This window comes from Podarcis tiliguerta (assembly GCF_965153285.1).
Source record: "Podarcis tiliguerta genome assembly, chromosome: 3".
Taxonomy (NCBI): domain Eukaryota; kingdom Metazoa; phylum Chordata; class Lepidosauria; order Squamata; family Lacertidae; genus Podarcis; species Podarcis tiliguerta.
Window position 1 is genome coordinate 74,809,118 of NC_139536.1, and position 72,089 is coordinate 74,881,206.

The 72,089-nt window shown below is 39.5% G+C and overlaps 1 protein-coding gene across 2 annotated transcripts; it reads right to left on the bottom strand.

Moving 5' to 3' along the window:
• Window positions 1-9,522: 9,522 nt before the first annotated feature.
• FUT9 (fucosyltransferase 9) lies at window positions 9,523-56,932 on the bottom strand. Of its 2 annotated transcripts, none has more exons than XM_083433573.1 (2): window positions 56,287-56,932; window positions 9,523-11,922 (listed from the first exon to the last, which is right to left on the bottom strand). In XM_083433573.1, the coding sequence occupies exons 1-2, from the start codon at window positions 56,426-56,428 to the stop codon at window positions 10,838-10,840; spliced, it is 1,227 nt and encodes a 408-aa protein (XP_083289699.1). In that variant the 5' UTR covers window positions 56,429-56,932; the 3' UTR covers window positions 9,523-10,837. The 2 variants fall into 2 exon arrangements, with proteins under 2 accessions (XP_083289699.1, XP_083289700.1); XM_083433574.1 differs by lacking the exon at window positions 56,287-56,932 and adding an exon at window positions 55,460-56,192.
• Between the last annotated feature and the right edge of the window lie 15,157 nt (window positions 56,933-72,089).

Below are 72,089 nucleotides of genomic sequence, written 5' to 3' on the forward strand. Positions count from 1 at the left end.
GACAGTATAAAGCTAACAGCTTTTTAAAAAGGTGAATTTGGGGGAATCAAAATGGCTGCTACAATGAAAGAGATAAATTATAGCTCTATTCAGATCACATATAGAACATTTCCACTGAAAACATTGGACACAAAAAGCATCTTTATTTCAAATCAAGTGAGATTTGGATCAGAATCACAGGCAGAGATCTCTAAATCAAACACAAAGGAAAAAGTACTTTTAAATTGTGTCTTTTATTTTAAATATACCTATTACAACAACTTTATACACATATTGATAGCTATTTACATATTCAGTGTTTATCATCTTCTGGGGAGAATTTCTGTGCTAATCTTTTAAAAAAATCAATGAAGTGCTTGAAAACTTGCGGAAAATAAAATTCCACACATCATTGAAGTCTTTATTACAGTTCCAGTTCCCTGGCATTCCACAAAAGGGAGTTTGCAGACTGTCACATGTAATATGTTTTCATAAACAGAACCACAGATAATCAGACACACAGAAATTCACAACATAAAGGAGGAGGGGAAATGCAACTACATATTTATACTTCCACATATTAAGGTGGCAAAATAGTAATCCAAACAACAGGAAACCTGGCTTTATTTGAGGTTACACTTGGGAGCACAAAGAGGAAACCTTCAACTTGTAATTAATATAAAAGTATACACATATTTTTTACAAGGCCGTTTGTCCTTTCATGGCTTCTTAAAATGTATATTTTAGAAGTGAGCTATAATTTCCCACTGCAGTTTATATCACTGTTGGATATTTCCCTATCTTTATGTACAATAAATGATATGATAAACACAATGGTGCAAGTGTCTGGAATAATAAAGCAGTCCTGCTTTAATATTATTATGCAAGTAAATGAAAACTTGGCTTCTGAATTGCTGGGTGTGGGAGGAAATACAAAAAGGGAACAACCCCTTTCTGCAAGGCTAGAGTAGTTCACCCAACCAGAAAACTGAACCATGCTTCTGAACTCCCTATGAATTTGGTTGTTAATACTGAAAGTACTTGCTTTACCCAAAACCCTGTTTTACAAACTCATACCCATGTGATGTGGGAGCTGCTTCGCTCTCTGTGGGTGAATAAGCCATACCCTCTTTCATTTCCCAGCAACCAGGATATTACATTGTCATGACTGGGTAAATTCTTCAGTTTGCACATGCTACAGCGGCCTTTTCCCTCTTGACAAAACCATGTGGAGTTCAATCATTGCTTTTGATAGTATGCAATTTAAAGAGTTACGGTGCAGCAAACAAGACTGCTCACTATTGTTTTCAGCTCTGTTCCAGCTTCCACCGGATAATCAGTTATTGATAATTTAACCAACACATATTTATTAAATGTCAACATTATTCACTATCAGAATGAAAGAACAGCAAGACTAATAGCACCCTTTTTCATTTTGTAAGACATATCAAGTAATTTGGCAAGCTAGTGATTGCGTAATTCAAAAGCATCTTGGCTCACAGTTTCAAATGCTGATCTGTATCTTAAGATATTCTCTAGCAACCTGCTATTCTACATCAATGTTAGCTAAGGGTTATATATTTCACAGACATGGAAAAATACAAAAATAAGTAGAAAAAGTGATTTATGAAAGTAGCCAATATAAAAATTAAAACAATCCATTGGTGTGTTGGGTGTGGTCATTGTTGCTTGAGTCAAAATAGTTAATTATACATCACATTAACACTCAGAAAAACAAGATAATTAGATAAAGTCAGCAAAATATTTTACATACTGTACATTTGGCATGTTTTAGATTTTTAAAGTTTTTTTACAAAGTAGTGCAAAATTACAGTGCATTAATACAAGATATAAGAAGTCCTATATAACAAATATTTCCCAATTTTTAACCTTTGTGCTCATTCACTGGAAACAAGTTTGCACATTAAGACTAACAGCACAAACCTATGCATGTTTACGAAAAGGTGAATCCTGCCGAGTTCAGTAAGTTATAGGTAAATATGCATAGGTTTACAGCAGTTGTCACAGAGAACATCCATTAATTGGCCCTTGAAAGATTTAAAATGTGTAAAAGGATGTAACATTTCAATATTGACTTTCTGGTTGCATGTTGACATAATACAGAAACGTTGGAATGACCCAGCAATTCCTTCTGCAATCCATGTCAGAGAAGAACAAAGGAAGACCCCCCCCCCCCCGCCGCCATTTGCTATTGAAGGCTTGATGGATTTTCCATTGGGTTTACTAAAGGTGTTGCCTTCACCCATTTGTAAGTGCTCCTGACATTTGCATTCGTTTGCCTCCCTTGGATTAAAAATTGATCATTTTTTTCTTTTATTGTCTAGAAAAGTAAGTTGGAGGTTTAACTTGTAGAATTAATCACAAGAAGCATGATCAACCAGAAATTAAGAACTTTTAAGTCTCTCTCATTTCAGTAGTAGAATTATGCCAGTACTAATATTGGCTCAGTCACTGTCAAAATCCTTTGCGTACATCTAATACATAGTGAATGATTTCACTGACTAAACTACTTAAACCTCTGCACTTTAAAAATTGCCAGTGCTGCTAATAACATCCTTAGGAAAGCTCATGTTTTCGCAATTCATTCTTACTACACTGTGTTACTCCAGGATGAAAAAATTATGGCTGTGATATAAAAAGACCAATGTGCATGGACTTGAGAGAAGACATTTTAGGGTAAGTGAGAGACAAAACGTGGTGTAAAGGGGAAGTGAAAAATCTCCATGAGCAGAAGACCATGGGTAGCTTTTCAGACCCTAGTTTATAGTCTTCCAAAAATGGGATACTTGGTTGAAAGTAGGAAAGCTGCCAGCAGTATGTTATAGTACACATTCTCCATTTTTGGAACACATGCTCAGTGTGTATAATATATATCCCCCATTTAAATACATTTTTTGGCATGTGCAATAGTGATTCTGATATGCTTCAGTTAACACTATAGTGTTAATTCTGATCTGCTCACTTATATCTGTGCATCCAAAACAAGTGTATGGCCCTTCTGATTGCCCTCAGTGAATGAACAGTTTGCAATCAGATCTTTAGCCACTAAAGACTGAAGTGATATATTTATAGTTCACATTAAACAGCTATCAAAACCATTTTGGTTTCAATTGGATTATCAGCCAAAAAACAAAAGGCTTTGTATAGCTTTGTCACATCACTATGCTGACCGCCTCTCCATGACTACACGGAAATGGTACTTTGAGTTAGCTGTAAAAAAAGAATAAAGGGACACAAGCTCCCAATGAATTTCATATAACATAATGAAAAGAACGTATGATAGCTTGAAGGAGGCTGTTTTCCTGAGGAATTATTTCTATAGGAACACATATTGAGTAAAGTCTTGCTTTAAAATTGTCCTAGTTTGCATGTGAGCATTCAGTACCGGTTGCACCACTTAAAGGCAATTTAGGATTGCAGGTTTAAAGGTTGTATGGGGAAAGTAGTCCTCTTGAAAGCACAAATTCAAAGCCTGTAATAGAAGGAAAAATTAAGTCGTATGAAGATTTTGTTAGGAAAATAAAAAAAGGAGTGATTCTCTTATTTTGATTGACACACTAGATAAATTAATGGAGAAGTGCTTGAGGAAAGAAACAGAATTTAAGAATATTAATGATGAGTATAAATAAAGGCATGTTATCTACAGTATATCAGATACGGATAGAAAGTAGAAGTTTAAAAGAAGAATTGCTCAGGATTGAACAAGAATAGGAATATAATGGATAACATTTTGTGGTATTTATGGACAAAAGGAATGAAAATGTCACACTGCATTAAGCCTAACTGAAGAAGTGTTTATATAATGGCATTTAACTCCATGGCATCTGACTCCATAGAGGCTAAAATAAATGTATTCAAATATATCTGCTACCTGTTGGCACTGTGGTTGTATAGTAGAAAGTGTAGTTCGAAAAGTTGTGCTTAGGACAACTGATTTAGCATCTCCTAATGGATAGCAGTGTTTTAATAACCCAATATTGGTGGGAAAGGAGGTTTCCATCAATAAAGCAGTAGAAGAAAAATGCTGGTTATTATTAAGTTGTTTAAAACTCATATATGCATTGCAATACAGTGAAGGTAGAATTTAATATATTCGAAATGTTGAGATGATATACGTTGGTTTTTTCCAAAACAGGAAAAATAATGATTTAAAAATGTGTAATCGAGTCAAGATGATGGCATACTGTGGTACCCCAGTGAATACCTGGTTCAGATATAACAACCTAGGTATCAAAGCATGGTTTCATCCCAGCTTGTTTTAGCTGCTCATAATACAACAGATCCTACCTCAGAATAGGGTTTTGATTGAATTAAATACATGGTGCTCTATATCACCATAACATGATATCATTTTACAATTGTAGTTTATGGATTTGTGGTTTATTTCTTGGATGAAAACTTGAATAGATGAAAGGAAAGGAAAAAGGTGATAGAAAATATTCCAGTAAAATGCAACTGGCAGATGAAAAAGGTAGATGGAAGTGAAGCAGGAGCCTCACATATGGAACAGGATTAGCCCGACCATGTAAATGAAGAACCCCTAATGAAGAACCCCCAAACCTTAAAAACAAATCTCTTTAGAATAGTTTCCTTGGGACTGAACTAGATTTTTCAGAAGATCTGCAGCTACAACAACTGTACATCTCTTCCCCCTCTTGCTTATATGTCATTGTTAAAACACCTGTGAGTTCCTAGAAGAGCATGCTGAGTGAAGAGGTGGATTGTTTCATCTGGCAAGCCAAAATGTTTACACTGACAAGAATGATCAAAAGAGCATGCAATTGAATTCCTCCCGCATATGATAATAACAATAATTATAGTGTTATTTGCTCCCTAGGAGGGGTGCTCTGTGGGATTTTTGTTTTCACATCAACTGCCAAGATGGGTACTATGCACCTATGGGTGGAGAGGACATTTCCAGTTCTGATAAAGTATTTTGGGCCAGCCATGCTTCTAATTACACAGTGAAATTATGTCACAGCAGGCACTGGATCTAGATAAGGAAGAAAGGGTAGAAGCTGTGTCAGGAAATTATCAACACACTTGAAAAATTGCCTTAGATGCCAGCATCCTTCAGAGTTGAGATTGGTCTGCTGTAGTTTCACGCATTCCAGCAATCAACAGAGTGTTGAAATTAGCATAATTGTAACATGTGTGACCTTGTCCATCATAACTTACAACTGAAGTTTTTGCTGGACCTGTTTTTGCTGGTCTTCAGAGAACTAGAGTGACATCACAAGCAGGACTTCCATTCCTCTCATCACCCTTGCACCCCACAAATCTGCTCTGGAGAGTTACCCTAACCCTCTGTAGCAGATTTAGGGGGCATGCATGGGCTTGCAGGGAGAGGGGGATTTGTTCAACCTGTGATATCTGCTCTTAGGTTTTTGCTATTTGTTTTGATTTTATGCTATGCACCAGAAAGGTAGAGCCTGTAGGCAATTATACAACTTCAAACCTACTTTAACATTTTGAACAAGCAAAAGGAATCCATCTAGTTTATCAATTCAAATATATGTTCTTCAGTACAGGACAGAATCAGTTGCCATTGAAAACAATACAATGCCAATATGACTCAAAAGAAGAGAGCTCAGGTTCTAAATTACTTCGACATGGTATGCTCTTTTGGATTCATTTCCCCAAGACAAAATAACACAGATTTGATAATACAACCTTCAGTTTGCTTTGCAGCATATTGCTTTCCAAAAAGCAAAACATACAAACATTGCCCATATATTTGATTACACACATAGACATTCAAAGAAAATTTGCCCTAAGGACTGAGAACAATGTTTCACTCACAGGACAGGGCTTTTCAACTCCAACCTCCTCACTCCAGCTTCCAGCACCACTGAAAGCCAATTTTGAGGTTTGTGAATGCTGTGGAATATGGCACAGGACACAGTGCATGGAGCAGGGAACCTACATAAATCATGGGTCTCCCTTATGTGAGCAGAAATGCCATTCAGCTCACAGTAGCTACCTCTGAATCCAAGCCAGGATTTCCCTTTTAGATAACGAAGGTTAAGATTTCATTCTATCACATTCATGCACATTATCAGTTTTCTCTTGTAGTGTAACAATGTTAATGCTGGTGAACAGCGGAGATTCACAGTTTCCCGCAATAGAGCTTTTTTTTGAAACAGTGGTAATACCTACACAGATGATACAAATGTGTGTGTGCATAGGGGAAGTATCAAAGTTTCTCTTGGAAATAAAGGTGTCAGCTTCCCCCTCAATTTAATAGCTTTTTGTTCTTAAATGTCACATTTTCCAAACATTTGAAGATACTGCCCTGATAAAGAGTTCCATTCTACCTGTAGTGCAGGAATTCCCAAACTGTGGTCCGTAGACTCCTAGTGGTCTGCGGCCTTCACTTGGGTGGTCTGTAGCATGCCCACATTGAATATTCATACTGATTTTTAATTGTATTTTTGTTGCTTCTTTTATTTTTATTGTATGGAATGCAAACTGTAATAAAATAAAATACAATAGAAGCAATAAAATGCAATTAAAAATCAAAGAGCACCTAGCACAGCATGGCACAATGGCTACAACAGATAGAAAAACCATTAAGTAGTCTGCTAAGACAATCTGCAACTTTTAAGTCCTCTGTGGGAAAACAAGTTTGGGAATTACTGCTGTAGTATACAAACAGAGCTCTAATGAACAGAATGCCTCCTCATTCAAAAAGAACACCAAGATCTGTTTCCTCCATTGAAATAAATGGGGAAGCTGTTGCAGCCATGTCTTATCACTTAGATATTAGGTAAACAATTACCATCTTCTCAAACAAAGAAAATGGAAAAGATCGATACATTATAGAACCATTTGCCTAAATGCTCTGGGGAACATGCAAATCATTTTGAAAGTCCAAAGTTCATACAAAAATGAGCTCAATTTACATACGATTAACGGACACAGAGTTTCATTGCAACCCCACGTTATATTTCAGATAACAAAGGTTCATTTATACAATATCTATCACTTAAAGATTATCCATTATTCATTATCCTTATTGCCCAGAGGTCACATAAGAATAAAGCACTAAGGACATATTTACATAAGTTGCTAGACTGGGTATGGATGAAAATAAGACAAATACAAGGGAAAAGAATTTTGAATCACAGATAGAGTTATCACAATGCATAGTTGTACAAACACTGTAGCCCTATTTGGGTGCTCCCAATACTTGTTTAAAAAGAATGGGGCTATGTCTGCTGATCCTGCCCTTGCTGGCTATGCCCTGATACACTGTAGAAAGGTGCCTGTTCTACGTACAGTATGTAGGGTTCTCCTGCAATGTGGAACCCAGATCTCCCCTCATCATGGGGAGAATCCATGGGTGTAGAGGGTGTGTCCTCTGCAGACATGCTCTCACATGCATGCATGGTAAAGGGCAAGGACACGATAGGAGAATTTGAAGCTAAATCTCCCTCTCATATGATTGCTAATTTTGTTGATGGGCAGACATCAAATAGGGCTTGACAGAAAATGAATTCCAAATGTTTGCCCCCAAAACTCTTTTTTGCTGAGAAATATGAGAAAGGTAATGCTTCATTTTGAATTCTACTGACTAGTAAACGTATCACATACTGAAATGTGAGCCTTAGAGTTCCAAGCACAACTTTTGTGCACAAAGACATATTAGTTTCGTAGATTCAAATTCAACTGCTTTGTATCATCTTGTAGTTGTGCATTAAAAAAAATGATTTGTTTCTGAGTTGTTCTGTGCACCTTTTCAATCTGATTTCTGAGCAACTTTATATAAAATTGAGCTTTGTGTGCCCCATTCACTATCATGGGGAGTTTAAGAACAGCTATAACATTTTCTCCTTTCTCCCAAAGTAGATGGAATTTACAGGAACAGGAGCCCCAAGCCAACCTCCCCCAAAGCAAAAAACCTCTTTGTACAATAGGATGGGCAGGGGGCCCTGCTGAGCACCAAGAGTGTGTGTGTCTGAGGGCACCACACCAGGGACCCCAGTTCTAATACCTACAATTTGTACCTTTTTAATAAAATACATTTAAGCAAACAGCTTAGTCCTTCTCTCAGGGGAAGTGTCTACTTTCAGTGCCTACTTTTTATTGCATTGATTTAGTGTTAACGAAACCCTCGATTCATACATTCATAAAAGGACAGGAATAGATTTTAGCCACAAAGTACTGAGACAAATGTAAAACCCTTTGAAACAGAAGGATGGGTGCTTCTCCCCAAACACATTAAGAAACACATGGATTGGACTTGCTATATATAGGTAGATCAATGTATCTTAGGAGCAATAGTATTCTGCAAGTAGAAAGCCATCACCTAATATTCAATATCCTATCTGCCAACAGTCCACACAATGTGGGGCATTTATAAATGTGATCCAACTAAAGCAAAATGTTCTATTGCCATTGCCCATCAAAATAAACCACCATTTTAATCAGGTTTCTGCTCACTGACAATAGTGGCCAATGTGGTGGGGCAGTGCCACAGATTTGCATCCAAACACCAGTGTTGCTACAGGTTACTTGGCTAGTGCTGGGGCAGGGACGGAGCAAAGTTAGGGCTGTGCAGGTGTGCTGGTGGAAGTGCTGGATTGGCTCTGCCAGCCCCTATCTTCCCACTGCTCTGCCCCAGAGCTATTCGGATAAGCTGCCTCACCTCACTGGCTGCTACTGCTCATTCCTTCTGAAAGTGTGGAGAACATGGAGCACCACATCTGTCATCAACTCCCAAACTGTATGCACAACCCCTTCGGAAGATAATGAACACTGACAACTCTGATGACATCGACAACCTTCTAGTCGCTGTCCTGCTTTCTCTTCTTTCACTTTCCCAACAGATGAAAGGTTCTGTCAGCCTTCATGATTCATTCTGCAGCCTTCTGTTGTACTGTGGTCTTGATAATCATGCTTTTATGTTTATTGTTAAAACATGAAGTAATCAAAAGCATTTGTATTCATCAACTTAGAAAGAAATATGAACTGAAATGTTTGCTTAGATCTCTGACCTTAAAATATTTGTGCCCCAATAAAAGGCTGCAGCATCATCACAACATAATGACATAGGGGAGGTGCATTAATATCACCACTGAGAAACTCTATTCTATGGGCTTAAATTCAAACCCAAAACAGCTGTAGCCTGATCTAGGAATTTTCAAACATTTCCCACCAGTAAGTGTCCCAGCTCAGGGATCACTTCTGAGACTGAATATTCCTATCATAGCAGCCTGCTAATGGCTGAATCATTGTCAGATGGTTACATCTGAGAAGTAGATAATTTGCAACTGTCAGAAATACAAGGCTAACAACAGAATTCTATGCACCCAGCTACCCAGAAGTCCCACTTAGTTCAGTGGTGATTACTCCCAGGTATAAGATTGTCACCTAACTGATAAATCTTTTACTCTTTTCAAGGCATTAGACAAAATATCTACCTACTGTTGAAACAGTGGTCCTATCAGATAAACAACAACAAAAAAGATTGCTTATTGCTTATGGGAGGAACCAAGCTCAGAAGTGGAGCATGAAGGCCCCAGGCTGAACTGGTGGGATCTCCAGCTAAAAGCATCAGGTAGCAGTTGATGTGGAAATATTTCTGCATCCTGAAATGATGAACAGCCTCTGCTAGATGGACAAATAGTCTTACCTGGTATAAAGCTGCTTCCTTTGTCCCCAAATGGAAACAGACTTTTATTTGCTGCCTTCTGAATCTTCATTTCAACAAAGCACTCAGTTCGTATTTAATTCTGACTGTGTGGTTTCAAAGCATGCCACTTAATACTTCGCCAAGGATAGAAAATGTTCACTTTGTCAATCAACTAGCATTCTAGAGTAGATGGAGGAAAATGCACATTTTTAAAAAAATGTATTTGTTTACCAAGGCCAGATTTCAAATAATTAGGAAACTAGTTCCATGAGCTGAATGGGTCTTTAGACTTATTTTTACTCAGTAGAAGCCTTCCATGCTTCATAGAAAACTGCTTTTGGAACTGTACCTTGTACGCAGTATATAAAATGGCATAGAAGGTCACATGTGTATTTCACTAAAGAGTTGAACTCACAAATATTTTTTCTTTGAATCCTATATTGAATCTTAGCTAGAAATTTTAATTTTTTATCTAAGTCTGTTTTCTCCCAGAAAGAAACTATCTGAGCCAGTGTAAACACCATTACTCTATGTATTGGCCAGTGACTGTTGTATTACAAACAAATAAAAAATGGGGGGAAGTTTCAAAAAGAAATGGTAAACAATAAATTACTATTCAGTGCACATAACCAGCTATATACATAGCAGGATTTCCAACAAAATATAAATACGATAGCATGCCAGTGGCTCAGGAGGAATAATTTGTGCAACCATGTTGCACCAGTTTCACATACAGATCTCTAATAAGTGTCCACATAAGTTACTTCTCAGTTTTTCTCAGTACACATTGCAAAAAAATGATATTTGTGTTTGCATTTGATGAAAATATAACAAGAAGTCACCATAGCGCTGATTGCTTTAACAAAATAATTAAACTTCTGTTCAGGCTGCCAGCTCTTAATTCCTTTTCAAAGTCACATCTATATAAAATAAAACGATCACCTCTCCAAATAAGTCAACAACACAGAACATGGCCAATGTCCGTGACATCATTAGTCTTTTTTAATGAGATACCTTTCTGTGGAAAGTAAGGAGAGTTTTGGATGAATGATCCAGAGATAGTGTAACTGGAATATGTTGTATCCAGGAAACAAAGATGTCACATATTCTGCAGGGATTCCCCCCACCATCTTCACTTGGAATAATGGTTTTGTTAGATTTTAAAAATATATATGTAAAGTGCAAGTAAGGGATAGGAGTTTAATTCCAAAACCATTTTTCTAAATTGCCAACCGACCTGTATTCCTGGTGTCTTTTTACATGGTCACAGGCAAGGCATGCATGTGATTCCCAAAATCGAGGAAGGTGCACTGAAAAATCCTTCCTCCAGTCGAAGTAGCTAACATACAGTTTATCATTTTTGTCGAGCAAAAGAAGATACTCTGAGAGGTCCCTTGGAGAGAGAAAATCCTCCACGTGAATGAAAGAACTAGCAGGGATGTAATTCTCATAGTTTTCTCTAGGAGGACCTAGAACGACTGGCACAGATCCAGCAAGAAAAGCATTGTAAAGCTTCTCTGTGATATAGTCTCTGTGGATAGAATTCTCAAAGGAAAGATAAAACTTACAAGCGGAGATGGTTGGGATCAAATTTTTATCACTCACATAGTCTCCAAATGCTTGTCCATAGGTATGGATCTCAAGGTATTTACTTAGTTCATTATAATATTTGACCCTAGCATGCTCTGGGTTCCAGTTACTCACCACCCAACACACCAGTCTTTCTTTATTCGGCATTTCAAATGGAAAGGAGCTTGTGCTAACTACCATAAAGCCATAAGGCACTTGAATGTCTGAATCTCGACGATAAGTGAGGGTCAAATTGAATAGATGCTCAATCCCACTCTTTTGTGGAGTGTGTGTTGGTGATTCCAAGTTCATCCAGATCCATTTTTGAAATGACGGCCTAGGTTGCTGAGGTAAATTAGTCAGATCCCAACTGATATCTCTGTGGTGAATAAGAACGGCATGAGACTGGTTATATAGTGTGCGGTCTGTAGTCAGATGGCACCCGTGGATGTTAAATGTTGGGCAGAATTTCAGATCAAATGTCTGGCCAAACGGCCATACCCATATCAGAATAGTTGTCTCATTGATATAATCATTTTTGGTGGAGAAGAAGTTCTTCATTTTTAGAACAGAGCTGGCTGATTCAATAGGACCAGATATCCAGCTGTTTGTCGGTTTGATATAAATAAGTAGACATGCCATGAAGCATCCCAGCACAATGAAGATAAATAGAAATGGCCGGAAAATTCCTTTGGGTGATGATGTCATAATTTGATCTGTGAAGGGAAGATGGAAATAGGAAGTCATCATCAAGCGTTAAATTATTGTAATGTTACCCCATGGTAACAATGCCATACATTATTCATTATTGTTCCACTAAGTGGTGGAACAACACCATTTGAGAAAAATCTGCTTCAGGAATCCTATAAGCAAATAAATACCAGTGGGTAGAGCAGTTGTTCTGCATGCAGGATTTTCCAAGTTCAGTCACCAATATTTCCTAATGAGTTGGGTTTTTTTGTTGGCAAAATTTTTAAAATATAAGGAAAAAGCAGGTGAAACATTTGCTTGAGCTATACTTGCAATTGGCACATCTCTTTCCATAAGCGTAAATCAATACTTCAAGGGACATTGGAATCTAATTTACATTTCATCTAAGTTACTGTTACTTCTTCCCATATTCCCCCTTGGATAGAGAATATGTCAGATGGATGGAGTGATATGCAAGGAAATCCTTTATCAAACATTATCTCCACAACCCCTCAATATTCCTGCAAGCAGCTGCCTTAGCAGAAATGAATTAAACTCTGCTAAAGTACCGTATTTTTCGCCCCATAGGACGCACTTTTCCCCCTCCAAAAATGAAGGGGAAATGTGTGTGCGTCTTATGGGGTGAATGCAGGCTTTTCTCCAGGCTTCAGGAAGCTATCCGCAAGCCTCACGTGCCCGGCAGGAGGTCCCACCAGGCGCGCAAGGCTTGCGGGCGGCAGCCTGCAGCCCAAAGCATGGGGCGCGCTGCGGAGCATGCCCCGTGCTTCGGGCAGATGTCCGCAGCCTGTTCTGGGGGCTGGGGTCGGGGGAAGCTTGGGCTTCCCCTGCACCTGGGGGGGAAATAATTTTTTTTCTTTATTCCCCCCCCCCAAATCTAGGTACGTCCTATGGGGTGAAAAATACAGTAGATGGGTGGACAACCATAGCATATCATGAAAGGCTAGTGTGCCAACAGTTTTCAGTATGTTGTCTCTCCCCTCCCCACCATAAACAAACTTTGTAAGGGAAGTGCATGCTGTTACATTTTTACATGTATTAAATATAATAGTAATAATAAGTTTAATATAATATTTTATGGAAAGATTTGAAGGAGAGTAAAATGACCTGATAGCAAATAAACAGTCTAATATTCTTTTTTCTTTTATTTATTTATTTCAGCAAAAACAATAGTGTTTGTGGCAGCTTAAAGACACAGTAAATTTTAGTCACAGTAAATTATTTTTCCAGGATATTCAAATCACAGTGATTGGGATTTTTATTAAAATCTTATTGCTTATGTTTGATGCATTTTGTATGTTCTTTTGATACAGAAGATCAATTTAATTAATTAATAAATACTACAGAAAGGTTTAGTTCAATTTATGGGGATTTCTATCAATAGCTCTTAGCTATGATAGGTACATGGAGTCTTTAATTCAGAATACGAGAGACAAGTCCGGTTGGCTGCTGTTGGAAAGAGATACTTGTTGCTTTGTGCAGAACTTTGCTCCTGGTTTCTATACCTTACTACCACCCTTAATGTCCCAAACAAATTTTGATTGCTGCAAACTGGGAGCCCCAGTGAATGCTAACTTTGCACACCCACCATCATGTTAAACTGTGAAAATTTCTACCATTGATGCAGGCCAACACAAGTTCTCATGGTTATAATCCTCTTGCTAAGAATGAATCTCAATGAATGAAAGAAGTGCCAAATTCCTCCATGAAGAGTTTCTGTCTTCTCTCATTTATCGTAACAACATAAACATTTGTGTTTCTTATACAGTGTGAATCATATAAGATATGCTAGTTAAGTTATTGAATATTTATGTTTTCCCAAAAAGATAATACAGTCTGAGTAAAAAAGGCAGATCTTCATTTTGTTCTAATTATTTTTAACAAGACACTCTATAAATTTAGTAAAGTGTATTGATTGCTGGAGAAAAGGGAATCCAGAAGAAGAAAGAGAAAGAAAAATGTGTCTTTACATTCAGGAGAGAAAAGTCCCACAGAGAAAAATCAATAATGCTCTGTTATGAGAATGAGTCACACAAGTCAGATCATTCACTAGTGATTACAGTGAGAGAAATCAAACATTTGATTGAAGTCAATAGCATAGCTCATTGAATTTAATGGTGTTTGATTGCACCCAATAGTGGTAGATTATGCCCAACAACTGTACCTAAAGCTAAGTTCCCCAACAGATCAAAGCAAACAAATATAATGAAAAAGTACCACAGAAACCAGAAAACTAGAACATATAATATTAAATGTCTTTACAAGCATTTCTATTGAAAACTATAATATGTAAAATCTTCCCCTCCCCCTTAAAAAATACTACGAAAATTTGATCTACATCATTGTTTAATACATAAGGTTTAATTTACAAGCCACCATCATCTGTAAGGAAGCTAACTAAATTTTTCCACATCAAATTATTTACTGCTCAGTAATACAGCTATTTTTATTGCAGCTCTTGAAAAACAAACAATACATTTATGTTATGAGTATATAACAGACAATTGCTTTTGATTTGCTTGAGAATGTAGATCTTGCAAATAACATCAATGAATGTTGCAATGAATGACTGTAAATATGTGCAGAATAATCAAGTCCAAGGTAAGATTTCAATGGAAGCTGGGGCCAAACTAAATGGTTGGTGGTAGATACAGGGACAGGAAACACACATGTTGCGAGAGAAGTTGGGAAGAGGGTCGCAGGAGGAAAGAAGCATGAGAAAAGCTTTTCATGTTCTTAGCATCCATGGCCCAGTGCTACCTGCAGAGCACCCCCTTCTACTTTTACCTAACCCTCCCTCCAACCTGGCCTGAGCATATGGCTTTCCCTTCACCTTCAGACTCAAGTGATGTAGCTTCACCTCCAGAAGCATGTAACTACAGAATTAACTATGGGTCCTTTAATGATTGCAGACAGCTATCCATTGTGGTTCTCGAAAAGAGGCTTAGGGATTCTATAGCAGGCAGGGTAATGTGGGAAATGTTTCCTAAAGGAAAAAAGTTTTGGGGGGAAACTCTCCCCTAAACATTTTAAAGAGCATAACAGATGGCTCAGCAGAGCTTCTATACTTCCAGTGTTCCAAAGATAGTAATACCTGACTGGAATTCTACATTATTTCAGATAACAAATAGAACAAAATGCTTTATCATCCAAATACGTTTTTTTGGATGGATAATCCTTAGCTGATAAAGTTAAATGAAATGGAATAAATTCCAACTGTTCTGATACCAGCCTTGCAAACTGAACGTGCTTCGGTAGAAAAGTTCTAATACAATTTCAAAACCAGACTAAATATGATCAGTCTCCCATAAGTCAGTTGGAAAGGTACTTTAAATTTGAGTTTTGTGAAAGTCATGAATATGTAATTTGGAAACTGATGTTGTTTTACCACTCTAGCCATTTCTCCTTTTATTCCACCAGGATTACACACTGTTCCTTTCTTAGCTAAAATAGAGGGCTTTTCTTGGAAGGCATGCTGCCAAGGCAAATCTGTCATAAACTGTATTTTGTAATGTCATTTCTACAAATTCTAAGAATAATCAACACATTTCCATGGCAGTTATTTTAAGCACAAAGTTCTGATTAACCATTGTTTATTGAAGCAAGCCTACATCATAAACAAAGGTTTGAAGTTGGCACGCTTGAGTAAATTGTAGTTAAAACTAACCACAGTTTGGCTAAACTGAAGTTGTGGTAAAAAGGGAAGGGACAGCCTGCAGGCTACATTTGATATAGTGTATCAGTGCTGTATCTGTGTAGAGGATTTGATAATATGTTTCACATATCAGTTTTACAGCCTCGGTTTTCTTCATATTTGTACTTTTGTCTCACATTTCAATGGCATCGAAGCCAATAAAAAGGGATCAGCAATGGTTTACAGTGGTACCTCAGGTTACATAGCCGCCAGGTTATATACGCCTCAGGTTACAGACTCCACTAACCCAGAAATAGTACCTCGGGTTAAGAACTTTGCTTCAGGATGAGAACAGAAATTGTGCTCCCGCAGCGCAGCAGCAGCAGAAGGCCCTATTAGCTAAAGTGGTGCTTCAGGTTAAGAACGGACCTCCGGAATGAATTAAGTACTTAACCTGAGGTACCACTGTATTTAGGTGTGACCATCAGCAATAAGGGTTGTTTCCTCAGAATGTACCTTATGCCAAAAGAAATCTTGTGATTTTGACACATGAGATCTACAATGGTCAGTGGATAGAGTTCACACTTGGCCATATAGTTTAGATCACCAGTTCAACTGCTTTGGGAACTTGACTATCAGTCATAGTTTCCATTTTTTCATAGTTTCTGAATACCACTTGCTGGAAACCACAGGAGGGGATAGCTCTTCTAGGTCCTACTTTCAGACTCTCTATAGACGTCCGGTTGGCCACTGTGAAAACAGTACACTAGACTAGATGAGCCACTGGACTATTCCAGTAGGTTCTTATGATCTTCTATTTATCATGGGAATGGTTCTATTTAATTGCCATCTCCAAATTTTACTTATGCTCATGTTTTCCTTGTCATGCCCACTGGCTTATATATGTATTCATATTTATATGTGTTCATCATTATATAGATATTTATTCTGTTTTTATTGATTTACAAATCTTATGACATTTTTAGTCTCCTTATTGCAAGCCATATTGAAGCTATCTTGTGAAGGGCAAGGTGTAAATAATTTAAATGCAATGAATAAAATCACAAAACAATGGCAGGTTGGATTTTCCGGTCTTTTGCATGTGGTACACAACTGTACTAGGGTGGGTGTGGTGAGGAATTAGTGAGGCCATAAGCAGTGTAGGAGCCAGCTCAAATAAAAATCTTCTTTGCTTTTTTGGAAAATCTTCCTTGTTATTTCTTGCCGCTAAGAACCATTTCATAGTATCCTGCATCAATCCTAATTAATACAATTTTAGGATGAGGCATTCAATATTTTCTTGATTTCTTTCTCCCTTTCTATAAGCCCCGTCTCTCACAAAAGACTGACATTTCCAAATCAATCCTATTCTGCTACTGTGTTATGTGTGCTGCATCACTGATCAGGCATGTAGGTAGCCCATTACCACTGTACATTGTTTTCTTCTATAGCAATTTAGAAATCCTCCATTGTAAAGCTAAGGAAACATACTCTCAGTGGATTCATCATATTGTTTAATGTCCTTTTTTAGAATGACAATATGGAGGAGGCATCTTTGATGAATTTCAGTAAAGGGGTAATTTTCATTTTCCTTCCGAATCCCTCTGGTACTGGAGCTAAAAAAAGAAAAGTACTAAGAAGAAAATATGATGATGTGCAACCAGAAGATTAAATATTAAAGGTCAGCAAGTGCTTGCTTTATACTTCTTGCAGCACAAAATCATACATAAAATTAATTTTTAAAAGCTGCTTATAGAACTGTTGTGCAGTGTATTACGAAGCTACTGAATTTTAGACAGAGATTTGAATTTTAATGTAAATCCATGGGGAAGCTATCAACATCTAAAAATCTGCACATCATAATAAAACACACATTTAAATCTTAGGATGGACTCAAATGATTTTTCTTCTTCTTCTTATCACCATGAAGTTGTTCCCCTCCCCATTGCCTTGTAATGAGATCTACTTCACACAAAGGATCATAACAAAAAAGTTTCAGCTGCAAGACTTGCATTTGGCAAAGCTTATTCAAGACCCAAACTTGTGTAGAATTTATCTATGACTCAATTCCATCCAGAACACATTGTGTAGGCAGTTAGAAAAGCCCTTCCTAAGCATTTAGGGCAAACAATTATGTCTATAGTCTCTTTTTTTCATAATCAGGTCTGGTCCTGACATGCAGCAAGGTGAAGTGACATTTTTGAAGTTGGGGGCAGGCAGAGGAGAGTAGATAAAAGCTTAAGCTGGTTTCTGCAGGGGGCAAATAAGACTTTTAAAGCATTGGCTAAGTGGAGAGGGCACTTGCATCTCTGCTTGAGGCAACAGAATATCTTGGGACAGCAGTATTCAGAAAGCTTGACAGCACTATATATGTCAGCTAGCACATTGCTTTATTATCTTTTATTTTAATCAATTTTAGTCAAATTTTCTTCCTCACCTGACTTGATGAGGCTCAATAGGACAAAATTTGAGAACTTCAGCAACAGAAAAATGTGTCGAATTCAACTTGCCAACTTGTTTAATAGCAAACAGCTTTTACTAGATTCCATAGCTACCTGAGTTACACAGTTTGGGCAGCTAATGTGGTGCTTTCCTGATATTGTGGACTACAACTCCCATCATCCATAGATAGCACGGTCAATGGTCAGGGATGGTAAAAAGTAAAAGGTAAAGGACCCTTGGATGGTTAAGTCCAGTCAAAGGTGACTATGGGGTGCGGCACTTATATTGTTTCAGGTCGAGGGAGCCGGTGTTTGTCCACAGACAACTTTTCTGGAACATGTGGCCAGCATGACTAAACCGCTTCTGGTGCAGCGGGACAACGTGACAAGTGCTAGAGTGCACAGAAATGCCGTTTACCTTCCCCCTGCCACTGTACCTATTTATCTACTCACACTGGTATGCTTTCGAACTGCTAGGTTGGCAGAAGCTGGGAAAGAGCAATAGGAGCTCACCCCATCACATGGATTCTAACCACTGACCTTTCGATTGGCAAGCCCAAGAAGCTTAGACCACAGCGCCACTTGCTTCCTATACATCAAGGAAGATGACGTAGAGGAACAGCATATGTAGGAACCATGTTGAATACCCCTATTCAATAGGAGATCTATATTGTAAACAGGAATCTTCTGTAGCAGCTTTCTCCAAAGCAGCACTGTTGCATTTTTAATACAGAAATTTTCAGAATGAGACATAATAAATAAGGATTGTAAGAGGTTTTCCCCTGAAAGACTATGAAAGTAAAGAAAAATGGTTGTATGACAGCTTGAATAGGGTGGTCGCCACAAGCAGCAATAGCAGTGCTATTTTTCTAGAAAAAGATCTGCCAAAACTCACCATGAACACATCCCTTGTTTTCTCATAATAGCAATGGCACCCACCTGAGAGGTACCAGAACTGAGTTCTGTTGAGTTCTGGCAGGGAAAAAAAGCCCTGAGCAATAGCAACGTGTATGAGAGATGTAGTAAATTAAAATGCCTATGTATTTTAGGAAAGCAGGTATAGCATTATCAACTCCCAGAAAAGAAAACATGTGCATTTTATATTGATATGACTGCAATTCTAAAAATATGTCAAGTGTATCGGAAGCCTAAGGCTATTTTAAAAAGTATTTGAAACACTGTCATACAAATAAATCACAGCAGCAACTACAATCTGAAGATCAATAGATATCTAGAAAAATATTCTGCCTGGTTCAAACAGCTGCCCTTCATTAGATGAGTTTGCAGTTTCCTTCAGGAAAACAGTACTGTTTTCACCTAGCTATGTGTCTGATAAAAGCCAGTCCCAATAAATATGCCAAGTATCTGTTGCTCTTCTTTGGTTAGTTAATTTACGGAAAAACTGTTCATAATTATACACTATGTTCCTCTCTAGTTTTAAATCACCCCCAAACAATAAAAACAATTTATATCCTCCTTTTCATTAAGTTTTGCTAGACCAACTCAAAAAAATTATGTAAAAGTGGTCGGTGTATATTATCCTTCAGAAAAGAAATAGAATACATCATGAAGCGCCTGGTTTTTTTAACTGCCTGGAAATTTTCAACTAAAGAAATGGCAACTGGATCATATAATTTGTAGTGTTAAATTCAGTAGAAGTTACTCCTAACAAAGTGTTTAGGATTAGAGTTGAGGCAGTTATGGCTGCTTTAGGATTAGATGTTCTCTTTCAAGCTGCCATTTTTGGGAGTCAGTGAAGCAGAAACAAATGGCTATTGTCAGGGATATAAATGTTGAGGCTGCAGCCGTATTTCACACAACTCGATTAAAGAGTCTCAATCATTCTTAAAGCCAGCCAAGAACAGGTCCAACTTTCAATAAAATGCCACTGTATTCTTGATATTAACTGGAACAATGCTTGTTAAATAATCAGAATAGTAAGCTACGTTGCAATCTGCTCAACATACGGCAGATGAAATCAAGCCGTTGAAGCAATCAGGGCCAATATGATCTGCAAAGAGACTATCCTGACAATCGTTCACCTGCTCTTTTATTCGTTTATTTAGGATATTTATAGACCACTTGATCAAAAAGCTTTCCATTTATGAGTGATCTGAGGAATAGGGTAATCTCAATCTGTGCATTGGTTGGGTTGCATTGATTCACAAGCAGCTCTAGAAACAAACGGCTGCTTGTGATAAAATCAATGTGAAATAACAGTGATTGCATAAAATGTACATGAACCATTTTCCCACAAATCTAATTTAGGTGTGCAAGTCTCCCTTTGGTTGCTTGGAAGTGCCAGGGCAAAACTGTGGCATGACTGATTGGGGTTAGGCATGTGACACAGAAAGTATAAGACTGGAAGTAAATTTTGATAGAAAACAAATATTTAAGTAGATCTGGAGATTATATGTGAACTCTATTTTGAAACATATGGACTATGAAATTTTTGAGTTAGGATTCATTTATTTTAATGTTGTGTTCAGGTTGCTGCAGTTTGGGCATTGTGTATTTTTGATATTTCTGTGTTTTATTTTTTCTTATTGTGAGTTTTTTAAGTTCTTTATTTTATTTTTTTAATCCAATTTTTAGCCCAGATGCTGCCTTTACAAGGAAGCTTAGAAGACTCTAAAACACATGAAAGTAAAATTACAACACACACACAAAATGGCAGCTACTAAATATTTTATTTCCAAGTAGGTCAAACTTCAGGAAAACACACTTGAAAAAAATGTATCTTCTAATAACTCACATATATTCAGAGGTTTAGAACTCTGTATACCAATCTCAGAAATAAAACTTCTAAAAACCACAGTCTCGTGTTTCGAAAACTTGACTCAATTTCAATTCATGCAACATTCAAATTCTGTTCTGTTCTAGAATTACATGTGGTTTTAAAAATGTAAACCATGGTGCTTAAAGGATTAGATTGTTAAAGGACAATGTCAACTTCACTGTAAATGGAAAGAAAATGCTGCAGATACACTTGTGACATAATTTGAAATGTTGCTATACTTTGAATATCCAATTTGCTTATCTCTTCAGTATCATATTCATTCCACTTTCATGGCTGAAGAGATCTCAATCCCCCTTCTTTGTAAAAGCCTGTATTCAATTAAAAAAGTATTTCCTTTTACAACTTTCTATATTGGTTCTTAAAAGATCAAATGCTTTCCCTCATCTCTTGTGTATACACTTGAACCTGCACTCATTGTCCCATCAAGAGTTTCCTTTAATTTGATCTTCAGAAAGATTCTATCCCTCAAAGGATTTTATCAGTGCCAGTTCCTTTGTCTACAGACAATCCTTTATGAGAATGAGGGTTGTTTCCCTACTCCCTTGGAACAGGGGGTTCTTTTCACTAATTTTAATAACTATTGTAAAAAACACAGGGACACATTTTTATGTATGATGTCTACATTTTTTCAATTCCCATTTACAACTACATTTTTATTTCCATAATATTATGTTTTCTGGCAAAAGTCATTATAAAATGCAAAACATTTTGATAGTGCATTATGTTAAAAACAAGGCGAATATGCTTTTGAAAATAACCACACAGATCCCTTTTCCAAAGGAAGAGGGGCTGCCATTATTTCCCTTTTTGCTGCAGCGCCCTGAGCCTATTCGAATGCTGCTCCAGAGGCTTCTCAACATAAGGCTGTTGGGTTCTGGTGCTGAAGATGGAGTCTGAAAATTCTCAATGCACTCCTGGATGATGAGGTACAGCCTTTCAATCCCAGCCATGCAGTATCAGGTTCCAAGGTCATATTTCACACAGCACATGCCTAGACCCCTAGTGCTGTATCATGTTCTGATATGATCAGCCCCACTTTTTAAATCTTGAAAATATTCTGTATTTCATTCACGCAGAGCCCACAGCACATAGCTGGGCAAACAGCACTAAGCTATGGTTTTTTTGATCATTAAGGTAAAGGTAAAGGTACCCCTGCCCATACGGGCCAGACTCTAGGGTTGTGCGCTCATCTCACTCTATAGGCCGGGAGCCAGCGCTGTCCGCAGACACTTCCAGGTTACGTGGCCAGCATGACAAGCTGCATCTGGCGAGCCAGCGCAGCACACGGAACGCCGTTTACCTTCCCGCTGGTAAGCGGTCCCTATTTATCTACTTGCACCCGGGGGTGCTTTCGAACTGCTAGGTTGGCAGGCGCTGGGACCGAACAACGGGAGCGCACCCCGCCGCGGGGATTCGAACCACTGACCATGCGATCGGCAAGTCCTAGGCGCTGAGGTTTTACCCACAGCGCCACCCGTGTCCCTTTTTTAATCATTATATTTGCTTATTTGTTTTAGAAGATACTCCACATCTGAATAATAAAAAAGTTTTAAATAATCTTCAATGCATGTACAACAATGAGACCCTTTTATCTTTCCTTTGAAATAAGGGTGTACATTAACTGGTTCCATCCTCTGCAACTGAGTATAAATAGTTCTTAAGTGGCACAATTGCAGCCTCATGTAGACCAGTTCAATGTAATATGGAAGGCAAGTATCTTTCCTTAAAGCAGAGCAATAACTGTTCACCTCACTTGTAAAAAAAAAAAAAAAGGTTTAATGAATGTGTGTTGGTAAAAAAATAAGACACCTGCAGATCTAGGAGCATGCAAAGGGAATTCTTAAGACTTTGTATACAAAAGTAGTGCAACAGGAAAGAAGTGATGCAATCACCACTACTATTGCCGCCGCCACACATGTGTGTGCAGTTTCCAGTGGTTACGAACACACTCTTTCAGTAACTGGCCTGGGCCACTGTACATCATTCCGAGTCCTCATAATCTGGAAATACTATACTCGACTACCTGGTTATGCCTTCTACACCACGAAGATTCATCACCCTGCCTCCATGGATATTCTGCGTTGCCAACAGTAAACTCCCTCTAGGATATGCCAAGCAAGAAAGCCAGTCCCTTCCACCCTCACATTCTTCTCTCCTAAAAGGTAAAGGTACCACTGCCTGTACGGGCCAGTCTTGACAGACTCTAGGGTTGTGCACCCATCTCACTCAAGAGGCCGGGGGCCAGAGCTGTCCGGAGACACTTCTGGGTCACGTGGCCAGTCTGACAAGCTGCATCTGGCGAGCCAGAGCCGCACTTGGAAACGCCGTTTACCTTCCCGCTGGTAAGCGGTCCCTATTTATCTACTTGCACCCGGGGGTGCTTTCGAACTGCTAGGTTGGCAGGCGCTGGGACCGAGCGACGGGAGCGCACCTCGCCGCGGGGATTCGAACCGCCGGCCTTTCGATCGGCAAGCCCTAGGCGCTGAGGCTTTTACCCACAGCACGATATGCTCCTTCTCTGCTCCAATTTCAAAGCCACATAAACCATTTGCTTCTCTCGCACTCAGCACACACACACACGTTTTCCCCTAGCCCTTTACAAACTCAAACGTCCTCTGACCTTCTCACCCCGGCAGGCAGGCAAGCCGCGTCCTCCCTCTCCCTAGCTCAGTGTCCCCAGTTATTGACTCCAATCTCCTGCTTGTACCGGTTGGTGAGCACGCTGGTGAGCAAATTAGGCACTGAGCTATGTTCTGATCAAGCAGTTCCCTGATATCAGCATTTCTTTCCAAATCTTAAGGCGGAGCCTTGTATTGCAGTCCTTTGAAGCAGCCACCAATGCATATTTCAGTTTTAAGAAGGGTTTGAAGTGCATCTCATGTACATCCAATTATAGAAATTACACCATCTGAATTCTCTATTTCCCTCCCAATGTTTGCTGTGTTGACAGTTATGGGCTCCAAACTTATCTAACCTGTTGTTTTGAAACTGTGACGAGTACATTTGCTACATAGTGGCTTCTGTCCCACTAAAATCAAAGTATCAAAGTATCAAAGAAATAGCTCACTGCCCTTTTTACAGAGATGCAATCTGAATTGCAACTACCGGTAATTATCCCTTTATGGGAACATGCAAGTTTACCTGGCTTTAGTGATGGAACTATACCTTTTCTTCAAGTCACCAATGCCTCATCCTTCATTATAAACCCACCCAGTTTTCTTCATCTCTCTAGTTATTAATACTATTTTGGTGTTCTTGGTGATTTCATTTTAACTAAGTAGAGCAGCTTCCTCCCCCAAAATAAAATAAAATAAAATAAAATAAAATAAAAATAAAAATAGAAATAATTATAAACTGCTAAACATTTAGATAATATCACAGCTGGGTGCAACAATAAAACAAAACCAATAAAATACAGTACTTGAAAAAATAGCAAATGCTATCAGTTACTAGGCTCATCATTCTGAGAAAAACCTCTACAAATAAATGTGGAGTGCAGGTTGGCATTCACAATCTTGGCGTCTTTCTAATCTCAGTGGGTGGTGTGTTCCACAAGATGGCAGCCAATAAGACATGGAGTGAACCTCTGGTTCAAGTCACACTGTAAGGAAGTCCCCCACTGATGACCATAGTGAGTTATCTGAATTTGCACTTGGCAAATCTGTGATTTTGGATCAAATATGTTTCACACATGCATATTATCTGTAGTTTTGATCTTAGCAATTTACGAAGAAGGGTTCAAAACTTGATGGTCTTTTTCTAATTGCTGCCTCTTTGCATAAATAGTACATAATCTTCTCTGCAATTTTATGCAAGAGCATAGATAAGTATTGCCCTTCTTCTGAGAGCATTAGTGTCAATGAATTTGGTCCCCTTGGCCAATGTGCTATGCAAATTGTAGCATATTATAATGCTTTCTATGATTAATTCCTCTCACTGTATTCAGACTGTGATGTACAGAATGGAAGTGGGACTGTCAAGAAAATTTTGCAGTATGGAGTGCTACAGTTCACTGCTCCAGTTAGTTAGCCAGAATGGTTTTTATCATCTATGAGTCCCCCTTGCCCCCCCCATGCAAAAAAGTTTTTTTTGTACTTCCACAAACCTTTGGGTCCCCCAAAGCATAATGGTATCTCATGTGGGTGTGATACCATTTTGGCTACACAAGGCAGAACACAGATTTAATTTTAGTAGCACTAAAACCCATCAGCTTTGATTTCAAGTAATGTAGTGATGGTGCTATTGAGAGACTAAAATTACATGTGATGGTCATCTACCAAATTATTACTTATCATTAATCTGCATGTAGCTTTTACTTGAGCAATACATGTTGTTATCGTACTGAGTCATTTGAGAAAGCAAGTAAATTGCACTAAAGCAGCTGATAACACAAATGAATTGACAAACATCATTTCCTCAGGGTTTATTGTATTTCTAATTCACTTACTTGAAAAGTGAAGCATTGTGCTGCTGCATACAATGTGGTGTGTGTGTGTGTGTGTGTGTGTAAGAGTTTAAGTGTCCTACCAGTTAGCATATCTTCCTGGTTCAGCTCATTCCAAAGGTAGTAATAGTAACAACAACTGCTACTACTTTTTATTCTTCATATTTCACCCATCTGACTGGGTTGCCCCAGCCATTCTAGGTAGCTTTAATCAGTATGCCTATACACTCTCCACAGCAGTTATTTGTTTCTCTGGTTTTTCATAGTAAGTTTATGGTTGCATATTCAGTATTGAATTATTGCAGCATATGTGTTAGCTTGTATGTGTGAATGAATTTACTAGACCAGTTTACTAGACTCTAGAATTTACTAGACTCACAGAACAAATAGCAGATTCTGAACTTTCAAAGCCTTTTCCTTTTAGATACAATGTCGATGGATTCAGCTAGTCAATGGATTCAGTTCACATACTCAACGGAGAATTATCAAGCACTGCATAATCAAGAAAGGAGAAATTATGCTGCGTACATGCATTTGTGAATCAGGCTGCCCCTTGCAACTCATTGAGTATTCTCTGTACATATTCTCACACCCTCTTGGTTCATTGGATGGGCTTGCATTTAAAAAAGGCAGAAATGCCTGCTGTGGTCTAAAAACAAGCAAACCACAAGCAAAACATTGAGGAAGGGAGGGAGGAAGGAAGGACAGAGACCTTGAACTATCTTTCTGGATTTATCAAGAGTCATGAACTGTGTACATATAGAGTGTACAAGAAAACAAAAAGGTGAAGGAAAGGGGACAATGGCTGATATGAAACTATTGCAAAAATCATTTGTCCAAATGACAACAAAACATAGTGGTAAGATGAGTATCCTGTGTCCCTCAGTCTGAAGCTCAGGGGGCAGCCATTTTAGAGCGGGCCTTTTCAGTGGTGAATCCCTAGCTATAGAATGCCTAAGGAAGCCTGCCTGGCTCCTGTTTAAGAATTATAAGTTCTGGTTTTAAATCTCTGTGGTATGGTGGGTGGTTTTAATTTACATATTTAATGTTATGTGCTAAATATGGTATTTTATTATGCTCATTTTGTATTTGAGTTTTTATGTTGATTGTCTATTAAGCTTATTGTGGTTTTATTATAATATGGTTTTATTTTTATATTTTATTCTTTTATTCTGCATGACAATAAGAAAATATATTTTAAGAGGCAGCTCACAAATCTGATTAATAAAAATAAAATGAAATGAAAGCAAGTGGAAGGAGGCATCTAACTAAAAGGGATTTACATCTGTGAAAACCTATGTATGCTTTGGAAAAATGAAATCCTTTGCATACTTACTTGGATGTTAAGTCCCACTGTATATTCTGGGACTGACTTCTGGATAAAGGTGAAGGTGAACAGGTCTGGTTTGCAAATCCAGTTCAAAATAGCCAGAACATTTGTAGCAATACCTAGTTGCTTTCCATCTCTGTCAATAACCACATATTGGCCACAGATATGACAGCTAAGTGGCTGTTCTTTTCTTCAGTTTGTGCTTTTCTGGTCCCTTCCCACTGCTGTTGTGTATGGCCCATTCCTCCTTTTAAAAGGGAAAAAAAAATCTTTTCAGACCTCTGCAGTCTATTTTTACACACAATCTAAATTTAGATGGCTTTCCTCTCCCTCTGTTTCTGTCACTGTTTTTCTCCTTCCTCCTTCAAACCAGGGTTGATGCATCTTCCCTTTGCACCACTGTGTGTGGGAAGAAAATGTGTTAAAATTTGAAAAGTGCCTTGGAGATAAAAATTCAAGTAAGCACTGCACTGTCTGCCCCTGGCTAAGGATAAAATGGATCTGAAAGAGCACAAGAGATGGGCTGAGGGATGAAGCAGTGTCAAGACAGAGTAGGTCAAGTAAAGAAGCCTGTGTGTCTAGGGTATTAACTATGTGTGCTCAAAGAAAATAAGCTTGATGGGAAATATTGTGGCTTTCCCTACAAATCTTCATTAAGAAGAACCAAGGATGGGAGCTCATTAAAAACATGGCAAGAATACAAGCGAAAGAAAATAGGTCTATAATATAAAATGATAGTCGCTTAAGGGATTACTAATGGGATTTATTATTAAGACATAGAATTACATTCCATATGAGCCCTCATTATAGATGAGATCTTCCAGAGTAGCATTGCTCTATGTCACAGAACCAATTCATGGGCCACTGGAGCAACACAAGAACCATTCTGCCAGGCTGAATCTTACATAAAGAAATACCAGATGGCTTGGATAAACAATGTGACCTCTAGTGGGAATGGGAAAGAAATCTGTTTCAATTCACTTTTGAAGGTGGATCAATTGAATTTGCAGCCTCCAAAATAACTAACACTTTCTAAAACACAACCATCCTTCAAAATTTGCATTTATGCAAATTTTCAAATGCAATTCCCCAACCAATGTTTATGAAGGTGCATATATTAGGTAACACTGTGCATAGAAATGAATACATTGGTGAAAATAACATACAAAAATGCAGTCCACTAAGAGAAATTGCTTGCATTCATTCTATTAGATGTATGTATGCATATGAAAGGATAAAGTCTCATGCCACTCCACCTCTCTCTCTATACCCAGCATCTAGGCCTGATCATGTAATAACTGCTACCGGATTGGGTCCATTCAATGACAATAAGACAGAAATAATGCATGTTATGGATTCATGGAATTGTTTCCAGCTGTGTGGTCCTGTTAGCAGAAAACTCCTTTATGAATTTGAATAAAATTCAGCAAACAAACAGAACAAAACCCAATCCTGCAGGTATCAGCATACTTCAATTTTCACTGAAACATAATTCCTCTCTGCAACAGTCACTTCTGTTGCAAAAGGATCAAAATACTGAATTTATTAAAACTGAAATTAATTGCATATTTTTAAGGGATGGAACTTAGTGTCTTATGACCAAGCTCTAAAGAGCTGTGTAGTTTTGTAATTGCTGCCATAACTTTGGCTTTTAAGAAATGGTCTGCCAAAGGAATTAATGATAACATGAGGAACTTTATTAAATTAGCTGTATTTCTAGATACTTATTATTAAATGAATGTTCAGCACTTGAAATAGCATCACAAAACCTTAGTCTCAGGAATTCATAATATTTCAGCAATTTATAACAGGGTACGGCAATGTCACTTTTTTTCTTTTTTTTTTGGCAATGTCACTTATGAAGTGTCATAAAATTCAGGGAACATTTTTCTTTGAAGATAACATTTTCCTGTATTGGTAAGCTCTTATAATTTCAAGTATCAGGGTAAGTTTTATTTCTAGCATTAAATCAAAGACATTGTTACAGTTATTTCCTAGCAGCTACAGTAAGCATGGTTGGACTGGATGCTCACTCAGATCCTGAGAAGATTTGACACAGAATGGCTCTAGAACCATGCAACATCAAAAAGGAAATAATTTCTGAAATCCAAGCCACTTTATATGTCCATGTTACACTAGATAAAAAGAGACAGAAAGCTGGATTCTTCCCACATCCATTTCTGGGTCTCATGCAACGGATGGGGAAATGTGATTCTTATCCCAGCTGCCTACAGGTAATCTCCTAAAGAAGTCAGAATGTCCCAATTTTGCATGGAAGTCAGGAAGGATGTCATATAAGGAAACAACCTTTTCATTCTTCTTATTTGTGGAATGAATGCAAAGTAGATATTTAAAAATATGAATCTTGAAACTACACAGAAAAGTTCAAACGGTCAATTTAATTTTGGCTTCTACTGCAATATACATATTTCCAGCACCCCCAAAGTGATATCATATAACTTTTTGTAAGCTGCTTTGAGGTTGTTCCTCACCTCCAGTGGTATATAAGTTTATGAAATAAAATAAACAGCACAGGTTGAGCAGTTCTCTGGACTTTGTGATCTTTGGGTAGCTTATCCCATTTTTTGTTCCCAAGTGAGACTTGTACTTTTTATCCTACATCAAGCTTAAGAAAATTTCAGCTCAACAATGAATAAACAAATAGTACATCAATGGAACACCCAAATGGTAATCAGCAGAGAAAGAAACCAATCACCCTGTAAAATTAAACCTAGGTGTAATTTAATGCATTCTATCTATGTGGCTGCTCTCTCCCACCTGTTTTTGATGTTTTATTCCAGTGTAGTGAAAAAAGCTCTCAGCACAGCTGATGTTATCTGCTTTTGCTATCTTGAGTTTTGAGTTTTGAACCTATTTTGAAAAGGTTTATTATTATTATAGATAGCTAGAAACTGCAGTCCAGGGCACATCTAAAAAGGCAGACTTTTATTTCATGACGGGGACAGTCATATGTTCACAGATGCCTGAGGATGTCTTGCATAGGACTGCATTGTTTCAAAAATTTCAGCGAAGGACATTCAATTGAAAACATCCACCACACCATTCTTCCTATCTGTGCAAGCTATAGTGTCAATGAGAAGACTATTATCCCTCATGTAGTAGCTGTACATAGGTGTAGAGCTTTCACATGGGGCAGACAGATCCCAGTACTGTATAGTTTCCAGAGAGTTTGACAGGGGAACAGCACATGTGAATTGTGAACAGGATAATACCACATGAAATTTTTGAACTTGTCTCTGAAAACACTCCTATTGATTTAAACAAAATTGGCCCAATTGAAATGCCATTGTGCTTCTGTTTAAGTAGTCTGTGAACAGCTGTGAGATATATTTTTAGTAGTAATCATGTTTAACTGCTTGCATAACATAAAACTAATGTACAATTAAATTTATATTTAATTTCAGACTAATTTTAAAGACCATGAATATCCAGTGTTTATGAATGGTAATGGACATGCCAGTATGTCATAACGATGCATCAAAAATTACTATACTGTGCAGCTCAAACTGATGGTTTTTAAAAAATAAAAATCTAATCAATTTGAGTCCTTTTGAGATGTGGGTATAGGGATGGAAATTATCAGAATGCTTCTTCAGCAAGGGAAGTGATGAAGCCCATTTTCTTGTTTTATGGAATAAGAATAACTGAATAATATTTTTGATCCTTTTGCTTTCATAAAGTGAAAATCAAAAAATTATAAAATCTCAGATAAAGGTTTGTGTTTAATAACACATGGAACACCGAAAGGTCATGTATCTGACTGTTAACGATTTATAGTCATTCTTTGTCTCACTAGAAGCAACTGCAAGTTGTCAGATTTCTATGTCTGATTACCAAACACGCTTCTGAAGACTGAAAATGGAATTTGCTTTCTAGCAAGCCACTGCAAGTGAAACATTTGCTAACTTCCCCAGACCACCTAGCAACAAAATTCACAATGGCAGAGAAAACAAGTAAATATTTGTATGGAATTATCAAATGTAAACTTTTGGTAATCTTTGAGGTGCTATTGAAGAATTGCTTTTCGCTAAATCAGCCCTTCCAGCCATCTTTCCATTCTGCCCGTATCAGGGTTTATTCTAACCTGCAGTGTCTTTTTGTGCACTGTCAAAAAGAAAAAAGTGCAGTGTGAAATAAGTTTTTTGTGCAGTTGGGCATAAGGATATTAAATAAGGATCTGGGTAGCTTCTAAAAAAAAAGAGAAATAAATGAGAAAATATAAAAAGAAATAGAAAATGCCACCAACTTTGTGCTTGTCCTAGATAGCAAGGAGCACTTTCCAAAAGCAAAGCAGTGTGGTTTAGTGTTCATATGCCTGTGTCCCAGAAGCTACAGTTCTACCCAAGCCTTGGCTATGCTTCTTGCTCAACCCTTCAGTAGAACTTAGGCCTTGAACTACAGTTAGTTTTCTCTCTTTCAACAGGCACCTTGGCAAATAACAGGAAAGCCCCCCAACTCTCATTTCAGCTCTTTGTGCAGGTTCTTTCACCTTCTTCCTCCAGCCTTCCTGCTTTTGTTTTGTCAATTGTAACAGCAACTGCAACATAGGACGGGTCTCTGCTATGCAATGCGACAGTTGCCAGGATTCCTGGAGCTTTATTCCTGTTTGAAAGTATTGTTTTTGTCTTTCATCTAACCTGGAAAAGTAATCATTGAAGAAGACTAGTATCAAATAACTAGTCTCCTGGAAAGTTCAGAAGGCCACATCTCAGGGAGACTCTCAGAAAGAGACAAGGCCACTATGCTCAACAGATTGCAAGGCTTTATAAGCCAAACAAGGTAGTCGAAGAAGGATATGGTACCCAGATAAACTGAAGGACTAGGATATATATATATATATATATATGCAGGTTTTGGTGTCCTCGGGTGTCTTCCCGTGTAAAAGTTGGGGTGTCTAGGCGACGTTTCGACGAGGTCTCACTCGTCATCTTCAGGCTGGTGCTTTCGGCTTCTTGTTACTGGAACAGAGCAGGATCTCAGTGTTTGAGTTCCTATAAATACTGTTGAGGAGGTGTGGTGTATAGCCTCCAATGTTCTGGGCAGAGAGGAGGTTCCCAGGCTAGTGTGCCTTTTCTTCTTTTGTTCCTTAATTACTTGAGGGATATCTTGGGTGATTTCTTGAGTGATTTCCTGAATCCCACTTAGGTGGGTCATTAGGTGTGGATTAGTTGCTAAAGCCTTCGTGTCTTGAACTCTTGAACTTTGTGAAGAGTTTTTCTGAGAAGATGGCTGTACTGCACTTGGTTGTGCTCTGGCTTGGCTTCGTGTATAGGGGCGAGCTGTGGTTTTGTGGCCTGTGCCAGCCAGATCTGTGTAGGGATTGCAGGGGGGTGCAGCATCCGGAGGTGCCACCCTGGTTTGGCTACTGGTTTGGCTACTGGTTTGGCTACTGGTTTGGCTACTGGTTTGGCTAAATTACAGACACCATCCAGTAGCCAAACCAGGGTGGCACCTCCGGATGCTGCACCCCCCTGCAATCCCTACACAGATCTGGCTGGCACAGGCCACAAAACCACAGCTCGCCCCTATACACGAAGCCAAGCCAGAGCACAACCAAGTGCAGTACAGCCATCTTCTCAGAAAAACTCTTCACAAAGTTCAAGAGTTCAAGACACGAAGGCTTTAGCAACTAATCCACACCTAATGACCCACCTAAGTGGGATTCAGGAAATCACTCAAGAAATCACCCAAGATATCCCTCAAGTAATTAAGGAACAAAAGAAGAAAAGGCACACTAGCCTGGGAACCTCCTCTCTGCCCAGAACATTGGAGGCTATACACCACACCTCCTCAACAGTATTTATAGGAACTCAAACACTGAGATCCTGCTCTGTTCCAGTAACAAGAAGCCGAAAGCACCAGCCTGAAGATGACGAGTGAGACCTCGTCGAAACGTCGCCTAGACACCCCAACTTTTACACGGGAAGACACCCGAGGACACCAAAACCTGCATTCCTGTACCCGTGAAAATCTACGAAAGCATATATATATATATATATATATATATATATAATGAGGTATCCTATGATACATAGCAATAGAGCTAATAAGAAATAAACTGTTGTTAAATGGAAATTTGTCCTCTCTACAGATTTGCTTCTGCATATCTTTGTGTAAAGGATATTTACACCCTTTATTTACACATATTTTATTTTATTTACATATTTACACCCTTTATTTTACACAGAAGAACACTGGCTGGACCTCAAAGAATTACATAAATAAGAGCTGCTTACAAGGGTGCTGGGTGAATGTAATGTCTCATCAGCAACCATCAATTGTAAAAAAAATATATTCCAAGAAATGAAGAACAATATAAAAAGGAAAAGGCGTTTATTGGTGGCAGACCAAAAAGAAAGAGAAAGAGGTTTTAAAAGTGCTACCAACTAGTTTTATCTACATTCCCTCTGTTTTCTGCTTATATTGTCTACAATCCAGGTGCTTAGCAATATTTAAAATATTGTAAATATTAAACACACACACATGAAAAAAGAATAGAAAAATGAAAGGGATAAAATGAATAGAAAAATGCCTTATCTAAACCCCTACTAGGGAAATTATTGAAAGTTCTTTTTTTTTTAGCCTTTCATTCTATAGGCTAAAGAAGTGTGTCTCTGTTCCAGCCCCTGTCACACCCACAAAGCTTACTCAAGTTTCTCCAGGGTCAGCTAGAGTTCGGGAGTCCCAAATTCCATCATATGTTTGATTTTGCTGGCCCTGTGCTGTGATGTTTTTTTCCTTTCTGAAGCAATTTGTGTCCTAAGTTTACATCTTTAGATACACAATATTGTATCCAACTAAATTTTATTCAGACCTCAATGGACCTAAAATAATCTTATTAATTTCAGTGGGTTTACTCTGAGTAGGACTAACAGTAGCTAAAACCCAAATATTTTTGTATTTTGCCTAGGAATCAGATTATACCAGAATTCAGCTAAGTCATGTAGAAGTATGCAATTTTTAAAATACCTCTGAGAGGTTAAATTCTTACACACATTCTATAAATAAAACATGGATGGAATGTCACAATTGATCTAAATATCAGTCTAAAATGTGTTACACACTGTTCCTTAGATAAAGTGACAGTTTGATTAGAGGATTTTGTCAGAAACCCACCTGAAGTATTTTTTTTCTTTATCTAAAAATTATTTAGTTGCTTTTCTACATACAAAGCATGCCAAACAGTTTACAATTAAATTATGAACAACAATGTAAAATGTATTTTTCTCCATGTTCTTGCTCAGTATTGTAATATCATCAGAGATCTGCTGCATCAGACCAAAGGTAAGTATCTTGTTACTGCTCATGGAAGGTGTGGATGCCAGGTGTGTGTGGTTTTTTTTGGGCGGGGGCGGATCCTGCACCATGACTCCTTAATTATGTTACTGTGTGTCCATAGCCTTCATGTTTCAGTTCAGGGCCACATTTTATCATGTCCCTTCAGATTAAGAGGCTTTTCATATTGGGTTCCAGGTATGGGTGGATATGTCTATCTGTTGCCATTCACTAATCATACATGTGAACGTTTGTCTTCTTTGTGCCTTCATTTACATGAATCAGGCAGCTTCTCTTAAATTCTAGTTCCATTTGCAAAGAGACAATTGATCTTATAACACAACAGAAACTAAATAATTTAAAAATATATTAGGAAATTTCTATTTTACTGTGTATGTATAAAAGTGTTAATTACCTTAGGAGTTACAATTTATTTCCCCTTGTTCTCTCTTTAAACTTTAAAAATATAATAATTATACATTGTCACAGCTGTACCTCTGAGCAACCTGCTCTGAAAGTATTTAAATGAATTCTTTGCTGGCAAAATCTATTAAGAGGTTTAGCATTCAGTGACATGTCATGAGAAATAAACTGTCTATTTTTATTTTGCTAGAAGGAGCTCAGTATTTTATTTACCAACATTAATATCAAAAACCCTCGTGCTTACCTCCACAAAACAAGCTTTTGATCTTCTGCTATGTACCATATGCTCACATGCTGATGCTTTGTTGCAAATTTCCTGCTCAGAATGCTGCCATAAAATTAATCTTATATAAGCAAATACCAAAGCAATGCTTTCATAATGTAGAAGTCAAATATTGTGCCTAAGAAGTGAAATCAAGATCACTTGATTACTGCTGAACCCTTGATAGCACCCTGTCGAATGTGTCAAATATCAACTCAAGACGTAATTATTTGAGGTGGAAACACTGGCTGATAATGGAAATCCTGTCTGTGGTGATTGATCTTTGATAGCTCATTCACCCATGCAAGTCATCACTTTATGCGATAGGCAGTGAATGATGAACATGGTAACCATACTCTACAGCTCATTGAACTCCACACCATTTGGGAAGGGTAAATAAAAGTGGCAGTTTGTCACAAGGTTACCATTGCTGGACTGGATTTTTTTTTCTTTTTCAAAACTTAGCTTCTTGAAACATTTCATTTCCGCTCCAGATGCAATGGCTACATTGAATAACCCTGTTCAATAACCAGTTCTGCTGAAAAGTCAGAGAATAACAGAGAATAACAGAGAATAAAATTATTCTACAGAGAATAACCCTGTTCAATAACCAGTTCTTCTGAAAAGTCATTTTGAGAGGAGGAAGGGGATGATACATACTTCGTACTAGCCAAGTGGGATTCTTGGAAGGCTAGTTGCCACAGGTGTCACTCCCTTCATATCTTCCCTCCTCTACTTTTGTGGAAGCAACTGGTGGACAAGCAGCACCTCACAGGGAAAGTATAACCCAAGGGCAGCCAGTTGTTGACTCCTTTTGTATACATATTATGAAATACTACACTGAAGGCTTGGACACCATGAATGCAATGCCTATCCTAAACTGTTGAACGCAGACAAAATATTATTTGTTGTTGTGTAGTCGTTTAGTCGTGTCCGACTCTTCGTGACCTCATGGACCAGAGCACGCCAGGCACTCCTGTCTTCCACTGCCTCCCACAGTTTGGTCAAACTCATGTTTGTAGCTTCGAGAACACTGTCCAACCATCTTGTCCTCTGTCGTCCCCTTCTTCTTGTGCCCTCAATCTTTCCCAACATCAGGGTCTTTTCCAGGGAGTCTTCTCTTCTCATGAGATGGCCAAAGTATTGGAGCCTCAGCTTCATGATCTGTCCTTCCTGAGTGAGCACTCAGGGCTGATTTCCTTAAGAATGGATATGTTTGATCTTCTTGCAGTCCATGGGACTCTCAAGAGTCTCCTCCAGCACCAAAATATTATAGTGTCTATTTAAAATATTTAGTTTTTTTTTACATTTTTACATTCACTGTAAATTATTATTTCCAATTATAAAGCCCAAACACTGTTAGAGAAAAATGTAATTAAGGAATATCTCACTGTCTACATTACAGCCTCCTTAATCAAACTAAGGAACATGAAAATTGTGTTATTCAGTAAATTAAATTTCACTGTTTTCTTTGGAACTTATCTCTTGTCTGTCCATTATAGTATCAGTTGCTGTTCAGTATATATGTAAAGTTTTGAGATGTGTTCTATCTAAAGAAATGAAAGGCAGTTCAATCACATCATATTTGATGAAAGTGCAGCTGACAGACATCATGGCCCTCAGCCAAACAATTTCTTACTACGTCTGCTGTTGCTTACTATTCTTACAGAGAGCAATCTACCAAGGATTCTTCAGAAGGCAGGGGATGCCAAGAAAAAACGCAACTGGAGGACTGAACACATTGGAAGCAGAACCACAAAAGTGAACAGCGCTGAATTTTAAATGTCAATTGACTGCAATTTTGCCAAATGAATGCATAGTGTGATGATACTACGTAATACTGGCAGCCACAGCAAATGGCATTGATTACAATGTTCCAGAATTTTACAGTGGAATAGAACTGTGCATCATTTAACCTGGAATGAGATGAAAGGTCCACTCTGAAGATGAGTACTGTGTAACTCACATCTATTTCAGATGAATTAACTTTCTCAGTTACTATATACAACCTACAACATTTGATGTTGTTTGTGTGAGCAATTGTGGAATGTCAGTGTCTGCTTTAAAAGACCATTGGATATAACTTTGTAAATTAGCATAATATTTCCATCTGTGACCTTTTAATATGATATTTAATTCCCAATTAAGAAAGGAAGGACATTCTTAAAACAGTTGTTGGCATACCTGGGTGTTAAATGCAGGCAATGACAACCACCAATGATAATGACTTGGCTGGCATTATAAGGCTCCAATCATGAACATTTACTTGTTAAGTAGGGTTTATTTATTACATTCATTATCACTCACGTCTGAACAAAGATGTGGAGAATTGGATTATTACCTGGTTGTGGGCTATTACAGTTGTGTGCACAATGAAAAATAGTAGAGAAAGAACCAATTTCTGTGAAAAACAACTGACTTGTTGCCTGAATACAACGGTCTCAGAACTGCACCCTAAATATGTCTATAGGTTAGCAGGTTTGCTGGGATAGTAGTCATCAGTTTAAGACACATGCTACCTTTACAAGAAAAACAATATGCCAGATTGGCATAGGCAGAGGATAATTTGAAAATATAGCACCCTACTTTAGGTTCTTCCAGAAATATTCATTTAAAATATATTTTACAAAGGAGAGATACAGATTACTCTATTAGTAAATACAAGTTACTACTTGTTTTTCCACATTTACTGCTGCAGTATATTGTAAGCCAAGCAAATGGCTATGGTCTTCCCAAATAAAATAAAAAAACTCTCAGATGTCTGACTAACATCAATTATTACTCTAATAGACATGATCTTTTCCTTTCAAGGCACTTCCCAAATATTGATGATTTGGAGTTAAAGCAACAGCTCTGAATTGACAGATGACTTCCTGGTGAGGTTTGAGATGCTGGTGACATTTTCCCTCTTTCACAGTGGAGAAACTGATATAGATGGTCTTTCCTTAGAGACTTGTGGAATCTCACTGATGATTTGTTAATTATTCTATATGTTTTATGCTGTATTTGTGATGTTCTATTACAATCTATCATGTTATTGTTATTTATTGTTTGTAAGCTGCTTTGGGATTCATTTGAATGAAAAGTGGCAGAGAAATATAATAAAACAAAATATGCCCATTCACATGTGATCCATAAAATTGACTCTGGGTGGGGTAGGGAGAAATCTTAGAACAGCACATGGCAGGAGGGGATTGTTCTGCTTGACAAGCTGATATGCTGCAGAAGACAGAACTTTTGTAATAGCATGATGTTGAATGCTTTGGTTTTTGCCTCTTGAACTCTGTTTGGTATCTCATTTCTATCTTGGCCCACCAAGCCTTTCCTCCTAAGTTTTACCCCCATCCTCCAATAAGTTCATTTATTTTATTTAAATGCAAATTTCTACCCCACTATTCTAATGCATGCACTTCATTCAGCGTGGTTTACAAGTATAATTAAAACCATAACTTCTAATGAAATAGCAGTATACAAAGCAAGCAGTGATTTCAGTAGATACAAAGAAGAATAAATAGATTCTTCTGACTCTATCTTCTGAACTGATGTGTCCTGGCTCTGGTCTGACATAACCATAATTTGACAGTTCCATTATAGTTAGGTGAATAAGGAGCATTTGCATGTTCTAAACAGAAGTGACAGTTTCAACCTGTCTAGGACATAGGGAAATAATTGGCAGTCATTTTCTGATGGACTTAGATGCATAATAAGAGCAAGTCTTAGTGGCTACTGATTTAACAAAAGCAAGGTACGAACAAAAATGGATTCAAAATACCACTGTGGGAAACTACATGTCCTAATTTGATGAAATGCAAAAGGCATCTTGCACAATTTTTTGATCTCAGGAAAACAACACTCCAGCCAAATTAACTGAAGGTAACTAGAAGCATAAGCCTTTTGCAAATGTTCTGTTCGTGTCAGCTGTATGTGTGGTATGCAGGCCATTGGAGTATATGAATTACAGGCCACTGTGTGGGCAGTCATTAAACACATAGAGATTTCTGTGTTGCAAAATGGATCTTCAGACTCTGCAAACTAGATGTGCAGAGCAAATTAACATGAATCTTAAAACACGTACTTGTATTGTTAATTTATAAAGCAGGGATAGGGGTCGTCTATATACCGCAAAATGAGCATGTGAGAAAACAGAGTTAAATTTGCTCCTTTTTTCACCACACCTTGCTGTGCTGTGTAGATTTATGGCATTTTCTCCCTGCCTGGCTCACTTCCAGTATTGAAGGTAGGCTGGGGAAAATATGACTTAAAAGAGCACAACTTAGCTAGGCAAGACGGAGGAAGGCTGGATTTTGTTTCTTTCATTGTTAACACCTTTGATTGTGCAGCAACTAGACCCAAAATCCTTGTTTTATACTACATTAATAAGGCAAACTCATACAAAAATGAGACACAACTGTCCCACACATCGAGTTTGATTGTAAAGGACACTACATGGGAGAAATATACTTAATCCTTTCAATTTTTGCCATTTTTCTACTAAAAGATGAGCTCAAATCACATAACCTCCCCTAAAATAAACATATATGGATACCTGAGAACAAAAAGGGTCAATGGTGACTTCGACTTTAATCTGCAGTCTCTATATGGTTCAGCACTAAGTGCTGACTCAGAGAACACAGAGCTACTGGGTGACAGGGACTTATCATGTACACCTTTATTTGTAAATAAATTATACTATAGCTTTAGGGTGCTAATGAGTCCTTAGCACAAATTATTTCCCCCTCCTTATGCCAGTGATATTGTTTTACTTTCTCTTTTAGTTTAATGTAGAAAAGTCCATGAAACTTAGCACATCATAGGGAAATGTTCTGCAATGTATATTATTCCTCATCATTATATTTATTCACCCCACAAAACCAACAAAATATTAGATGTCATACCATTACATTTAGTTTTTTTTAAAAAAAATATGTGCCTCCCTTGTATTATATGGAGTTTGTGGTGATGTCATTTTGGTATTGCTGCAGAGCTAGAAAAGATGTATTAATTTCAGCCACCAATGTTTTGGACAAAGCGTTGTGCTCCATTGTACAGAATTTAATGTCTATACGTTTCTTCCTTGTTCAGTGGAACTTCCATAGTGCTCAGTTGCTTTACTCAAAGTAGTTTTGTCCTTTGCTTCAAAGCCTGACCATTTCCCGCTATTGCACTTCATGTTATCAAACTTCCAGTGCTCATGAATAGAGTTGTCCTTTCATAACTCCTGTGATTGCTCCTCTCATTTCAGCAAAAGGAAATCCAGCATTTTTACTGAAAATTAAGCTGACATGTTCATTATACCACCCTTTTTACTGAATGAAACATATTCACACAAAAGAAAGCTTGTCTAGGGCATCTGTTCATAAGGAGGTACTGTTTTCCTGGGAACTTGAAAAGTTTTACCTATTGACAAACGGGAGAAGAAAATGGAACAAAACTGAATGCAACTAAATGTGCCTCAGATTTCCAAAGGTGAAATCAAGGGTGATCAGTTACATTCTCCACCACCACTGACCCTTTAAAGCTATTGAAAAGAAAGTTTAAATATTAGACAATTGGAAAGTAAGAACTTCACAATGGAGATCTGACATTTCCTTATCTTCTAATAATAGTTTAGAAGATATTACACAAAGGAGAATTTCTTAATCACTTTATAGCCAAAAATTTGAAAAGAGACGTGCAAAAAGTCATTGAGGTTTTTATAAGATTGTTGATGCTAAAGATTTGCAAGGTATTGAGGCTACAGACATACCCAGTTCCAGTTACTGGGACTCCATCAGACTGTTAGAGAGCAAAATTAGGAAAGAACTGTTTTTTGCTGTATTGCAGCAAGAGCCACCTAAAAGAGTACAATTTTTAAATTATCACTGCTAAAATATATGTTAGGCTGCATTAATCTAATAACAATTTTCTAATATATTTTTTCTGCTGCATTCATATGCCAAGATTCAAGCCCATAAAAGTGTTGTTTTTTTAAATGAAAGCCTAACTTTAATTCAGTGGTTTAGCTGTCTTCAACGATAATAATTCAACTTGATATAATTAGAATTAAGGATCTGCTTACAGCCAGACACAGTTGCATGTTATTTACAACAAATCTACTTATTTATGGAATAATTCAGTTTAATATTGCATCTTTTATTATTGTTGCGTAGAAAGAAGGCATCTACTTGTGATTTAATGAAATTGCATACAGAGGGGTTTCTGTTGTTTGCTACACTTAGGTTTAATCATCATCCTGTTCTGTACAGTCTAAATAAAACCTTCCACATTCTAGAACCTGCAAGTGAATATGCTGCAGGCTACATACACACAAAATATGTATGACAGAAAGGAACTCATTTGCTGCTTTTCAATTATGTTAGTGTGCAGAACAGTGGGCCACAACCAGCCCAAGGGTCTAACAGCCACACCAAACCTCAGAGATTGGCCTGCCAAGCTATTGTTAGTGAGCCACACCCACCTTTACAGTGCCTGATGATGCCAGGTATGGGAAAGTTCAAACTGCAGGTCCTGCAATGTGCACTCATGATTCTTCTTTTGCATGTAAAATCCAGTGCTTCTTGAGTTTCTGCACATTTTTCTGATGCCCTGATACTTCCTTTATAGCTGCAACTTGAATACAAGTCACAGATAAAATTTACAATCTCCTGATGTTATATGATGCCTTGTGATTGACAGGTGGGTGGCCCTTTCCATATGCCAAAGTGATCCATGAAAGGCTGGTAATTTCTGGCTGGTTGCATTTCCCCACCTCTCACATAAAACACAGAACAAATGCTGAGTATTGCAGATTTGCAATATCAAATAATTTTGGAAAAGAAAAGAGAAGGAGCCCTGCAATTATTTATTTTTAATTGGGATGCTTAAATGCTTACCAGCCACTACAGAATATTTCAGTCATTCCTCCAACCTTTGCCAGTGGCTTAGCAACAAACTAGATGTGATTGCACAAGAACATGCTGAAAATGAGTACCCCTATGTAAAAAGAGGGAAAAGCCCTGCCCAGTTAGAACAGCAAGCCATGTCAAACAATACACATCTTTTCCTATGTCCCTCCATGTACTTTTGGTATCCAAATATTACCAAAATAAGGAAAACAATGACAAGATGATACGTGGTACGGATGGAATTAATGGAATGCCTTCGGTGAACAACAAACATTCTGACCATGGCTCCCTTAAAGCTCTACAATTTTACCTCACAATAATAATATGGGCACAGCATATTCTAGAGGGCAAGGAAAACATTAATTGTATAATTAATTATTATGAGGGGAAAATAAATATTTTACAAAGCTGCACAGCAAGGGGAAAAATCATAATTGCTGAGTGCAATAAACACTCAAGGAAAGCAAAAGAAAATTATATCACTGTGACATTTTCAAATTAAAAGCAAAAAAGTCAAAATTGCATCCCCTAGTTCAATCATGAACCTTTTATTATAATGCAATGTAGAAATGCTGGTTGAGGTGGCCAAGTAGATGACATCCCTTCTAGAAAGTGCTTTCAAAAGTGGGTCTACTTCACATTGCTACATAAGAAGCCATGATAGCCCTATTAAAAAACAAAACAGTCAATGGAGCAAAGGGATATTAGTCTCATGTTCACCTGGATCCTGGGTCCTAATATATGCTCTCAAAATAATAAAGGTAAAGGACTCCTGACCATTAGGTCCAGTCATGACCAACTCTGGGGTTGCGGCGCTCATCTCGCTTTATTGGCCGAGGGAGCCAGCGTAAAGCTTCCAGGTCATGTGGCCAGCATGACTATGCTGCTTCTGGAAAACCAGAGCAGCGCACGGAAACGCCGTTTACCTTCCCATCGGAGCAGTACCTATTTATCTACTTGCACTTTGACGTGCTTTCGAATTGCTAGGTTGGCAGAAGCAGGGACCGAGCAATGGGAGCTCACCCCGTTGCTCTTGTTTAACCCACAGCGCCACCTGCGTCCCCCTCAAAACAATATATCTGCATTAAAAGCTTCTCTGAAACTGTCCAAATTCAGACACTATTTGTGGACTGTTATATGGATCCTAATGTCTATAGGTGAGTTGCTAGTCTTAGAGTGAAATGTAGAGCCCATGATAATAAATACATAATCTATATTTCATTTGCTATACATAATCTATTTCTAATGGTATGCCTTTGCTTGTTACACAAGAAAATTTCCGATTTCAACAGAGATTAAAACTGCATATTATCACTGATTTAAATGCTTCTTTGTGTTAACAATTATCTGCAGTGTATTCTTCTCTGTTCAGAGAACGTCTTATAAATTTATTTACTTTTAAAATAAATAGATTTTACTCCTACTGTGGGATTTATTTATTTAAAATGTTTCTGCTATAAAGAAGTCTGCATCAGACCAAATAAAATGAGAACCATCCTAAACAGTTTATGAAGTAGTTTGAGGAAAAGGTCAAATGCCAGGCACGCCACAGAAAGATATACTGAAGGGAAGCACATATGCCACTTAAAGAGCTTCAGTTTCCAATGGATTAAGGACTGCTGAAATGCCCCTGGGGTAACTTACAGATGGTAGTGCCACCGATACCTGTATTTTAATACTTTACTCTGAGCACATAGAATCCAGACCTATAGTATCTCAAAGGGAACAGCCAGAGATCAGCTTTCCTCTTAGTAATTAAGTGCCTTGAGGCAGAATAGTCAGTGTGGGCAAGACTGCCCAAGCAAAGGCTCAGTACTCAACCTCAGGTCTCTAAGATAGTTATTAAAGCAAAAGAAATACTAGCTGTATTTAAATAAAACAAAGAGTATTTCTGAACAAGTTCTAACACTGGATATAAATCCTAAAAACCAGTCTCAGTAACTTACAAATGAGAGCAAGTCATTCTACTGCGTGCCCATAGGATGGGTTCTGGAAGATAAGAGGCAGAGCTTCCCCAGACCAAAAAAGCATGTTTAAAACCATTTATTTTTTAACTTGTGATTCAGCAATAGGAAGGTTAGCATGAGAGAAAGCCAGCATTGAAATGGGACTTTGGGTTTCTAAGGTTTAATATGTACATGATATATTGGTCATGGGAAAAAACAACCTTATGAGGTGCAAACCTGAGAAGATATTTCATTTTGTAAACCTGACAAGATATTTCATTTTGATCCAGATATTTCTTTTGGATTTATGCACACCTCAGGTGATGTTTCTGTTCCTTGCTGTTATGGAGGAACAAAGCCTCTAGCAAACATAGTGACAAGAGGGTTGAGGCTTTGGGTACTGTTACAATGTTTAAAAGAGTAAAATGTGTAACTTACTCTCTGTGGGTTGTGTCCAACTAAGCCATACTCAGAGTAGATGCATTGAAATCAATGGACTCAAGTTAGTTGTGACTAACAAGGCCATTGATTTTAAAGGGACTTAGTTGGGTATAGCATTGTGTTTGAACATTAACAATAATCAATTCCTTTGGCGAAGATTCCTACCTTGATAGCATCTAGTAGTGCAGATGGAGAAGCAGGAGCTCAGCAAAATATTTTTCAAACTTGTTGCTGCTGTTGTGGCTCTCAAATAGTACTGAGTAAACATGTGAAGAATAGTACAGTAGCAAGGCAATTCTACCATGCATGTATGACGTGGAATGGGTGGTGGCAGATAATCTAACATAGAAATTGCCATATCCACTGCTGGGCAATTGCTTTGGGCAAGGCAGAAGGTGAGTACATGGAATTTTTTTATCCCCTGACACACCTGTGACTCTTCACCAGTCTGACTCATCTTTGCCTCTTGGCTTCCCTCCTACCCTGTTTCAGCTTTTCCCTCTGATTCTGGACTTCTCTGCCACAGACGTTCCCAGCTCACTAAACCCTGTTACCCCTTCAGCTTCCAAAACCTCCTCTTCCAATTCTTCTCCCTCTTCTCCCTCTGCCCACACATCATTGTCCCACCAAGACAACTTGGGTTCTAAGCCATCTTTCCTTCCACCACCTCTCTGCATCCAATTAGTTCATGACAAGCAATGGATATGTTATACTGCTTAATAATAATGCTCTTAAAATATAACACGTACCCCCCCAAAAAATACTCTTATCGTATAGAATAATGTTAAACAGTGCAATACCAAAAATGATGTGAACTAAACTGTGGCCAATAGTCCACGTGCCAATTTTGGAATTAATTTTAAGAATTTCCTATAATAAATTAGATAAGAGCAGAACAAACCCCCAAAACAAGAAAGAAAGAAAGAAAGAGGAATATAAATAGGGAAATCTGCTAATTCTTATCTGAATATGCATATGCTGCAGTCAATGTCTAAATTTGGGTATTCACAAAATTCACCCAGTATTGTCAGTATTTACATGTGCCTGCCAACATTCATAACATTTTGAACGTTTACTATAAAAATAAATCACAACAATTTCATCAGTATAAATTCCTGTTTTGCATTTTGTATGGCTTCCTGTAACAAGTAATGCAATTCATATATATATATATATATATATATATATATATATGCAGGTTTTGGTGTCCTCGGGTGTCTTCCCGTGTAAAAGTTGGGGTGTCTAGGCGACGTTTCGACGAGGTCTCACTCGTCATCTTCAGGCTGGTGCTTTCGGCTTCTTGTTACTGGAACAGAGCAGGATCTCAGTGTTTGAGTTCCTATAAATACTGTTGAGGAGGTGTGGTGTATAGCCTCCAATGTTCTGGGCAGAGAGGAGGTTCCCAGGCTAGTGTGCCTTTTCTTCTTTTGTTCCTTAATTACTTGAGGGATATCTTGAGTGATTTCTTGAGTGATTTCCTGAATCCCACTTAGGTGGGTCATTAGGTGTGGATTAGTTGCTAAAGCCTTCGTGTCTTGAACTCTTGAACTTTGTGAAGAGTTTTTCTGAGAAGATGGCTGTACTGCACTTGGTTGTGCTCTGGCTTGGCTTCGTGTATAGGGGCGAGCTGTGGTTTTGTGGCCTGTGCCAGCCAGATCTGTGTAGGGATTGCAGGGGGGTGCAGCATCCGGAGGTGCCACCCTGGTTTGGCTACTGGATGGTGTCTGTAATTTATCTGTGGAGAGGGTCTGGGTTTGGGTCTGGTGTGGTTGATTGGTGATGGCGTTCTGTGTGCCTCTGGATCTGGTGTCAGATTTTGTGGGGAGGGCTAATTTCCAGATGTCTGGCAAGCGGGATGTGTCGTCACGCTTGTTCATGTTGTGAGGGTGTTTCTCTATCTCGATGGCTTCCATGATTATTCTCTTGTGGTGATGTTCCATGTTAAAGAGCAATTTGGAATCTGCAAAATTAATTTCGTGTCCTGTTTCTTTCATGTGTTGTCCGGATGCTGCACCCCCCTGCAATCCCTACACAGATCTGGCTGGCACAGGCCACAAAACCACAGCTCGCCCCTATACACGAAGCCAAGCCAGAGCACAACCAAGTGCAGTACAGCCATCTTCTCAGAAAAACTCTTCACAAAGTTCAAGAGTTCAAGACACGAAGGCTTTAGCAACTAATCCACACCTAATGACCCACCTAAGTGGGATTCAGGAAATCACTCAAGAAATCACTCAAGATATCCCTCAAGTAATTAAGGAACAAAAGAAGAAAAGGCACACTAGCCTGGGAACCTCCTCTCTGCCCAGAACATTGGAGGCTATACACCACACCTCCTCAACAGTATTTATAGGAACTCAAACACTGAGATCCTGCTCTGTTCCAGTAACAAGAAGCCGAAAGCACCAGCCTGAAGATGACGAGTGAGACCTCGTCGAAACGTCGCCTAGACACCCCAACTTTTACACGGGAAGACACCCGAGGACACCAAAACCTGCATTCCTGTACCCGTGAAAATCTACGAAAGCATATATATATATATATATATTAAAAAAACCCCAACAACTGCTAATTGTGTGTGAATATGTTAATAAGTATTTAAGAGATTGCAATTTCCTGATTCAAATATTGAAGATCACACTATTATATTTGTGTTGCTAATGCCTATACTGAAAACATTCAATAGCATTTTAAAGAATCAAAGTATACAGATATGTGTTCAAAAATTGTAACTGAGCAAAAAGTTACTCCAATTATCTTATCCTTAACTGTCTCAATTCCTGAAGCTCAAGGTGATGAAGGCAAAACTCTAGCTTCACTCGCATGTTTTCAACAGCACTTAAAAACACTAATGAGGGAAGGAATGCTCTAGAAAGCTGGAAAGAACATACAATGCCCACCAAAATTCTCTTTATTGTGCTGTAGGGGAGAAAAAGCATAACTTGTACTCTCTGATTTGTGTCTTCTTCACCTGCTGGAGAATACTAGAGTGTATATCATGTTTCAAGTAAAGAACTTATATGATATAACTCTGCTTTTGGATAATACCTTGTGCCCAAGGGACACGTAGCTAGACAACTCTCATATTAGGAATATTGTGAGTATTCACAGCCTTGTGAGTCATACCAAGCTGAGAATGGTACCCAAGATTCTACTTGCTCCCAAACTACCATTCCTATTCCCCTAAGGCATAGCAATTTACCTATGGCAACAGGAAAGACAGAAGGTGGTCTTAGAGGTGTCATCTCCAGCTGGGGATGGACTGGAGCCACTAATCTCATAAACCTGGTGTGGGTGGGGATGCTGCTTTTTTCAGAGGGCATTATTTCTGGCATAAATTGTGCCAATAGGATGGTCTCAGTCCCATCCCTGGCATGAGAATATGCTCTGTCGGTATTTGCTGCTGCCTCCAACACTATCACCAGTAAGTTTCTGGGTCCATGGGGACAGGGAAAAGGGACAGAAGGTGGTTGCTCCATGAACTTGAATTGCACTGACAAATCTTTAATCTTTTTGGGTTGAACCAGCATAAGGAAGAAATTTGGTCCGGTTCACATTTCAGTGCAAAACTCTTTAATTAATATGAAAAAATACACAAACTGAAATGCAGCTATGCTTTGAAATTCACGCTTCTTTCTGAACAAGCAATGTTTAAAAAAATGTGTATCAGGAGAAATTTGCATTAAAATGCTGGTGAATTTTAATGAGAACTTCTTTTTTTAAAACATCACAATGATGTGGGAATGTGGAGAAGCGGACCTAAGATTGGAAATATAACAATGTGAGAGAAACCAAAATTCACAGATTTGTCATTCCTTAGTTGAACCTTGGCATCCTTATGTAGTACTAGTCAACAGCAAGTGAAAACCTTTTCTACCCAACTACTTCTGTGAGTGTTTTAAATTAGGGGAGGGAGGAGTTTGCTGCTGCTGCTTTTGTGATTGTACTATATTGGCATGTTCTTTTGATGTATTTTTTTATTTGATTATTTTCTTGTCTTGTCTCGTTGAAATTTTAACTTGCTTTTATCTGCGTATTCTAACCTAGGTTCAGCTACTTTTTCTGAGACAGTAGAAAATCCTTAACACATCTAAGTAGGCATCTTGCCAGAGTTGCCTGGCCATCCTCCAGAAGCAGTTCAAGACATATTTATTAGAACTGGCTTCTGGTGGCCAGGACCATATGGGATGAGGGTTTAATCCTTGGAGACTCCGGATCTAGCATAGGTAGGTCTTGAAACTACACGTTGTAGTAGTTTCCCCCTCATAACAAGAATGCTCCTGTTCAGGATTTCTGCTAGCCAGCCATGAATTCATCCAGGATACTATACGACTGGGGTAAGGAACTGGACTTGGCAAGTAGGTCACATTATTATCTTCCCCACCCCTTGAAGTCCAAGACTGTCAGGTGGCTGAATTCACCCACCCACTGATCACCTGATCTCACAATGGTATCAGGTAGCCTCCAGAACCTCCATTCAAAGCACTGTTGAGTCTTCAAAAGTCTCTTAAAGTTCTGGGCAAAATAGTGCTCATTTGCTTTGGAATTTGGACAAATTGGTTGCACTGGTGGAGCTGGTACCTTCCCCTTGTTTCCCCATTTGGGTTACAATCCTGTTGACACTCACTGCCTGAGTTCATTATTAAAGCAAGTGGCACCTTTACTTATTCTAATTCTGGGAAAAGTTGCTAGAAAGGACTGGAAATGAATCTGTAAACATTAGAAAACTCAGTTTGCAAAAGTTGTTCCTAACTTGCCATTACATTTCCATAAGAAGTCTGGTTTAATGTTGGGTAACATGGCAGAATAATAAGCCCTAATCAGATCCTAGTTTATTACACGGGTTTGTTAATCAACATTAAGCTAGAGTTCCTAAGTTTGGATGCAATGAAGAATTTGGGGTTAATGTAAGCACTGATCTCTATCCTGAAGCTGATGTACTAGTAGAGGAGGGGAGGGAGGAGTGTGGAGCCATGGCACTAGTTCACAGGCTGCAGATGAAATCGAAATGAATATCTGAACACAGCCAATTAATGCCTATATAATAAAACTGTCACTGCATAACTGGTACATTTATTCTCATAACATTACATCAGTCTGCAGGGCTGCCATATTTTATTCCCCATGACTTTAACAGCTGAACAGGCAGAATTCACAGATGAGCATGTCCCCATCAGTGCACTTGTTGAATTTCTGTCTGCCATGCAGAAGGTATAGACACAGAAGCTATCTTAAGGGAGGCATCAATGCTTTCATGACACCCACATGAATTACTCTAAGGCTGCTCAGCAGTATGTGAAGTAGACCTCACTTGCAACTTGGGTGGTAGTCTTTAGGGAAAATAAGGGAAGAAACACTAGTGTTGTTCTGCCACACTTGCACATAACCTTGCACAAGAATTCACACAGTGTAAGTTTTTGTTGCAGGTGCCACTTGTTACATTCTATTTTAGAACTCTCAAAATGCAGGTTTTGAATTATTTAACTTATCAATGCATGCTTCAAAGAACTGATTTTTTATTTCATCATTCTCTGTGAAAACTGGTTATGTAAAAGTACATTCAAAATGGAAAAAAATACAAAGAGGAAAAAAGGAGAAGCAATGGAAACAGCAAAAGTATATTGACCTTGGTAAGGTAAAAGTAAAGGTAAAGGACCCCTGACAGTTAAGTCCAGTCGCAGACAACTCTGGGGTTGCGGCACTCATCTCGCTTTACAGGCCAAGGGAGCCGGCGTTTGTCCGCAGCCAGTTTTTCCGGGTCATGTGGCCAGCATGACTAAGCCGCTTCTGGTGCAACGATACACCGAGACCAGAGCAGTGCACAGAAACGTCATTTACCTTCCCACCAGAGCGGTGCCAATTTATCTACTTGCACTTTTTGGCATGCTTTCAAACTGCTAGGTTGGCAGGATCTGAGGCCGAGCAACGGGAGCTCACCCCGTCATGGGGATTCGAACCACCGACCTTCTGATCAGCAAGCCCAAGAGACTCAGTGGTTTAGACCACAGTGCCACCTGCGTCCCTGACCTTGGTAAGAGTACATACCAAATTTATGATTTCCACCAAAACCTCTTTGAATTCATGCAATTCATGATGTGCCTCATCATCTTACTTAGCCTATGCAATAATAATAATTTTAAAATGCTGCAATAGTGTCTTCATTTACTCACTGTAGTAAGATTATCCATTTATTTAACAATCAGCTGAAATAATCCACAGTGATTTCAGGGCAACTTACTTTCAAAAAAGTTTGTTTAGAATGAAGGTGTTGCAGGATGGCGTTATTAAATCATCAAGCATAAGTCAAGGACAATAGTATTCATGAGTAATTCCTAATGGACATGGATAATATTGCTACTAGATCCCTTATGTCTGTGCATGATGTAGTCGATTAATACTGTCATAACATTGTCATTGTGCAGGCTTTATGCAATGCCACTGTAATTGCTTATAGTACATTGCCAGAATAAGAAACAAAAATGGCTGGAGTTGGGGAGTAGTGGCAAGGGAGATGCCAAACCTTTTTGATCTTATACTCTCCTCAATTACAATGTAATGTGACAAACCAACAGCAAATTTGGGCTAAATTAAAACACTCCCACTGAAACCAATATGACACCAATGTGAATGTCTCCATCATCAGCTCTCAACACTTTGCGTTCTTGTTTACATGAGAAAAGAGGATTCCAAATAACTAATCAAATAATCCTGACAAAATACCAGGAGTATATAAGTCCAGCAAAGCAAAACAGCTCAATTATGATAGCACAGGGCTACACCATGCCTAGAACCCTGGGAAGTGGGTCTCGGCTATGGATTTATTTATTTATTTAGCAAGTTTTATATACAAAGTGATTGTAGTAAAACCCCAAAACAGTTTACAAATAGAATAAAATAACAGAATTAACAGCAAAAAAATCCAACTATGTAAAACACTCAAAATAATTAAAATCAGCAATAAACTAAAAACCAGATTAAAACACATGTCCACAATCTACATGTTTGTATAGGCTTGCCAAAACATAAACATTTTTAGCAAGTGTTGAAAGGAGTACACTGAAGGTGCCTGCCCAATGGCATTAGTGACAGAAACTACTCTACATGAACACAATAGACACTGCACAGACAGGAATCTGCAAAGTCACAAGAAATGCATCTACATCAAACCGCGTTTCAGTACCACTGAAAGACCCGAAGATGATAATTTCATAGAAAGGGACAATGTCATCCTGCTCACCCCTCCTGCTGCATCAAATCCAGCACTCGATGGTCAGTGCTACCAAGCAAGGACCAGACATCATGCTCCAAGCTATTTGCAGGATTATGTTATATGAAGGAATCTGTTCTTCTGAATCATAGGTGAATTTTCCAGTTTTATTCCACTGCTTTATTTGTTTAGTTTTATTATTTTAGTTGCAGTTTTTATTGTACAGTTGTAAGAGTGTTTTCAAGTGTTATAGGATTTCTCAACTGCTCTGCGGTTTTACATTTAGGGGGAAAGGAAGGGTGTAACCTTTATGGAAAATGTAGGCTTGGGATAATGAACTGAGCAGGGAGGGGGAGACCATGCCCCAGAGCATTATATCTGCATTTCTTCCTTAAGCACACAAAGAAAAGAGATGGAACTCCCAAGCACTCTTAACACATGACCATGGAGGGTCTTCATATCCCAGGCATGTCCAAAGTCTATTTTGGGGGCCTAATCTGGCCTGCCGGTTGGTTTAATCTGGCCTCTTTGGTAGCTTATTTCCTGGGGTAAAATCCTAAAAACTTCAGCAATTTCTGCTAAAAGAAGCTCAACAACTCCAACCCTACAAGAAGTTCAACAACTTCAATCCTAAAAAAAGCTCAACAACTTCAATCCTACCTTCACTTTTCACTTCATCAAATCTGGCCCTCTTTGAAAAAAGTTTGGACACCACTGCTATATCCCATAATTTCTGTCCTGAAACATGGGGGATTCAGTGTCCTAGCTTACAAAGTCTCCCTTATTTAACAGGTTGAATCAATGCCTCTCATATGCACTTTGCATATACAGGGACATCATTGGCCACAAAACCCCAACCCAGTTCCATTATAAGTAAGTGATGTCCACCTGATTGTGTAATGAATTGTGCAAGATGACTTCCCCTACACTTTCCCCTCCCTGTAATCCCTCATGTCTCCCCCAGGGGGTCCCACAAACACTACCAAGCAGATTTGGGGAGTGTGCAGGGGGGCAGAAGAGAGGAAGGGAAAATCCCATTGTATTAGGCACAATGTTGGCTGTCACCCATTTTATTAAATCCCGAGTCATTTGAAATTGGTTATTTTGAAAGAGATGCTTAATGTGATATAAATGTTTAAGGTTTATGATTTAAGTAGAAAATATATATATGCATGTTCTCTCTGGGTACAGAGAGAAAAAACACAGAAAGGGGGAAAAAACCCCCACAGTCAAATAATTTGTGAAAATTCATGTAATCTTTAACAAGAACTTGTATTAACTGCAACCATTCTAGAGATAAGGGTTGCTGAAACAAAGCCTGTGAAGAGCCTTAAACACTTGAAAGTTATAAATATTATATAGTATTACAGTATTATTATTTTCATTATATTCTTTATTGTTGTCTGTTCTGGTTATCACATTAATACTTTTCATGCCCATGGAACCTCAAAAGGACTTTTTCTTTCTATTGCCTCTTTTTCAGTAAAGAATTTCAGCCACTGCTCTCTAATTCATTACAGAAGTTTATATCTTTACCTGTATCACACCATTTTAATGTTTTCAATAATGTTTCCAATATAATATCTTCTTCAGTTGTTCCAACCAACTGATTGCATATGATTAACACAGAATCACCGATTAGAATTCAGTAGCATTTTCCAAAACGCACCCCCCAAATCAACATCTGGACTCAGCTGCATTCTAGTTTTTTAAAACACAGTAAATTCTTATAGTATTATTTTAAATTTACATTTTGCTATATAACCTCCTGTACTTAAAATATTATTTCATGAAATAATATAATTCATATATTTCAGATATATGAAACTATCATTTAAGAGCATTAGGAGTGGAAAGCTCTTTTATCCAGCATATTTCTTCCTTTCCCCCCCACTCTTGCAGGTAAAATTAACCAATTTAGTCATACACATTTAGAAACCAGTGAGATAATTGAACACCCCCCCCCACTACTTCAGCCATCCACTCAGCCATAATGCTTAACCATTGGCCTTGGACGACTTAACTTCTTACCTTGACAGAGCTGTTACAAAGACAAAGCGAGATAAGCATATACTGTTGAACTTTGACATTTTGTTTTAATAAATCAAAATCCAAGGTATATAAATAAAGAACACACAGAGAAGTACGAGTTGCCAGCCCAATCCTTCTTAAAAGTCAATAAGCCCCAAGTATCTTCCATATACCTGTGTTGAAGTATTATCCTAAACTCAGTCTATGCTAAAATTCACCTTCACCCCGTCAGTGATTATTCTGGTGCAGATATTCCCCAGGTGTAGATGGGATACTAGAATTTCATGCTGATTGGCAAAACCAATCTGGGTGCAGGTCACCATAATGAGTGCATCTCATATACCTAAAATGTGCTTGTGGATGGGGGCTAAACCTTTCTATTCAGCATCCAAGGCTGTTTCGTCATATGTGATCTTTGCAGAATTAAGCCTGCGTATATTAATCTCTTAACAGTAGGTTGGCTGGCATTTGCTTGAAGAAGTGGGATCAATGAATTAAAATTGTTTCTCCTAGTCCTGCCTTAGTCTCACACCAATGGAGCTAGCTATCTGTATGGTGGGTGCAAATAGAGAGCCCTCGTGCACAACAGCATGCAGGCATGCAGCCACCTGTCACACACAGAGGATCCCTAGATTGGGTTCAGTGTCTGGAGTTTTCCTGACTAACACCGTCATCAGAGTTTTATTGAACCAGAAGCAACAGGCTTATGTCAAACTGTAAGGTATCTGAAGCAACTGCTGCTACATGGATCATGGTGCCTGTTCATGATGTTGGTTCAGTTTAAGGGATAAAAGATCCAGCTGATATTTGCTTTAATGTAATGTACAATCCAATAACAAATGTTCCAATTAATTCCAATTTCTTAATAAATTACTTTATCTAACCAGTGTTTGTACTAAGGCAAGTCTGCAGAATTCTTCTTTGTCTATAGATGCAATTATTTCTTATTTTATTCCCTTTATTACTAGTACATAGCAATTATTCTACTTAATTTTTCATTCCCTATATTATGGTGAACATATTAGACACTTATTTTATTTTATTTTTGCAAACAAAGGCACTGTGTTGCATTTTCCATTTTATTTCTTCCTCTAGTTATTTTATTGTACTGTAGTCCTTTCCTATTCTCCATAGTACAAAGGTTTCTAAATATATGGAGGCAAACTTCTCATAGGTCTAGGCTGAAGTAGTACAAATGCAAAAGCCTTTAAAACGAGGGGGAGGTAGAATTCTATGTTTAAGTTACAACCCTTCACATGTGGCTAATGAAATAATGCTTACCTTAAAAGGGCGGGGGAAGGTGAAGGTTAAGATGAAACAAGGAACCACAAATGTAGCATTTGTACATATATGCATACAATGGTGTCGCGTGTGAAAAAAGAGAACAAGGAACCTCTTCTCTCTTTTTTCACATGTGACACCATTGTATGCATATATATACAAATGCTATATTTTTTCTGAAAATAATTTTTTGGGGAAGAGAAATCAGAGCAATAGCTTTTGAGCTACAGCTTAATATGGTGATAGAAAAGCAAACCCTCCATGACATAACCATTACTAGTAATGACAGACTGACTCATTGCCATATAAACCCATGGAACTGATATTTTTGAACTACCAACAACGTTTCAACTATTAGCAATTACTACCTAGTTTTCAGCAATCCAGGAGCTCTCAAAAGTTACTGCCAATGCTCACAAATCAAGCTCAGGTTCACAAAGCAAGTGCTACAACCTTGGTTTCTAGGTAGATACCAGTATTCAAAAAGACATTTCACTGTGCCTGTGAAACTTACTGTGTGTGAATGTGGTATGTGTGTGCTTTTAAAGCATTTCCGTCCTATAATCCAAAATCTATGCTGCTGCAGTATAAATGAAGAAAAGTCCCTTTGTCATATTTGACAGACACACATGCACTGAAAACCGAAAACCCAAATAGGAATTATAGTAGGGTTACTACTACGTGTTCCAATTTCTTCAGTTCAGCAGAACCATTATTACAATAAACACTGACTCAGGTGTATGTGTGTGTGTGCTCATATTTCCAATATTACAAGATTGCAGAGTTACTTCAGCAACAGGCTCAAAAACCTATGTTTCTAATGTAGCCAGCGATGCTGTCTATAAAGTAATGATGGGGTGTGGGGGGGGGGGGTGAGTGGAAAGAGAAACTGCTGTCATAACAACCCTTCCACAGAGCACTACTGAAATACTGAAAATAGTCTGAAAATACTACACAGCCTACAGCGATATAAAGGGAGGGGGAAGAGGAAAAAGGCATTTCAGTAATGCAACATCCCCATTCTCCCATCTGGAAGGAGACCTAAGAAGAGGGGTGGGGTGCTCTGGCCATTCATTCTTGGCGTCTCCTTCCTGCCTTCGCCCTGAGAGCATCCTAACGGCTTACCTATGGCCCCCAATCACATCACCGCAGCCCTGGGGAGCCAGGTGTGCAGGGTGCCCTCTTCTTCTGCATAGATGGCATTCTTTGCTCAGTCGCGAGGAATGGTCCAGCGCTCCCGTGGAGAAGTCCTGGCGCGAGCCCAGCCAACTAGCGGGCAAGCAGGAATCTCTTTTAAAGACTTCATTGTACGGCAAGGAGCAGGAGGAGGAGGAGGGAAAGGAGAGAAGCCTGCAAGGGCACGAAGGGACTGTCGAGGGGGGAAACCTCCACAGCTCCTCTTCACCCACTTCTCTCTTTTGAAACAACCACCAAAAAAACCAGGAAAAGTTAATAGCTGCTCTGAAAGGAGCAGCTCTCAGAGAAAGGTCTCTTCGGCTGGGCTGAGGACTCAAAATGGGTAAAAAAAGGATGAGCGAGAGGAAGAAGGGAAATGCCTCCTGGGTGCCCAGTGACCCCAGAGGCCAAGAGGGACACGTGCTATTCAAAAACCACGCTGGAGGGTTCTGGGGCGCTGGACCCGAGATTCGGAAGCTGTTGTTTCTATCCTCGTCCCAAGAACAGGCTCCCTTTCTCGCTCTCCTTCCCTCAGACGGTCTCCTCAGCTATTGAGGGGCTGCCCAAAGGCGAGCCTGCTCCCTTTCCCTGCGGGGCAGGAATGCCGCTGACTGACTGACTGACTGACTGACTTGTCCCCCTCAGGCAGCCGCCCGCCCGCCACTTGCCCCGAAGACCGAGAGCGCGCCAAAATTCACCCCTCGCCCGCCCCCCGCCGCCACCCCCTTCGCCGGCTAGAGCAGGTGCTCCGAGGGAGGAGCCACTCCTTCACTCACCCGTCCTCGGTGGGAAAAGGCGGGAGCGCAGCCGAGGCGCCGCCCTGGGGGCAGCGGGGCAAGAGGAGCAGCACGAGCAAGAGCGGGCGCAGGGGGGAGCGGCCGAGCCGGGGCTGCTCCTGCGCGCGCTCTCGCTGCCCATCCTCGGCGCCGGTGCTGGATGGAGGAGGCTCGGAGAAAGAGAGAGAGAAGCAGGAGAGGGAGACACGGAGAGAGAAAGGACTCAGCCTGGGGCTCGCGCACGCGCGCGACCGGCTGGCGCGCGACCGAGCGAGGTGGGGGGGGGGAGAGAGAGAGGGTGGCTGGGCTGCTGGTGGCGATGTGAGGCGCGCGCGGGGTCGCTGCTGCTGCTGCTGCTGCTGCTGTGGAAGACGCCGGCTGGTGTCGCCGCGGTCTTCCCGCTTCGCCTCCCACCCCTCACCCCCCTGCAGCAAAGCCTCGCGGTTTCGACCCGCTCGCCGAGGAAGTCGGAGCCGCTCGGCCGGGCTGGGGTGGGCGAGAAGGAGAGCCGAGGCTGACGGAGCGCGAGGGGTCTCCTTTTGTGAGGGGCCTCCACCCCCTCGGTTTCTCGCGGCCCCCTCTTGGCGCCGCGCACCCACAGCAGCTCCTTCCGCGGGGAAGGTCGTTCTGTGGGAGAAGGGCAGCGAGAGCCTCCGGCCGCCCCCTCGCCGCTCGGTCTCGGCTCTCCCCTCGCGCTCGGCGCCCCCCGGTTCTCCAGCGCTGCCTCCTTCAGAAAAGGAGGAGAAAAAGAGGCAGGCAAATCAGGGTTATGCAAAAGCCAGGCAGAAGCATCCCTCATGGATGTGTGACACATCGCAAGACGGGCTTTTCCTTCCTCGCTGCTATGATCATTTGTCCCCCTTGTGTGTGGTTTTGCCACATCGCCTTTGTTGGCAACAACGTAACGCGCGTGCAACAATGAGGAGGCGAGGAAAGCGGATGGCCAAAGACATGTCCGTTTCAGATCGGAGAGGGATGTGGGGGTGGGTAGGCTGGATCTGCCTCTTCGCCTTTGCAAATAAAGGTATCATCCAAACACGGCGGGGGGCGCACGTCCGAGCTGGGCAGCCGAGCGTAAAGGCAGATCCAGCAGCAGCACCCGACGCTTGCGCACGTGCTGCTCTCAGTATTTGTTTTCTTGTCTAGCTGGGAAGGAAGAAAGGAGTTCGGGATACAGAAAGGATGCTCTGTTCTGAGCACTTGATTCTAGCCAGCCAAAGAGACGCAGGAAGGAGAGCTTCTGAAAATAGAAACAGCCTTACACTGGGATCAGGAAGAAGTTTGCGACGCAGAGCTTTGCAGGAATGCACAGGACATCTCAAGGGATTTGTTAAAACTAACAAATAGTGCCATCAAGTAAATTTACGTTTAAGCCTATCAAAACGTATTTTGACGTGCAAGGCCCAAGGGGGGACGTAAATATATGGAAATTAGGCAAGCAGGTGCCAACAACAGATACTGGACTGTCAGCAGCTACCTAAGCCATACTTTTTCAACCAAGTGTAATTCTGAACACTGAATGCCTACAGCTCATACGTATAGGAAACTGTAATCCACACTGATTTCTCGCTGCTCTAATTGGCTGAAAAGAACCACCTATGATGCACAGAGTGAATGATATCTGGGAGGAAAGTATCTGCTTTGTTTCCTCTGTGGCACTTCTTGAACTCTCTGCTCCACTCAGGTTCTGGGGTTCTGCCTCATCCTAATTAAGGACTAGGTAAGACACACAGCAGCAATGAGACAGAACTGAGTGGCACTGCAAAGTGCTTTGGAGCACAGATTTTAAAAACAAATCGAAATCGAAATGGCACAAAAAAATAAAATTGATATATTTGCTAATAACAACAAAATAAAGACAGGACACAGTAGAAGGTATATTTCAAAATACCATATGCTTAGACATGATTGTGGGTAGCATTGCTGTTTTCACACTGATACGGAAGGGGGGGGCATGTATTCTTCACCCCTTCCGCCGGTCACCAGAGGGTCTGAGGTGATGACCTCTAGGGCACCCAGCCCCATATGGACCCCTCAGCCCCCACACTGTTACACAAGCACCACACTTAACTCCGAACCCCATAAATAAAAGTGCCTTTCTCCTTTCCCTACGTCCATTCGCTAGAATACATAGACCGGGCGAAAATAAGCCCAAACCGCCTTATGTCCCCCTTTCGCTATACCTGCTGTATTGTTTCCATTAGTAGACCATGTATACAGACATTTTGTATCTCTTGAATGGGTGCATTCTACCCAATCAGAACCATGCATTCGTCTTTGCAGAGCTAGCTCAGCGAGCTCCTGCACACCTTATTTAACCTCTTGACAAGCTGCTGACCGCTCCCCGCTTGGAGAACAATGGAACTGAAACTTGTGAACTCATAAAAGTGTAAAATCTTGCTACAATGTATCCAGTTTGTTTCCTACTTCAATTACTCATATAAACTGGACTAAAAAGGACTAAAATCAGTTTGCTCCTGTCTCCGGCTGAGCTCATTTTCCTCCGCAGGGACCCGCGGACTTAGTCCGACGAGCTGGGTGGCAGAGCAGCCTCGCACCCAGATTTTACCGTAACAACACCCTACCAGTATTCAGCTGGAAACTGAATACTATGATGATGATGATTGATTTCTGCTCCTCTCCCTCAGGTCCCAGGATGTGTTACACATTAACACAATACTAAAAACAATATAAAACAACTTACTAGGCCAGATGAACATCTGGACTGGCCTACCATAGCTCCTCTTAGATTCTACAGTGTTACAACAAGAAGGGGTCAAATGCAAAAACGTGGGGGGAAATTGAGGAGACAAGAAGAACATATGGACATAGACTGCAGGGAGCAGCTCATCCACTCTGCTCTGCAGCTGATCTTTGCAGAGCATGGCATAAATGCCATCACTAAATGGCTAAATGCTGGCACAGAAGCAGAAGGTGAAAGAGGATATAGGAATTACCTGAACATGAGCCAATAGTATAATGCCTCTTTTCAATGGCCTCTGCGTGTGATATGTGCCAGAGGTGTGTATTCAGTCTAGGTGAATCCAAGAACTGAAGCAAGCTGCCTCAGAAAGATTCAGGAGTCATCCAAGCCAAATTGGGCTGTTCAGAAACCCATTTGAGACCAATTCAGAGATTTGGAAGGGCACGCAGGCAGCAAATGTGTGAAAATTGATAGATTTTCTTGCAAGCTCTCTATGTAAGGAAAGCACCAGAGAGTAGGAGGGAGAAAGGTATAATTTTATGGTTGACAGCTCTGCTTCCAACCAAGGGATCATTTTACCTGGACATTCCTTTCCCCCTCTGCTTTCAGTAATGCAATGTAGAAGGAAATGGTTGGCTAGCATCAACTGAGCAGGAACAAATATCTAACCCCTTCTTCCACCCCCACTCCAAATTTCTTCGAATTCTGATGAAAAATTCAAAAAGTTATAGGCAATCCTTAAAAAAAACAAAACACCTAAAAAAGTAAAGCTTGCTTACATTAAAAACCCCTGCATCTATTTGTCTGAAACTTGATAGTTCCAATCTACTGTATGTGCCTGCATATTTCATTCAATTTGGTTAAACAGCAGAAAGGTTGCTGCCAATTGTTGATTTCCCTTGATATTCAGTGTGGAGGTTAAGAAGCTTCAGATATTCTGTGTACACACATTTAAAGAATTATTGCATACCTGAGCCTCTTGCCTCTTGCCAATTTATCCATCTCTTTGACCTCCCTTCCTTTGCTTTATAATCACTGTCCATACACTGTTCTAATGAGGCTCTTGTGTACTGCAGGTTTGTACTGGACTGGGCTAATGGATCCACTCAGAAAACTACTGCTGGAAACCTGGTAAAATGGCCTAGTAGTATGCTTTTTACACAAATTGCAGGAAACGCATCTCCATAGGAACTAATTGTTAGGACATTCCTGAAAGAGGACATGCCTTTCTCTTCAGTTCGCTCAGCTGGGGCTTTTATAACCTGAGCCTGTCTGCCTGGAAAGACTGCAGTTTGAGTCAGAGGCTGAACAGAATTTTGGGGTGCTTGCTGTCTTTCCCAGGATATTGATGTGGGAGCAGTGGACATTTAAGCTGTGCCTTTCCCTATGTTCAATCTGTATATTTGAAAATAAAGCCAAATATGGGAAATATCAACAATTTCCGGTGACCTTTGAAAAGTTGTCTAGGTAAAAGCAGAGTTCCTGGAACTTCTCACGTCTCAGAGAAGTGGGGCAAGCATAACTGTATGATGCTCAAACGGCTGCCATATGGACCTTTATAAAGTTAATGGGTATCATCGGATGAAAAAGCACTGGTCTTCTGCTCTCTGTTAATCCTAAGCAAGGACAAGTCCTTCCCTCCATTAAAACTGAGCGAGCCAAACATGTAATATCTGCAATGTCTCCAAGTCCACAAGTTATAGATTAGCAGGGAGATGGAAAGATCTGGGTGAGAATTTTCACCAGCACTTTCCTCTACCCCAGATGGTATCTAACATCTTTCCCAAGTCCCAGCCAGGTGTGGGTTCCAGTTGGTCACTCAACAGCAGTTGTCAATCCAATATGGGGAATAGAATCCTTAAAAGTGGTCTGTGCCACCACCACCCTGCCATCTTGGTTCATCATCCCTCAAGAGCTAGCCATCTACATTCTGTTACTCATTAGTCGACTGAGAACCTGTTTTCAACTTTCAAGGCCAGCATAGATAGATCTACAGCACTCCTGTCACTTTAAACCTGCTTTGTGCACTTGCCTTCTTAATAAAATGTCATAAAACTTGGCTGCTGGGGGTCAAGACTGTGTGCACTTGCCAATCTCAAGGATTCTTGTAGTCTCCCTCATGCCAGTAGGTTGCTTGGGTTCCATGATGTAGAGTTAACCATTATGCTGCTACTTCAGCTATAGGTGGCACTGTGTGAGTCAAGCTGCGGTTTAGACTGTTCATTGTGCAATGAAGCTGTTCCACTATTCAGCAACCATTTTGGCCTGGCCTCTTCTCTGAAATCACCTGTAAGGTTCATGCTATAGAAGTATGCTATATGGGGGGGGGGGGTTACTAAAGATCAGCAAGTTGTATGATCCCTGGGAGAGGCAGCTTTCACTTCCTACTGTAGGTAATAGTAGAGGGATCTGGCTGAGAAACACAGGTCATATTGCATCAGGATCCTGTGATCTAGTACTTCCTTGGATTTCCCAGTATTTTTTCCCTTCTGATGGGCTGTGAGTTGAGAGTGAAGTGGAATCCTAAAGCACAGAAAACCAAACAACATCAAACTGTCCTAAAATGATTTAATATGTAAGATGCAGAATTTAGCATGTCATTGAGTGGAAAGTGAGGATGGGGGGAAGAATCATGGAGAAAGGAGGTTTAAAGCTGCGTGTTCACTATCAGCCTCCAAATTATGGGAGGAGTCTTTTGTAAAACTCTTTTAAATAAACTTTTAAATAAACAACAAGCGCTTTTTCTTAGGTTTGACTCTTGTCAGAGCAATGGACTGGGTTGTAGTTATACACACACATTCCATTTCTGCTACAACACCATATTTACTATTATCCATTTTCCTGGAAACATTCCAGTATCATGAATTTTCAAATGCAATATTTGAAATATTATCTTGTAAATAATAGTGCCAAAGAAGCACCAAGTTATTTAGCCTTCTCTGCATCATCTGCCAGTATCCATCTTTCTGAGATGAGGAGTGGTGTCAGCCTTCCTTATATATTATGAAGTGTTTGCTTAGAGGTTTTTCTAAAGTTATTCATTGAAAAAATTAACTGAGTTTGGTCATTAAATCAAACAGGAGACCAGTGTCCCTACACCTCTACATTAGAACCAGTAATGTTTTCAGATGTTTTGGGTAAACTATTACCAATCTGGCAAATAGCATCACTCATCCCTTCGCAAATGTGGAACGCTTGTTTGGTGGTGTAGAATTATAAAGGAACAGAGCAAGCCATCTGATTTATTCATGTTTTCAAAATCCTGCCTTTGCATTAGCATTCTCAAGATAGCTAACAAAATTAAATTCCACAAAGAAAATATACTAAATCAATGGAAAAGCATTATAACAGTCCTGCAAAGTGTGTGACTCCCTAATCCAAAAATAGCTTACCAGCCATTAATTGTGGTCTGCCAAGTGTTTGACAACCTGTGAGTGTGCATGGGGGCATTTTGCAGCTAGCAAAACAGGGGCTTCATTGAGGCCCTGGTGGATAGGCATGCACGACCTGTGGGCTACACTTGCTATATAGTTCACAAGTTCTGCAAGTGTGCAATATACCAAACATGAGAATATAGTAATTGCGGGGGAGGGAATGGATGCCTGGTTTTTGGCCACTCTTTCTGCTTCTGTTATTTGATGCTATCCACTAGCTTCCTTTGTAAAATTTTGAAGGCAGGGGCTCCAACAGACTAGCCAAACAGTTAAGACAGTCCAAGGCTGGCCTGCCCATGAGGCGAGATGAGGAGGTCGCCTCAGGTAGCAGATCTGAGTGTGATGAATGCATTGCTCGCCACCACATCTCCTACTCAGACATGTTACACCCTTGCCATGCCTGCGCTGTGGACAACCTTTCCCGCCCTGTGAGTACTTGCCCCCCTGGCAACAGTAGTGGGGCTGCCCACATCAGCCACAGGGTTCACCAGAGGATGAGGAGGCAGGGGTGGGGTATCCATGTCAAAAGGCAGAAGGGATTGCCAGCCCTGGAAGAATTGCTGGTGAAACTCACTCCATGGTAAAGGCAATTAGATAAAGTACTTTGACAAACTGAAGAACTGCAGCCTATAGAAGTAACCAAAGTAAGCCTTCTACAGAAGTACAGAAGTAACCCTTCTGCATCTCTCTCTCTCTCTCTCTCTCTCTCTCTCTCTCTCTCTCTCTCTCTCTCTCCTAGTTAGCAACAATGACTCATATGCTGTGAAGCTATTGTAGCAGTTCTGTGCCACCCAGAGAGTCACTTCACAGAGGTTCTTATATACAGTGGGTCCTCTGGTTACAAACTTAATTTGCTCCAGAGGTCCATTCTTAACCTGAACCTGTTTTTAACCTGAGGTGCCACTTTGGCTAGTGGGGCCTCCCGCTGCTGCCGCGCCGCCGCCGCACGATTTCTGTTCTCATCCTGAGGTAAAGTTCTTAACCCTGAGGTTCTACTTCTGGGTTAGCGGAGTCTGTAACCTGAAGCATCTGTAACCTGAGGTACCACTGTAATTGGTTCTAGCACCTTTCTGGAAAGCTACATATTCAGGATTAAACAAATTCCAAATTTCAGGTGGGCCTGAGACGGCTGCTTGCAAAATTAAGTTCATATTGCACGAGGAATGCTTTATCTATAAACTATGATAAGACGCAAGTCATTGTATTTGGGAAGCGTTCTAAAAAGCATGTTTGGCACCTGGATGAACACATCATAAACCAAGTAAATACGTTTAAATATCTGGGATTGATTTATTCAGAAACGGCATCTTGGAATACACAGCTATCCAATATTAAATTGCAAGCCTTTAAATCAGCGAAAGCCATTCTGAAATTCGCTGCCTGTAAAGGTGGAAATCTGGTCAACCCAGCTCTATCTGTGTATAAAGCAAAAACAATGGCCCAGATTTTATATGGTGCAGAGGTTTGGGGTACCTCAAAGATCTCCGGTCTGGAATCCCCACAGAATTATTTTTTAAGAGTTCTTTTAGGTTTACTCAAAGACGTGCAATCTGCCATGGTCAGGTTGGAAACTTGCATGTTGAGCATAGAGAGCCAAATAGATAAAAGAATTCTCTGTTACTGGTTTAGAGTTCAACAGATGGACAACACTAGGCTACCAAAAAAATGCCTGATTGAGCTCTCAAATGGATTACCCCTTAAAAACTGGGTACATCATGCTGCCCAACTAACGGGCAAATATGACCTCTCAGTGACTGAGATTAAAGAACTCCCCTTATATTCACAGAAAAATATTTTTAAACGATCCATAAGGGCAGTGGCAACTAAAAACGATCTAAACTCTATGTGCACATCTACATGCGCCCCATTGTATTTTAAACTTAGAGAGGTCACTGAACACATATCTTATTTTAATGAATTGACTTTTGCACAGCTTCGAAAAGCTTTTACAGAGCTATGACTAAATACAATAAGCTCTGCTTATAGAGATGGGAGACACAGAGGCATACCAAAAAATGAATGTGTTTGCATTAGCGGATGTTCTGAAGTAGAAGACCTTATGCATTAAATCTTGCACTGTCCATTATATAATGATGCAAGGAAAAGATTTTTGGTACCTATAATGACAGGGTCCCCTGGTCAGAACCCCCTTGACATGATTTTATATCTCCTTGCAGACACAGATAAGTATGTGGCCTGGCGGGTAGCACTTTTTGCAACTGCTGCTAGAAAAATTAGAGCAAATTATATAGCCAAGGTAGCCATTAACTGTAAAGGTGATGAATTTATTTGATCCTATCTATCTATGTCAGGCTATGCTCTATCTTTGTCACCACACTCTGAGTATAAATTGCACACTGTTTTAATTGATATTGTTTTTAACATTAGTGACCATGTGATGATTTTAGCTTATGAATTTTATTGTTTAATGTTTTTATTTGTACACTGGGGTATTTTTATAGCTTTGTTTAGAGTACGGAATGTTTTAATAATATAAATGTTTTAAGTCTTTTTTTTATCAATTCAGTATATTTTCTTCTAATTGTCAAATAATTCTGTGTACATTGCGGCAGCCTTTGGCTATGTGCAATAAAACTGACTGAGACTGAGACTTCTGGGTTAGCGGAGCCTGTAACCCAAAGTGTTTGTAACCCGAGGTACCACTGTATATTATGGTTAAGAACAGATGACAGACAAACCCCTCCAATAATTTGTCTAATCCCTTTTTAAACCCATCCTTTAAAGCTGTGTAGTGGCCATCAGTATATCTTGTGGCACTGAATTCCACAAGTTATCTATAGATTGTGTACAGATGCACTTGTCCCAAAGCTACTGATCATCAATTTCATTAGCTTTAGTATTATGAGATGAGAGCCAAACAAAAAGGCTCTTCCTCTCCTTTCTTCAAACATCATGCATAATTGTGCAAACCCCTTCACTCTCCCACCCTGTAAATCCTTATTTTTCTAAACTCACAAAGCCAGAGCACTCTAAGCTATACTCATGGGCAAGATATCCTTTGCTCTTTTCTGCACAACTCTGCAACATACTTTTTGAAATGGGCCAACCAGTAGTGTCCAGAATATTTCAGATGCTGTTACACCACAGATTTATACAAAGCCATGGGAACTGACACTCTACATCTATGAGCAGATATTAATTCTTAATGATAATTAAATGATTGCGCGCCTGTCCCCATTAGCTGATTAGAGTGCTACATTTAGGCAGCGAGATGGAAACAGCATTAGAAGCTTTCTTCTGTAATAATACGCAAAGCTGTCTATTCATCTTGTCCTGAGCTGGCATGGATGAGAGGAGGCATTTTCTCAAAGTGGGGAGGAATGGGGAACTGGGCTGCCTTGGACCCAACAGGGAGCCCACAGGGCAGCAGTGAAGGCCGGTGGTTCAGTGCCACAGGTAGCTCTGAGTTAGTTAGGCATGAAGGGGCACTGTTTTCTTTGGAGCATCTGCTTCAAGTCCAACTCTCCTATGCTATGCCCTTTTTGCAGGTCCACTAGACACTCTTAAAAGGCATGAAGATGGATACCCCTTCATTATGTGGCCTCCCTCCTGGTGCTATCTCTGCGGCATGGCTGTGTGGTCCATAGGACTCAGAAACAGAGCCAGCTTGTCCTTTAAAGCAAGACAATTTAAAGAGGAATGGTGTGCTTTCCAACACAAAATTTGTTGAGAGGTGGACAATTTTTGTGAATTGCTGCAATGCAAATTTAGGAAATATTAGACTTGAAAGTCATTTATTTATGTAAAGTATGGGGGAAATGTCAGCAACCTTAGCAAAGCTTTCGATGTTGGAAGAATTCACTGTACTTGAATTTGGTCATTCATTGCTCTTCCAAAGTAGCGTGTTAATGAGGTGTTAATGAGGTTATGATATGCTTTGTATATAACAGGTAAACTGTAATGATGATTTTTGCCCTCATTTTAATTTGATGTACTTGCTTCATGTATGCAGATTTACAAATAGAGAGATATAGATATGCTGTGCTTTTCACTTAAGATAGATTGTAATGTGTCCATGCTAACCCAAAGAGTAGATTGTGGCTGAAACAAAACTACCGCTAAGGTCAGGATGCAAATAATGTAACTGAGAAGAGAAGCCAAACAATATGATCTAGTCCTTAATCATTTTCAATGTTTGAGGTGGAGAGATATCACTTATGGGAATGCTAATGTAATTATAATTTTCATCCAAGTTTCTTCATTTATTATTAAAACGGGAAGATAGAAGTTATTGTGTTGCAATTACTTACCTGTCCTGAAGCAAAAAAACCCCGGTGACTAATTAGGGAACCTTTTTTTAGGATAAATCTTGAAGCCAGATGTGGTCTGCTGACAATACATAACTTGAATGTTGCTCATTCCGACATGGGAAATGGTGAAAAGATTCAAGTAGAAATTTTTGGGTTTTCTAAATAACCCCTGTATCACTAGCATCACTAGGTTAACAATTGCAGTGTTTAAATTAACACTGATTTATCCATTGGGCAAAATATTTTTGGATGACGCCTGCTCAAAGGGGTTCTCTGAAGCACTGGAATAGTAATAATTACATAGGTATGTGATGACCAGTTTTAATTATTATGGATATCAGATGTAAGGAAAGGAATGGCAAGATCTAGATCGTGACAACAAACTAACTCCATCTGATCCTTGCAGGAGACCGAGAGGCTTGGCTTGCTCTGTGTGCTGAATCCAAAACTATGGCTTCGAGGATTCCCCTAGGAATCTAATGGGGAAGCAAAATCTGTTGGAGTGTTAATGCTGTTGGCCCTTCCATCTTATGCTCAGGTTGCATAGAGGTGTAAATAAAACATTGTATCATAAAGATGCCACAGTCCCCCATGGTCTTCATTGCAAGGAAACTAAACCCAAGGTAAGTGCTGGAGCCCATGAAGTCTTTCGCTGATCAGAAATTGAGTGGCATGCAACAGTCTGATTTTTCCATTTTTCTTTCACTTAGTAATCTTGTAGTACAGTTATGCAAAAGTTCTCCCCCCCCCCCCTTACATGTAGTTTTGGCTTTATTGCAAAGTAAAATGCTATATTAAAATAGAGGAAGAAACAAGGAACAAGGTCATCTGGAATGGTCTGTGTGAACCTTTGGCAAAAGGTCTCTTGTTCAGTTCCTGGATTTCTGTATACTCTGATGCTTTATTTCCCTTGTTTCATTACCATCAGCAATAATAATTGCCACCCTTTTAATAATACAGAAGAGGATAAATCACAGACTACTCTATTGCATTCTAAATCACTGCATTCTTTCAATATTTGTTTACAATATGCTTGAAATGATGAATGGTTAAAACCCCTATTATGTGTGATGATCCATTCTGAAGGAGGTTCATTTTCCTGCTTTGTGGTGTGTTAATGCTCAGCCAGGGTATACATCAAGGTGAAGTTCAGGCTGGGCACAAGAGAAGGCAGAGTTCAGGCTAGATACAGGTCAAGGCTTTGAGGAAATACAGAGCTGTGAAATTGTTCCAGCAAGGAAGAAGCTGAGATAGAAGCACCAGGCACACCCTAACTATCAGCACCATATGTGCTGCAAGATGATGCTCCCCTTAAAGGCGCCTGCCCTTCTCTAGTTATCTGCGACTGCAATGAAGCCAGGAAGGCTCAGGTCTTCCAAGGTCTGCCCCAGTGGAGCCCTCAAGGTAGGAGGACACTTGTGCCTCACCAGGGAAGAAGAAATTATTCAACAGAACAGGTGACAAAAGAGGGCAAAGACAAGCACAGTATATGCATATGCTAACTTCTATGCACAGATGCAAAGTTAATTTAGAAATAATTGATGCAGTTAAGAATTTTTTGTGCTATTCAAGAGTCAGAGCAGGAGATGGAGTGACTGCAATCTAGGAGCCTTAGGGAGAAGGAAATGAGGTGACCAAAGGGGAGAAGCAAGGGGGAGAGAGCACCAAAGAGAGAAAAAGAGAAAGTACATAAGCATAAGATAGAACCGATAAAGCAGATCCGCTTCAAATTGCCTAGCTTTTTCATTACCACCATCACTATCAAATGACAGATCACACCTGTCTCCATTGGATAAACCCAAACAATCACCGATTATGTGCTTTCCAGCAGTGCTATAGTGCAAAAACATGTTGGCACATGTTGCTCTTCTCTGAATTCTCTATTTTTATTTTTATTATTACAAGGGATCTCCTAAAAATGATCGATTATCAGAGCATAGGTCAGTGATGCATTCTGTGATTTGTTGTTTTCTTTGTCATCCTATGTGAAAAATGTGAAGATCCATGAAGATCTGTTGTGGTCTGGCAAGTACCACATCTATTGTTCTACTGTGCCCTCCCAACACTGTAAACTTTAATTTGATGGTGTTTGGGGGATTGACCCTGTATAAAATCATGCAGATTCAAGACGGTGCATTTTAATTCTAGTAGATTGTCTGCCATGGAATAGCAAAGAATGTGAGTGTGCATGTGTGCTCATGCGCTTTCGCTCTTTCTCACTGTTGCGAGGAGTGGGGGAAAGAGTGTCAGAAAAGGAGAGGGTAGTGCCTATTATACTCTCAAATTTCCAAATGTGACCACAAACCCCTAAAAGGCTGGTGTCTCTATGATATAGCCTTTCATAGGCTTAGAGGGCACACCTATAAGGAAACCACATGAGAACGCCATTGTCCCTCTTAGAAATGTAACAATTGACCGAATAGCCTTTACTGTATTCAGAATAAAGCTAAGCCCCATGTCACCAAGAGGCTAAACTATATAATTACCCTGTGGGCTCTTTTCATCAGCGGCTATCTTAGGCAAAGGTAATATATTTTCCCCAAGACTCTAAAGCTTGAAAGAAACAGAACCACATCAGAGAACTGGAAAGATTAAATAATTTGAGTAATCACTTTGCCACTCCCTTACACTAGGAAATGACACGATGCACAATGCATTGCACAAGGGATGCTACCAGTAGTGGAGATATTCCCAAGAACTGTGCATCCCATTGAATGCAGTGATTGATTTTTACAAGTGCTGCATGCTGTTCTCCGTACCTCATTCTAAAAAGAGTCACTGTTTAAGTTGAAGGAGACAATCTGCCCGACCTGTGGTGTTATCAATATTATGAATTTTGGGAAAGGATGACCTGTGGAGGGCTAGATGTCTTCTACCTTCACTGCCACCTTCAAGGTAATGCCATCATATTAATACCATTGCCTTAATATGATCTCTTCCACTACTGTTACTATTTAACTGAGTGCCATTGCAGTGATTCCTCCAAGTCTATTTTGTGTGTCAACATTTTCTTTCACTGCTCCTTTTTACATTAGAATGACCAACTTAGCACCCAATATATAGGTCAGCAATACGTTACACTAATTCCATCTGCTCTCCACCCCCTATATACCCATTGCATTTGACATCTGGCAAGGAAGGGTGCAGCCTACAAAATGCTTTTGAAATGCTGGATTTCTGATTATGTCATGTGTGTTCTGGCTATATCTTTGGGTAATAAGTGGCTAGGCTTATTTAGGAGAATCTCTGAAGTCACATGTTGGTGTGCCAGTTGTCTTTGTTTCAGCATCTTTAATTAATAAACTAATACTTCTTTTTATATACAGAACAACACTTTGATCTATCTTGTCATTGTTAACCCCAGGGATGCCATAGTTTGGAGTGCATTCAAGCCTCAGTGTGAAAAAGATCCTAAAGGGAATATCAGAGTTGCATGTGAGAATGCAGGTTGTATGCAAGCTGCATACTTCAGAACTTTAAAAATAATGAATCTAGTCTCTTACTTTTAAAGTTCTGATGTGCTTTGCTAGTAAAAAGTTATGGTGACATTAGAGACACACTAATATTATAGACACAGAAAAGAAAACCCTTTGCTGCCATTTTGTTTGTTCGGCTTGGATGGAGCCCTGCCAAAATACTTGAGCTGAGATAATGGGCCAACAGTGAGAATAAATCATGGGGGCGGGGGGGGGAGAGAAAATGTACGAGAGCAATAGATTTCTCTAGGTCACCTTTAATCCTAGCCTCAAGTTCATTTCAATTTCCACACTGCATTTCTTTCTTTCAAGTATGTTTGCTAATTGTATTTAATTTCCCAATTATCTGGTGCTTTGGGCATGGGCTGGCATACATGGTCATTATGGTTTAGGGTGAAAAGAAAGTAATCATTCTTTGTGTCACTCACTTTGGGAGATAATTATCTAGGAATGGGAGCACATGAATCTATTAAAATGTTCCTTACACAATATTCCTGGTACGAATGAATTTGATCCTTGTAGGGACCTGCTACCTTGTTTGCAATCAGACACAGTTGTCTGTTTTGAAGTCCCATCAATTTAAAAGGGATTTTATGATCCAGGAATGATTCAGAGGGATGTGCCTATTATTTCTCACAGATAATAACAACTAATTTGGATGTTTATTTTATAATAAGCATTTGTGCACAATCATCAATGTTACAATATTCTGTAGAACAGAGGTGGAGTACCCTCTTCAGCCTTAAGACCACATTCCTTAATGAACCACCTGACAGTGGTGGGTGGGGCCAGAAGCAAAAGTGGGTGGAGCAACCAAAGCAAATGTTTACCTTTGTAAAGAGGCTAGTTTATACACAGACTCACATACCCCTCTCTATCCACCAGCCCTACCAGTTCCACTCCCAAGCTCTCTGCAATGAGTATGAAAATATGGAGGAATCTAAGTCTGGTTGGCATTCCCAGTCACGGGGAGTCTTCTAAATGCATTCAGTAGAACATGCAAAGAATGTTCAGTCCTTCTACCCAATGGGCAAAGTTCTGAGGCTACACCTGGCAGGGGAAGAGATACTGGAGGCAGGGCTAGAATGTACAGTCCTGCTCCTCCATTGACACATCTTTAGGCCGACACCTGAAAAGGGCTCATGGAGAACCAGAATGTGGTTTAACCTAGGCTTCAGGCTTTCAGCTTGCTTCCCCGTTTGATACAAAGTATGCATTTGCATATTTTCAGGAAGATTATGTGTCAGCTGTTCCTGTGGTCCTATACTTACAGCTTTGCCAAATGAGCAAATTAATAGACATTCTGCTCTTAGCAAACATGTAGATTCTGAATGTGCAGTTCCATTTTAGGAAATGCAGTAAGGTTCAGGTGAGTTCATGCCTAGCTCAAATGGTCTACAAATAATACATGTCTCTAAGCCTTGTGATCTCTACCTCAATGAAACTCAAAAAGTAAGCCAACCATTGATTTCTGTACCTGAAGATCCCTTTTTTAAGGCTCAGGACAGGCAATATACACTAAAGCTACATGCATTAAGACCACATTCCTATTTCTAGCCATTAATGCCTGCTGAAAAGTTAGCATTCTGATTCATTTTAAGGATCTGCATATAAATTTTGGTGGACCCCTAAAAAGGGAGTTGCCGAGCTAAGAAGCAACTCTGAGTAACATCTTTTTTTCACTCCTTTGTGCCACCAACTGTGGTTGTGTTGATTGCCACTGTTTTTATTCTAAGTTTTAACACTGATGTTTAGTACACTTCTGTTCCATCAGATTTCTTACACCAGATGTATCATGGGTGTATTTATTTCCTGATTGACACACAACACCTTCAACAGTTTCATGAAATGCATAGCAACAGTGCAAATTTCCCATCATGACATTTTCATGCCAGAAAAATCTGCACCTATTTGATTT

Coding starts and splice junctions, on each gene's coding strand:
- FUT9 (XM_083433573.1), bottom strand. CDS start 56,428: ATGGGCAGCGAGAGCGCGCGCAGGAGCAGCCCCGGCTCGGCCGCTCCC. Junction 11,923..56,286: donor CCTTTTCCCACCGAGGACGG/GTGAGTGAAGGA, acceptor TTCCCTTCACAG/ATCAAATTATGACATCATCA.